The following is a 72,089-nucleotide window of genomic DNA, read 5'->3' as shown; positions in this document are numbered from 1 at the left end:
GTGAAACAAAGACAGCCCTATGTCATCATCTGAGATTAACGAGCAACCTTAGCATCAAGCAGCCAAGTACCATTCTACATGAAACTTCAAACCTGATCGAATTAAACGGAAGACTGCGAAGGTTGCATAATACTCATCCTGAAACATTGGAAACTTCATCTCATACTGTTGAAACCTGGGAGTATCACTAAGTGCTGGATGATGTCCAGTCCCTTGCGGTAGCTTTTGAGCTCACAGAGATGCAAAGAAAATAGAAAACTAAAATCCGTCCAACCAAAAGAAGTAGATAAGATAAACTGCTTCGATTTCAGAATTGGAGAACGATCTCGAGTTGGTTGAGTCCACCCAATCCTGAATTGTTGGAAGATGCCCTTCGGTGGTCGTTTCAGTGAGCTGAAACATTTGGAACACCTAATGCATTGGAATGACAGTAAATGGACCTCTTAAAGTAAGATGTTTTCTATGACTTTGTTGGAAGAAGAGATTGAATACTAGAGACCTTCGGAGGAAAAAAGAATGGCCAATGCTTCGGGGGGTGTCTACTTTATGGCCATGGAGAGGAGGATCGGTTGATCACCTCTTTTCTACTTGTCCTTTCTTCGCCACTATTTGGAAAGCTTTTTGCACCTTACTGCATGTAATGCATCCTCAGACCCCCTTTGATGACTTCTTCCTTCCATGGAGAGAGAAATTCTTCTCTAGATTAACTCGCCAAATAATCCTTTTTTGCTTCTTGCAGCTATGGCTTGGATTTGTTGGTGCGAAAGAAATAGAATAGTCTTCCTCCACAAGATTTTGAAAGGGCTGACTCTGTTCAAAGACTGGTCCCCCCTTTGTTCAGAAAAGCTTTTACTGGAGTATGCAAAAATCTGGAACAAAATCAAACACCTGTTATCGTTGCAGCTTGATCCTTAATTGTGCCTCTACTGTGCCAAATCCTTAGCTCCACCTGGAACAATGCTAAGTGACTTCTCTTTTATGGATGCCAAGCTCCGTCCATTAATGTTGTTAACACTTGATTGGTATACCTGCACTTCGAAATTCTGGGTTTTGATGACTCTAGGGCCAAGAGCTACATGCAGCCTCTACTATCATATTCCTGCTAAGAAGTCTGAAAATGTTTCGGCTTCTCTTGCTTGTCTGGACTCTTACAGTTTTGGTGTATGATGTTGTAAATTCGGTAGATTCTATCCTCTGGAATGTCTGTAAGGCCTCTTCAACATTTTCTTTGGCAACATCAAATGGGCTAAACTGAACTCACTATCTTCGGACATTGTTTTCTTTTCCTTTCTGATTTGTAAGAAATTGCGGGTGGCTCTGGATTCTCTCTCCATCAAAAAAAAAAAAAAAAAAAAGGGGTAATTACGTATTATAAAAAGCCCATAATTATATGATACTTTCAATCCTCAGATCGTTCCTAACAAAAAAAAAGGGGACACCTTTTGCTTCTCCGCTCCAATTTCCAGCTCTCTCCACCTCTACGCCTCGCCTCGCCGGCCGCCGGTGAGTTCGCCTCCGTAATGGCAGCAGCCCTTTTCGTCACACAAGGAGCGGCCGGTGGCATTGCATTTTAAAAATGTGGCTCCAAAATAATTTTTCCAAGGAACCAAAAATGACGGCTTCCAACTTTAGATTGAGAGAGATATAGACGCTTCCTCCAGTCGTTCCAACGTCAAAAGAAACTAAAATTACCGAATGCTAGAGGATATTTAGATGTTTGAATCGGCTAGTGCCATTCTGTTGGAGCTTTCTATAAGGGAGTGACGAGGGGAGAATTTCCAAAATTGTAAGAGGATTTGAGAGAAATCTCTTATTTCTATTTTTTTCCATAATCTCATGGGCCGATCTTCTGTTCTTTTGAAAGACTTGGCTTCTCATTTATTTGCTTGTCTAAGTTGGCAATGTCTCTTTCAAGACTAAAACTTTCCAAGAAGATGCAAGTAAATATCTCAATGCTTCCTCCATTTTTATTTAAGCAGGGTTTGTTTTAATTTGATATTTGTTTTAGTAATATGATTATAGTTTCTAATCTCTTCGAGTTTGATGATGGTTCTTGGAAATAATTCTTTGAATTTGATGGCAAATTGTGTACTTTTTTTTTTTTTTCTCTTTCTTTCTTTTTTGGATGTGAACAGGAGGTAGCAGAGCTACCCCCACTTTATTCAAAGTGAAAATATGTTACATAATTTACAAGGCTCCGAGCCAGAAAGCCATAAAGCGATTAGAGCTCAGTTCAAAGCCTGCATCCCGGCATCAAGCAGAAAACAATACAGGCTTCAAACAGAAAGGAACTTGCAAAAAAAGAATAGACATTACAGCGCAAAGCTACCTTCAAAACCCACACTACACCAAAGATGAAGCTTTTAGGAGATGGAGTGACTGTAGCTTGTTCCGGAGTTCATGATGCTGCGCCTGAAGCTTGGAAGAGTCCAACTGCTTCCAGTCAAGAAAGGTTTGAACTAACTTCTTTAGAATCGAGAGCACTGGATTTTCCTTTTTTTTAACTTAAAGATGATGCGAACATTTATCTCCCTTCAGATCTCCTAGCATGCATGCGAGGCCCAGTGGCTTGGGCTGGAGCCAGTGCCCGTTTGAAGGCTCGAAGGCCTTTTCTTCATCTTGGAAAAATAGGAGCCCTATTTGAATACGATGGAGGAGGAAGAGTTCTCCTCCATCACAGGTTCGCCGGAGTCTAGAAAAACCTAGCCTCCATCTCTATTTAAGGCCCCTTTTCCCTCAGTTTATCCTCACCAAGAACTCCCCACAGTCCCATCCTATTGCTCTTGTTCTCCTCCTCTTGATTGCTGGTGATTGGGCTCATTGTGGCTATCGTAATCCAGCTGCTCCACCCAAGCTCTACTGCTTTCTTCGTCTTCGGTGAGTTTCTTCCCCCATGTTTCTTTTTGGTCTTGGATGCCACCAGCATGTGCTTTGGGGCAACTCCTTTTCTTCTTCTCTCTCGGCTCCTTGCACTTGGCTATACTGCCACCATTGCCGGCCACCCGGCCACACTATCATCGCCCGACCTCCCTGGCCACACCTATCGGACCACCCTCTTTTGCACCCTCTATTTTAGTTTCTCTTAGCGATGGGAAGTCCTACCGATCAATCCTATTGATCGGACACCAATCCAATTGGATCCGGATCAATTGGGGATATTTAGATTCACCTCATGATCCAATGCCAAACAAGACTTAGTTTCAGCTGTATTTTGATAGTTGTTCAAATACTCCTCGTACATGAACAACAGAAGAAAAGGTGATTAATAGACTCCAAAGTGGCTCACCAAAAAATACACTTCCTTTTAAGAATTTCACCTGTGTGAAGCTTATTTTTGACTGCCAACCGTAAGAACACTTTAATTTTTTCCAAGCTCGGCGTTTTCCAAATTGTGTACCTATCGAGCCTGTGAATTAGGATTTTGGTTATTGTGATGGTTTTCATGATTTGACAACTTTGTGTGCAAAATTGCCAAGTCTTTGATTTGGGTTACATGAAATTTTTGTAGTTATACCCTGCAGTGGCCGATGGCTGAATTTTATATGTGACTCGAGTCTTGTGGATCTAGTTAGAATTCTTCACAGGATATCTGCAACTTTGGTGGTCTTTATGACCTGATACAATCTTCCATCCTCACTTCTCTCTTAGATGCATATGAAATGTTAATCCAAGCATATATTGATTCCTATGTTGTTTGATAAAGGATTATGTTTTCCAAATACAGTCATGGAAAAACCTTTTTTTGGCATATGATTCTGTGAGTTGTTGTAGGTTTATCCAAGGCTTGGATATGCATGGTGATTGTCACGTATCCTGCCAATACTCTGCAATTTTGTTGAATAATTTGAGGTGATCAATCTTCTTTATTTAATATCTTCTTCTATTAACCATGGATGGTGGAAGTAGCAAAGGAAGGAATACGAGGGCAATCTTAAAATAGACTCCAAATTATATTCTTGATCTTCGAGCACAATTAAACTACTGCAAGACTATGATTTTAAGCAAATTTCTTTGTGCACTGCTTGTGGTGTAGAAAATTCGATGTGGAGCGCACCACCTCGTTTGATTGGACCACGTAGCGATTATTTTCTAGCGTACACTGAATGCCCATAGTTTTATTTTTTTATTTGAAATTTCGAATGACGAAAATATCTCTTTTCTTCTGAAAAAATTATGACATCCTGTACCGATATTATGACATTTTGCATTAAAATTATGACTTCCTACACAGGATGTCATAATTTTTCACAAGATGTCATAATTTTGGTAGAAATATTTTTTCATCATTGAAAAATTTATATAAAATTTTTCAATGACGAAAATGCTCTTCCCTCTTTATGACATCCTATGCAGGAAATCATAATTTCAACGTAAGATGTCATAATATCGACACAGGATGTCATAATTTTTTCAGAAGGGAAGGAGCATTTTTGCAATTCAAAATTTCAAACAAAAATATAAAAGTGTGAAAATTAAATATGTGTTAGAAAGCGATGGCTACGTGGCCCAATCGGATGAGACAGTGTGCTCCACATCGAATTTTCTATACTGCGGGCGGTGTACAAAGAATTTCTCATGATTTTAATTCCTTTGTAATAAGATAGCGAAGATTTGAAAAAAATCAGAGCTGAGAGACTATTAAAATCTAAAATTTCATGCACATGTACATTTTCTGCTATCAGTCAATATTCAAATGAATGTTCTCTTTTCGAGTAAATCAAAATTGATATGTTTAATTGTACGATGCATTCAAATCAACATACTTATCACCATACAGAGTCGTCATCGAGTGATTATATTTCTCGTAAGGGAGATCCTTTTCTTCTTCGTGCTTGTGACGTGAGAATGAAAAAGTTTGCATCTATCTTTGCCTGAAGATTTTCAGGTTGATTTAGCCAGGGAAAGAACATGCAACAAAGAAACTTGTATATAGGTTTAAGCATGACAAAACTGCATGTCATAGAAGAGCTTATGTGAAGCAGGAAAAGCTTTACAAGGATATCGGAACATGGTGGTCATTGCATCATGTAACTAAGGATATCTGCCTCGCAAAGTCCTATTATCAAGCAGTAGTGATCTGTCTGCTTGACCAATAATACATTCAACTACAATTGGAATCTGATCTGAATGGTGGCTGAACATGATCCTAGTTCCATGTCTCGGTCTCGTGGAAACTGGTTTATACTTACAATTATATATTAGTCAAAAACTTCAGCATTGTTACTATGGTGCATTAGCGCGCAAGAGACAGGTAAAGTGAGTGCATGTTAGAGAATACGATTTTATTTGGCAGCAGTTTGGCAAAGGCATCCATGCTTATAAATTTTAGGGGGTGTTTAGTTCGTAATCGGAATCAAAATAGATTCGAATCGAAATCAAAGATGTCAAATCTCCCAAAATATTTAGTTCGTAATCAGAATCGAAGTGAAAATTTGAATCCTATGGATGAGTATGAATTGAGTTTTAGGTAGATTGGGTCATTCCCGTTCTACTATGAAATCGAAATCAGAATGAAACTCCTCTCAACCAAACAGTTGGAATGAGAGTCATTCATTTCTATTCTGATTTCAGATCCCAACTCTCCCCAATCAAATACCCCTCCTTATTTCTAACAGTAAAAAGCCTCAAGTTAATGAAGATTGAGGATATTGTTGAAGGAACAAATTGTTGGAACAATATTTAAAAACCAGATCATGTGATTTAAGAAAACTAATAAAAATTTTGATTGCAAAAGAATATCATAAATAACTTACAAAAATTTAATAATAAAAAATAATCAAATCGTAAGTATGTGAGGTACTACCCTAAGACGTATTTCCATCCTTCGTGCAAGAAATCTAGAAACACTATCTCAAGATACGATCGGTATCCTCCGCCTGCGAACACGATCATAGAGGAGATTGATGAAGATTCTTTCAGCATCCAGAAAAAAAAAAGAGAAATTGCAATAGAAAATAGAATTAGAGCAAATTTAAAAAGAAGAATTGTAATAACCCAGAATTAAAAAAAAAAAGAAAAAAGAAAAGAAAAGAGCCACCAGCCGTTGTTGGATCTCCGGCCAGGCCGCCATCCCGCCGGAGCCCGAGCCACCGGGGGGGGACCTCACGGTCCTCCCCTGTTTCAGCCAAGGGAGGCCGCGGGAAAAGGAAAGAAGAAGAAGGAAGAAGAAGAAGAAGAAAAGAAAGAAAAAAAAGGAAAAAGAAAAGAAAAGAAAAAGGAAAAAGAAAAAGAAAAAAAAAGAAAAAGAGAAAAATAAAAATAAAAATAAAATAAAATAAAATAAAATAAAAGAGAGAAAAATTTTCTCTCTCCTCTCTCTACTTTCTCTCTACATTTTCTCTCTCTAGACTTTTCTCTCTCTTTACGAATTTTGTCTCTCTAGGATCTTTTCTTCCTCTCTGATTGCATCATGAACCCTAGAATAAACTTGAAGATGAAAATAAGATGATTTGAGATTGCTCCGAAATTCGTACGATAGATCTGATCCCAGCTGATCCTATTCGAAATTTGTAACACTTGATTCATATTGAGTCACCCTGATAGGACTTTTGATGATCTTGATCATGATTGCTTCATCGGAAGGATACGAAGATTTTTCTCTCCACTTTCTCTCTCTACTTTCTCTCTCTAAAATTTTCTCTCTTCATGAATTTTCTCTCTCTAGAAGTCTTATGGATCAGTGGAGGATCCAGATACTTAGGTAAATCCTAATTTTGGTTAATCCTAAGAGAGATCCTAGATTTGTGTTATCAGATCAATTATCGGTAATTTTCTCCATATATGTGATTTTTATATTGATCAGGGTTATGAAGAGATGATTGTCTGCATATGATATCGAGTGGAATATCTTGTTAGAAAAATTTATAAATCAAAGAAGAACATTGATTTCTGTGTTTGGATCAGTCACCGATAAAGGTAAGAATCCCTATACATGATCACTATTATATATATGCTATTTTACTGTTGGTCTTGCATCGTTGGTTTTACATCGTCGGATTTGAGATCGATGAATTTATTATACCTGAGATACTGTTATTTGATTTTGAACATGAGTATGTATGTCAATATATATATGTATCAGAGATTGATGGCATGATTATATGGATATGACATATCTGAATTGATCATAATGCAAGTCAGAATTGATTTGATGAAATCAACACATAATGATTTAATGAAAAGAAAGAGATATATGGTATGGACTAGTCTTGTCATGTGGAACAGCCGGCCAGGAGCTTATGCCTGGGACAGCCCGCCAGGAGCTTATGCCTGGGACAGCCCCCACTGGCTTACAGGTGGATCAGCCGGCCAGGAGCTCATGCTTGGGACAGCCCGCCAGGAGCTTATGCCTGGGACAGCCTCTCACGGGCTTTGGTACGTGGGACAGCCGGCCAGGAGCTCATCCTGGGACAGTCTTGAAAGACTTTTTAAGTGGATTCGATCCGGATGGTGACTGAGGTATAGACTTGGATAGTCCAGAGCCAGAAAGAAAAGGTTAAAAAATCATGTGATTATGAAAAGAGAAATGAAAGATAAGACATGAGATAATTGTTGAACAAAAGTATTTTACCTGTTAACATATGATGATGCATCTATTTTAACAAGACAGAAAATTTATGAATGTTTGCATTATTCTGGATATTGAACATGAGATTTTATATTTTATTGCTTATCCTTATTTTCAGACTATATTACTATATCAGTGTAATATGAGAATTCTTACTGGGCTGTAAAGCTCACACCCCTTCATCTTTCTTTTTCTTCTCAGAGTTACAAGATGTCCATGGTTGGCTATGGTATGGATTTGTGAGTGAGCGGATGCATAGATAGAGTACCATTGATACCTGATCAGAGGATTGAAGAAATATTAATTGTAATTATGCAAGTTTTATGAATCATTATTGAAATTAAGGTTGTAATGATTTAATTTGGCCTTGCATATTCTTTAGGACTTGCTCTAAGGAGTGTGCGGCCATCACGTATCCGATCCGGATGTTGGGTTCGGGATGTGACAGAATGGTATCAGAGCTTAGGATATGATCATTAGGGATTATGATATAAGTGATTAGAATATTACAGAGTAATATCAGAGCTTAGATTATGATTATTGGAGATTATGATATAAATGATTAGGATGTGATAGAATAATATCATAGCTCAGGTTTAAGATCACCAGAGATTATGAAGAGATATTAAAACTTTATATAAGATCTGTAGGATGTGACAGAGTGGCATCTGAGCTTAGAGGTTAGGTTACGTTTAATTGGAGACAATGATACAAGTGATTAGAATATGACAGTACAGTACTAGAGCCCAATTTAAGGTCACTAGGGATTGTCATATAAATGATATCAAAACTTGAGATTATAATCGATAGAGTCAGAGTTTAAGGTTATAATCATTAAGGATGTAGTAGAATGATATTATAGTTCAGGTTATGATCATTAAAAAATATGATTTAAGTGGTATTTAAGCTTAAGATTATAATTATTTGAAATTATGACTTTAGTGATATTTAAACTTAGGTTATGATCATAAAGAACATGATTGACATAAAAGAAAGGAATCAATATTTGGATTTTGAATCAATAAATACTATGATGAAACTTTATGTATAAGTGGTATATGATGTCTATAATAAAATTGATGAGTACATATTAGATTTCAATTAGCAAGGTTGACCTAAGTATGAAAAGAGTTGATATACAGGTTACGATGAAATCTTTAATAATTCGTATTACCATCTTTGTATTAGATTTTTTTTAAATTTTTCTTGTGATTGTTGAAGATGGTGAAGTGTACTAATTGTTCAAGTCAAAGTTCAAATTTTTAAATTGAATTAAGACATCTTGCTAATGTTAAATTTTGAATGACTTATACAAGGGATAAGATTTTGTATAGATTTATTGATTAATATTAAGGGTTGTGATGAAGGAAGTTCTATAAGAAATAATCAAGTTGATTCTACTTAAGGATGCTGGCTTGAGTTCTTCTAGTTTGTCAAGTTAGAATTAATTCTTTTAAAAAGGAAGATTGATTTAGAAATTATCTAAATGATTGTAAGGTAAATTTAAGATTAACTCCAATTAATTCTAGACATGTCGGATTTTTGAAGAGTGATGAAACTTATGCGATGATTTCAAACATAGAAAGTGGATCAAGATTTAAATTTTATAAGCTATACCCGAAGGTAGTAAAGATAAAGAAACTTAAAATTTGATCTTAAGTCTTATATGAAATTTGAAGGTTGGATCTATCCTGGATCGATCTAACATATAAGGATATCTTTATCTTTGATATAATTATATAATTTGATAAATTAAGGTCAGAGTGCGCAGCAAAAGCATGGTGGGTTAAATTGATTAGAAATATTAATTCTTTAATTCTGAAGATATTATGGAATACATTAGTTGTTAATAAAGAATGATTTTTAATATGATCATAGTCGGATAATTTTTGTCAGTAGTTTGCTTCATTGTAGATAATGCCAAAAACCCTAGATATTCAAGTTTATTAATAGCTTGATAGTTTTGATATTAGTTCAAACTTAGAATATCCTAACATAGATCTCATATTTTTAAAATTTAATATTGTTACTCGAACTGATATAGAAGATTGAGATTTTTCTTAAGACGAGAGTCTATATATAAAATTTATTGAAAGATCAAGTGAAAAAAAAGAAATCGATGATTGTGAAGAGTGTCCGATGTTTGACCTTTATTTATTTTCTATCAAGGATAGTCTGAGATAATTATAAATTTCGAGTGAAATATATTAGACAAATAAGGGTGGTATATTAATACAAGTCCAAAATGTTACAGTTCTTCAAAAAGTTGAGCAATCAATAAGAAGGGATGAGTTTGAGATTTCAAATAATTTTTGTTATAACAAGATCATGAGAAATAAATAATATATATGACATTATCGTAAGCTTGAGAATGACATGAAGAATGTATACTTCGAAATATAATTTAAACAATATAACTTAATTTCGAGGACAAAATTATTTTAAGGAGGGGAGAATGTAATAACCCAGAATTAAAAAAAAAAAAAGAAAAAGAAAAGAAAAGAGCCGCCAGTCGTTGTTGGATCTCCGGCCAGGCCGCCACCCCGTCGGAGCCCGAGCCACCGGGGGGGGACCTCACGGTCCTCCCCTGTTTCAGCAAAGGGAGGCCACGGGAAAAGGAAAGAAGAAAAAGGAAGAAGAAGAAGAAGAAGAAAAGAAAGAAAAAAAAAAAGAAAAAGAAAAGAAAAGAAAAAGGAAAAAGAAAAAGAAAAAAAAGAAAAAAATAAAAATAAAAATAAAATAAAATAAAAAAAGAAGAGAAAAAAATTTTCTCTCTCCTCTCTCTACTTTCTCTCTATATTTTCTCTCTCTAGATTCTCTCTTTAGATTTTTCTCTCTCTTTACGGATTTTATCTCTCTAGGATCTTTTCTTCCTCTCTGATTGCATCATGAACCCTAGAATAAACTTGAAGATGAAAATAAGATGATTTGAGATTGCTCCGAAATTCATGCAATAGATCTGATCCCAGCTGATCCTATTCGAAATTTGTAACACTTGATTCATATTGAGTCATCCTGATAGGACTTTTGATGATCTTGATCATGATTGCTTCATCGGAAGGATACGAAGATTTCTCTCTCCACTTTCTCTCTCTACTTTCTCTCTCTAAAATTTTCTCTCTTCATGAATTTTCTCTCTCTAGAAGTCTTATGGATCAGTGGAGGATCCAGATACTTAGGTAAATCCTAATTTTGGTTAATCCTAAGAGAGATCCTAGATTTGTGTTATCAGATCAATTATCGGTAATTTTCTCCATATATGTGATTTTTATATTGATCAGGGTTATGAAGAGATGATTGTCTGCATATGATATCGAGTGGAATATCTTGTTAGAGAAATTTATAAATCAAAGAAGAACATTGATTTCTGTGTTTGGATCAGTCACCGGTAAAGGTAAGAATCCCTATACATGATCACTATTATATATATGCTATTTTACTGTTGGTCTTGCATCGTTGGTTTTGTATCGTCGGATTTGAGATCGATGAATTTATTATACCTGAGATACTGTTATTTGATTTTGAGCATGAGTATGTATGTCAATATATATATGTATCAGAGATTGATGGCATGATTATATGGATATGACATATCTGAATTGATCATAATGCAAGTCAGAATTGATTTGATGAAATCAACACATAATGATTTAATGAAAAGAAAGAGATATATGGTATGGACTAGTCTTGTCATGTGGAACAGCCGGCCAGGAGCTTATGCCTGGGACAGCCCGCCAGGAGCTTATGCCTGGGACAGCCCCCACTGGCTTACAGGTGGATCAGCCGGCCAGGAGCTCATGCTTGGGACAGCCCGCCAGGAGCTTATGCCTGGGACAGCCTCTCACGGGCTTTGGTACGTGGGACAGCTGGCCAGGAGCTCATCCTGGGACAGTCTTGAAAGACTTTTTAAGTGGATTCGATCCGGATGGTGACTGAGGTATAGACTTGGATAGTCCAGAGCCAGAAAGAAAAGGTTAAAAAATCATGTGATTATGAAAAGAGAAATGAAAGATAAGACATGAGATAATTGTTGAACAAAAGTATTTTACCTGTTAACATATGATGATGCATCTATTTTAACAAGACAGAAAATTTATGAATGTTTGCATTATTCTGGACATTGAACATGAGATTTTATATTTTATTGCTTATCCTTATTTTCAGACTATATTACTATATCAGTGTGATATGAAAATTCTTACTGGGCTGTAAAGCTCACACCCCTTCATCTTTCTTTTTCTTCTCAGAGTTACAAGATGTCCATGGTTGGCTATGGTATGGATTTGTGAGTGAGCGGATGCATAGATAGAGTACCATTGATACCTGATCAGAGGATTGAAGAAATATTAATTGTAATTATGCAAGTTTTATGAATCATTATTGAAATTAAATATTATAGTTGATAAGGTTATAATGATTTAATTTGGCCTTGCATATTCTTTAGGGCTTGCTCTAAGGAGTGTGCGGCCATCACGTATCCGACCCGGGTGTTGGGTTCGGGGCGTGACAAGAATAGCTTGAAAAACTCTCGAAGTGCATATTGAATGAGATCTCAAGGGATCTTTTTTTTAGCCAACCAATATGATCGTTTGTACCCATTTGGATTTTTATTGACCCATTAAGACCTTGAATAAGGAGCCCAATGGTCAAAATCTTTAATATAGAATCCAACGGTCATAAAATAAAACAAGATTAAATACACATGATTGTTTGATAATTAGGAGCCCAATAGTTAGAAATTAAAATCATGATAATAAAAAGATTAAAATATTTTAAAAATAAAATTTAAAAAAAATAAGATTAAAATAAATTTTAAAAAAAAATTAAGTTTTTCTTTTTGGATTCTCTCTAACAATTCCCTCAAAACTTAAAAATTTTTAAAAAATGATAAAATAAAATAACATAATTTTTTTAGTGCTTATACTATGCAATGGATAAAGTGACTTAACTTTACTTAGTATGAATAGTTTACATCTGAAAAAAAATGGAGTGAATCAAGTCTTGAACTACGTTTCTTTGATTCAAACTTTAACTACCATACACATAGTATGAAGTTTCTTCATCGCTAATCTCTGTAGTGCATTAGTGGCCTTGTATATGTATCTTGATTCTTTTTAATAGTTGTTAGAAATAGTCCAAATCTTATATCCGCGGTCATGTACGGATACTCTCATACAAGTAAACCCCTCTAGGAATGTGTGTGGAGTCATATTTCATGCAAAATACTACCTTGAGTCTCATTCAGAGTTAAAACTCTTTCTAACCATTACATAAGAGTACTAATCACCATAGAGATAAGATGGAGTCTATGACTCTTATAATACATAAATCACATGTACTTCCTGACCAATCAATTATCTTACTATTATTATATTGAACCTCCTTCAATGGATCTCCTATCACAGAGGTTGGGATACTATTGGAAGGTCTATTATAGGCAAAATCCCATCCCCCTCGATGATCCTAGGACCTTAATCCTATTTAAGCCTTTTATAAGGCAGACTGATACAAAAGGGTCTGTTAGTACAAGATTCTGCAGGATGCCAAGATGCTGTAGTGGACGGTGAGATTAAGTCTTCTAGGATGTGACCTGTAAAAAAATTCTGACCGAAATTTACTTCGGTGGGGGCCTTCCGATGCTCAAGTCAAGATTCTTGCTGAAGAAAAAGAGGAGCATGAGAGGCAAAGTAATGGCATATCTTTTTTAGGATCTCATTTGGACCTCCTTTTATGGACAGAGGTGGTTGCTTTGGTTAGTAAGTTGGTTGGTATGATCCCATCTGGCTAGGACACAATTTGCGTGTAGTGACGAAACTATCGCTCGAGATTCTTGAAATATGATGGTTGTGGTTGTCTTATCAGTATTGCAATAGTTGTCACCTAGCTGGCACTGAATTTCGAATTGGTGTGCCAACTTATGTCAGTGAGTCGAGAATTAATCGATCACGATCAAGAATCGGATACTCTATGCCGTCATTGGATAGAGAAATCTAAAGCTGGGATCTATTTGGTAGCATAAAGTTGGTCGGTTTGATATGATCGGCTGACGACCATCTTCTAATCGGATTAAGCTAGCTATTCGGACGTGCTGTCGACTCATCAATCTGACCTACAGGAGTCGAGCATCGAGGAGATATCGGTGGCCATGTGTGAGAGTTATCGAGCGACGGTCGGTAGTCTTCATCTGCTCATGATGCAAAGTACTGATTGAACGAATGTCGAGATCTAGTCGGCAACAAAGCGATAATAATTACGGCCGACTAGGAGTCGACGAGAGCTTTAACAAGCTTGTCAAGTTTGGATATCTGGGCCTTGAACTTTTTGTTGCCATTGCCCATGCAAAGTTCCCCCCAACCGTGTAGATACAATACCAGTACCAACCGTGCATATCAAATTGAAGGCATCTAAATGAATGAAAAACTGTTAGAACAGATCAGTATAATCAATAAGATACCATTGTTATGCACCAGGATGTCTATTTGCTTTGCTTCTAAGAAACTTTCTTGTCCATTTCTTAATATAGCGCCCAAGTGCATTCTGTCATATTATTAATTGCTAAGCCAAAATTGTACCAATGCGAACTTGCCAAATCAATCATCCGAATCACTCGTTACAGGAGAAGAAAGAAACAGAGATAAATAAATAAATAAATAAATAAATAAATAAATAAATAAATATTTGTATATTTATTATTTCTTAATCACAATCTGAAAAATTATGTCTTAGATTGTTGAAACAATTTTTTTTAAACATCAGATATAAATTAAGAAAATTAATAAAAATTTTGATTGTAAAAAAAATATGATAAATAATTTATAAAAATTTAAAAATAAAAAATAATCAAATCAGAAATGTAGAAGGCATTATCCTAAGGCGTATTTCCATCCTTCATTAGGAAATCCAAAAATACTATCTGAAAATACGACCGATATCATCCGCCTACGAGCACGATCATGGAGGATATTGATGAAAACTCATTCAGCATCTTTGAAAGAAAAAATAAATTATAGTAAAAAATAGAATTAGAGAAAATTTAGAAAAAAGAATAGCTGAAAAAGTTCTCGGATTGCACATTAAATTAGGTCCCAAGAATCTTTTTTTTAGCCAACCAATAACCATTTATGACTGTTTGAATTTTTATTGACTATTAAGATCTTTAATTAGGAGTCCAACGGTAGGATCTTTAATATGGAGTTCAACGGTCAAAAAATAAAAATAAAATTAAATATATATGATCGTTTAGTAATTAAGAGTCTAACGGTCAAAAATTAAAATTATGATAATAAAAAAATTAAAATATTTAAATGATAAAATTTTATTTAAAAAATAATATTAAAATAAATTTAAAAAAAAATTGAATTTTTTTCTTTTTTTGGATTCTCTCCAACACAAATTCCACTGGTAGGTTTGTTGCTGTTGTTTATGCCTCACGCTTCTGAAACGGAGATGGGGTTTTTGTGAAGCACCAGAGCGCTGCCAACACTTACATAAGGTGAGAAAACTCAATTGCTTTGAACATTTGAGTCCATCTATAAACAAGGAAGGGGATCAATGTTCCAATATATCTCCAAGGTTTCTACCCAAAAAAAAGAAAATCCATCTCCAAGGCAATATTATTTTTCTAGCATTAGAGTTAGTGAATTAAAGTAGTTATTTATTTTCACAAATTTATTTCAGTAACTTTTACGCCATCTAGATTTGGACTTTTCGGCAGTGAAAAAATGTATCAATTCATGGTATGTTGGGAGTAGACCGTATTTAAAAGTAAATTTCCTTGTATAGCATATTGCTTGTTTGATAACTTAGCATATTATTTATATTTAGATATAGAAAGCTATCAATTAAAAATCCAAACGATATAGATTTAATAGGAGATCTTCCAACACCAGTCCACCGTCCCTAGACAATGGATCCAATTTGCTCTGTTTTGCCCGTACATGGTATTTTGTTTGGGAACCACCCTTCCACCATTGTTTTTTCTCTCTCCAATCTTCCCGTTAGTCTACATTCCTGCTTTTCTTTATTATTTATTTGTAGGGATCCCTTTGATGGATGCCAAAAGAGTTGTATAAATACGTCACACTCCCACCCTCGTTAAATAAACCACCCTTTAACCCAAACTCCCTCCCTCCCGCTCGCTGGCTGGTAAGTCCAATTTACGGCTAATGTTGGTTCTCCCTTTTTTTTTTTTTTCCTTCCTTCTTCTTTTCCTTTAGAATCTCCTCCTCTCCTCCGTACTTTCTAACCTCCTGCACTAAAGGAAGCGTTGCTTTCTCTTTACTTTTGCGCTATCTTCTTCTTAAAATTTAGCTCCTAGTTCTCAGAGCTTTTTTTTTCTTTTTCTCTAAATGATTCACAATTTATTTATTTATTTATATTTATGCTTTCCTTTTTGTGCGTTTTTGTCTCTCCTTGTTCTGTCGTCTTTTTTTGGTGGTTCTTCACAGAAAAAATTAATCTATTTTTACCGTTGTAGAAAGAGAGGAATGAAGAACTCGGTGTCGGATCCGGACTTCTTCATCCACAGCGAGGAGGAAGACGATGAGGCCTTCAACTTGGAGGGAGGGAGGAAGGATGGAGCGGCGGGATGAGGATGACGATGAATCCGATGACTCAGAATTGTCAAGCCCGCGGCACAGCAGTAGGCCCAGCTCCTACAACACCACATGGCCCCAGAGCTACAGGTAGTGAATCCCAATTCCCCAAGCCTAGAATAACCCACGTCCACCCTCTGATTGTGATCCAAAGGATGAGAACGAGTTTTCGATTTGTGTCGTCGGATCTTGATCCGGTCCTGGTCCTGGGAGTAGCTCCAAACGCGGGCCTCGATGCCGTGTTGGATAGGTGATGTTTGGTAGGCATTTTATAGAAGTCTATCTCAATCATTCTGCATGCCCCTTACGATCTGATAGGAGTATATCGTACCGTATCAACATTTGGTACATCATTTTGTACCATACTGAGTACGTCATCTCATACAATATCGAGCTCTTAGGTTTAATTTTTTTATTTTTATAAAACATAAAGATAATTCGGCGATCAGATAAATATTAGAGTGAAGGCAAAATCAAATCCAAATCTTTTTCAAAAGATTCTACGAATTTGACTCATACCGGAGCTTAAGGTTTCTGTGAAGTTTTGTGGTCAAAGGTAGTTTTGTCTTTTTTTTTTTTTTTTTTTTTTCATTTTAATATATAAAAGTTTGATATTCAAGAAGACGAAAACATACAGGCATAATGTATTTCTATGTCACTAGCACGTTGAGCACATAATAATCTACTCAATAATAAAAATTCGTCGCATTCTTTTTTCTTCAGCTTTCTACATACATACACCTGGAACTATGGGTTATTGCATATTTCTCCTTCTGTTAGATTTTTTTATGGTTTTGACTGGTGATTTTAATATATAATTATTTTAGATTTAAAAGGATGTATCAGCAACATAACTGAAAAGCTCTGTATTTCTTCTAAAATTAGGAAAAAGAGAGAGTATAACACACTCCATGTACAAGCGACATTCATCAAATTCAAGTGAAAAAGAATATACTCCATGCTTTATATCTATGGTTGTTCAATTTCTCTAGAAATTTAGGAGGTTCTAAAATGTAGATTCTATAGTTCACAAAAATAAACTTGCAGGCATCTCCTACACTTTTAGTTGAAGATGCCATAAAAAATCTAATTGGTAAACTAGCACACATATAATGTCTACTGACAATTTACTTTTAAATCTATGATTAATTTTTTTATTGCAATTATTTGATGATTAAATAATTGTATTCAGTTTTAATCACAACGAACTTTATCCATGCCATACACAATTTATATTGGCATGTTGGCCTCATTTATTTGTAAAATTAGTTCGAGACAACAAAATTATGAAACTTGAAACTTACATCTTCTCTATCTTTTCTTCCGTAGATGCATAAGAGGCTGTGAGATAAGCCCCACAAATTATATGATTCAGTACATAATTGATGCATCTATAAAGAATGTCAGATCTGATACTAAATCAGTAGGATGCATGATGGAATGGTATAACTAATGAACGAAAATAAGCAGGAAAACGTGAAAAGATGTGAGCTTGGAATAAGTTTTGACAGAGCAGTGATGAAGGCAAGTTATTGAGAAGGCAATGATCTTAATAAAGGAGCATCCGGCCATGATCAAGCGAAGCTCTTGTATGAAGGCACTGGGAGGGCTTTTAACTCCACAATATGTTGGTTGATTTCTTTTTATCAACAAAAATGTTTGGTGGAAATTGGTTGTCATCACATATAAAGCATGTGTGGTCTTATTTACATCCGTATTTTATTTACCCGACATCGACAAAATATATATAATGGATTCGAATTACTCATTTCCATCCTACATTATCATTTAATGCTGGAATTTTTTCTTTCTTCGCAGGCAATCCATTGATATGTATAGTTTCCTGGGCACACCTACGCTTAACGGATTTTCAAATTCTTTCATTACTTCCTCCTTCCTTTCGAAACGCACCCCAGAAATTACAACCTCGCTAACTAAACCCCTCGTACAAGAAGGAAGGAAGAGTTCTCATACACTACTCCCTCCACCAATCCCAACAAGGAGGCCACCTGCGAAAAGGATCCAGGATGATCATAAGCCTCACAGGGTCTCCCATGAGTTGGCGGTCTCGCAACAGTGCTCTTATGGTCAAGCAGTGCTCAATGGTATGTAGCTCTAATCGCCGTTCTCATCATTAGCTCCATTGCAACGATAATCCTTCATACCTTTAGCTTTAACAATCAACATTTGTCATATGATTTAATGATCTACTAGATGGATGGTCCATAAAAGACCTTAAACCATCATACAGACATAATAAGCATCCTTATTTTCCTTTTCTTTTCTTTTTTTCTTTTCTTTTTTTTTTTTAATTTTTGAGCTAGAGGAGGCCATAATCCATCTTATCCGTTTACCCACCCCATTCAACCTAAGCAGGAGTCTGGGATTAATAAATGATTTGGGGCGAAAACCTCGGTCAGCAGCTAGCAGATGAGCATGAATCCTTTGCGATGAGCATTTTATACTGCAGAGAAGTACAATTTTTAATGTCTGTCACGTGATCTAACCATGGAGACAGATAGCTATGATATAAGACAGCTGATGCATTTCATATACATTGTCGGTGCTGTACACTGTACCCTATTTGATAGCCATCCATATACATTATGAGTGCTGTACACCGTACCCTGTTTGATAGCCATCCATATACATTATGGGTGCTGGACATCGTACCCTATTTGATAGTCTTCTGTTTTCATGATCAGATGACGTAACGACCATCTAGAATTGTACCCCTCTCTACGGTGCAAAACGCACACCACCAATGATCCTAAGTCCCAACGTATTCCAATCCTGGCTACTTGCTTGTACAGCAATTAGTGGTATCTACCAGGCCATCCTGGAAGTTTGATGTCGAGCCAGAAACTTTCCCGATTATTTTTTTCAATTAAAAAGATTATACATTTTTAATGTAATAAAAAAATTAATTAAAGTAGATGCACCTTTCAAAGTATAATGCAATTTACATTACATCACGACCTTGGATGGTCGACAAAAGAGACGGACTACTTCGACCGTGTTATGTCGGGGGCATCTCTAACAATTATGAATATTTTATGCAGCTGTAGTACATGCCGTAGCTTTGAAAAACCTTCCCTCCCTTTTAGACAGGAAGGCAGGAGAAGTGAGTAACATTGAACTCGTGAGGTAAAGTTGGTAGATCTGGTGGTTTCTCATAAATGAAAATAATAATCCAAACTCACGAGATGGTGATAGAATGGGTACAAATTGAGACATTAGAGAATTACTAACGCTAACAATAATGATAAACTATAATCATAACACGTCCAAGTTCTCTGCTAAGACAGCGCAAGGAACCAAAAGACCATTCCAAGGATATGCCATGGACAAGCTGGCAAGGCAAGGTGGCACATGGGTTGTGTGTCACTGCATGTGTCTCGTAGGTTGGCAGAGAAATGGGGATGGCGAGCCTCCGCTTCTTCTGATGCCAATCTTTTGTCTCGTGTGAGTTCTTGTCGTGTGTGTGTGAATTGAATACTAGAATCTATGGGCATTGATTGTTTCCAGCGCTTTAGCTGGAGTGGTATTTAGTGGCAAGCTCATGCCAGCCTTGTTAGCTGGCAGCAGCTTGTGTCTAAGCTAATCTCAACTAGATCTTGTGAGGGTTGGTTGGCATTGGACCAAGTTATCATGATGGTAATGATTTATACATGACTGGACTGACATCATCATGCTGCTACATAAAACTTTCAGATGTAGATACGTGACGGCACCTCGCTTTTACAATTTGTTGAAATTTGGAATATTATGTTGCTTCTAAATCTTTCCCTCCATATATACTGAGTGATAATATATGCACTTCATATGATCAATGCGTGCTATCTAAAATTGACACCATATGGATTAATGCTGGTAAGAAGACAGACATAGGAGTCATATACTAGGTTTACGTTTCTGTGTCCATTTCCTGCATCGAATCCTGCATCGACCTTGTCATGTTGTGACCATTGTGTCAAGATCAAGCCCATTTAAGGTTAAGTACATACGCACCTGGACTAGGCTGGCTAAATTGCTGGTTAAGCCCAATAACCTCCATATTGGAAAAATCCGAGTATCTTAGAATGAAGTTACTGCTGACCATTCACCTTTGTGTGCAAGGAACTATCAACTGTTCTGTATAAAGCTCATAATTTGATTCAGTATATATTCAGTTTAAAGTTTCTGTAAAATATGTGACTGAGTTATTGATTTAATCATAATCTAATTTCAATAGCAAACACATTTGGATTGTTGTTGCATGATCACTTTCAAGATTTGATCCTACAAAAGTCTTGCTGAAAAAAGGATCTGAATATGATGTTCTTGTTACTGTATGAGATGTTTTTGCTCTGTGTGGTTAGGCATGAATGTTCTATGTGGGGTTGGGATCCTTTCGACGCCTTATGCTGTGAAGGAAGGAGGCTGGATAGGGCTTTCCATTCTGCTCATATTTTCAGTGCTTGCATTTTACACCGGTATCCTGCTGCGCTGCTGCCTTGATGGTAAGCCAGGCCTGGAGACGTACCCAGATATTGGCCAGGCCGCATTTGGCACCACAGGCCGGTTTGCTATCTCTGTAAAGTCCTCCCTCATAACATTTCTATTCTTCTTTTCTTTTCTCACATTATTGAAACTTTTTGATTGATCTAACACCTGGTCTTTTCTGCATTGTTACTTTTTGCAGGTAATCCTTTACTTGGAACTATATGTAAGTTCAAACTTCCAGCCATTTGCTAAATTTTACACACACGAATGTTTGTGTGTGTGTGTGTGTGTGTGTACAGAAGAGAATGTCTTATTTCCTTATGCATGGTTATGAGACAGGAAAAGACTGTTATGAGCAATGTTGGCCTTCAGTACTTGAGGTGGTGAAATTTTTCCATGGTGAACTGAGTTTTCACAGACCACTGATGGATCTAGACATTAAGCAGCAAGCAATCCCATAACAGACAGTGACCATTATTCTGTGCTGATTTCTCAGATACCAATCGGTGTGGTCCGAACACATCAGCTCAACAATAGCCAAACCTTACATGACTTGAGGGCTTCATCTTATACACCAATAGATATCCAACACATCCTCAGAAATATTATAAGCTTCCTTCAAAAAAAGAAACACTAAAAGCGGTCACAAAGTGGGATCAGAGTATGCTTAAGCTAATGAAATTGGGTTCTTTTTTTGCATTCTCTTCTTGTTCTATGTTCACATAGCCTGTCTCTCCATCATATATTTGATTGGATTTACTTACTGTAAATGAAATAAATTAAGGACTGCAAATTAATCCAGCAGGCTTATAATTATATTTTGAATTATACAGAGGTGAAGTTTAATTTCTTCTGACCCTTGGTTTTGCAGGCTGGCTGTGTTGAGTACATTATACTGGAGAGTGATAATCTATCTACTTTGTTTCCAAATGCACACTTAGATATTGGTGGCCTGCATCTAAATTGTCACATACTCTTTGCCATCGTCGCAACTCTTATAGTCCTGCCTACCACTTGGCTTCGAGATCTAAGCCTTCTCAGTTACATCTCAGGTCAAACTGCATAAATTTTTATATTTTTCTGTTATGGTATACATGCCACTTGCTCAGAATCAAACACGACAAAGCTTATTTTGGAAATTTATTGATTGATTGCTTCATTTGTGAAATATAAAAAATAAACTATTGGAAAGCAATTGTGTAATCTGGACAAATGTCAACATTTTAGAAGTAATAAACTTTCTGTAGATTGCTTGAATTAATGGTCCGTTATTTTTGTAAGTTTGACTTTTCTCTTTTTTTTTTTCAATTAAAGAAAGTAGACCTTGGTGCTTTGAAGTAGCACTTGGCATGATGTGGTTGACTAGCTTGTGAGTGGTTTTGCTAAGTTTGTGCAAGAACAATCTACATATATAATACCTATTAGTCAGTAAATCTGACTTTTAGTATTGTAAACTAAGAAATTATCTAAAGATTGATTTGATTTATATAATATGCATTGAGCATTTTATGGGGTTAGTTTTTAGTTTAAAAATCAGAGGCCATTTTATTTCTTTAGAGGAGAAAATGAACTTTGGAAACTTCAACGATAATTATTAGAACATTTTTTTAAGTGAATCATGCAAGAGCTTTTCCCATGTCAGCTGCCTTTATATATTCATTAAGCATAGAGATGGCACGTTGAGACTTCAGTTTAAGCAACTAGCATCTGTCATCAGGTCCATATAAATTGGTTTTTATTCAAGATGAAAGATGCAATCTGATCTAATCTCATGACGATCGTTTACATATTTTGCAGCTGGAGGAGTTGTTGCCTCTGTACTGGTGGTTTTTAGTTTGTTTTGGGTTGGTTTAGTTGATGAAGTTGGCTTTCAAAGTGGGGGAACTTCACTAAATCTCTCAGGGATTCCAATTTCCATTGGGATATATGGGTTTTGCTACTCAGGCCATGCAGTTTTCCCAAACATATACTCCTCTTTAAAGGAACGTAGCCAGTATCCATCAGTTCTCTTCACTAGGTAAGTAGCTTTCAATCATCTTACTTTAAGCTTTATACATGGATAGCACGAACATCAGTAATTATTTTATCTTGAATATACTGCCACCTCTAACTAAAAACATATTCCATTTAATACATTGCAGTTTTGCAATTTGCACCACGATGTTTGCTGGAGTTGCTGTGATGGGCTACCTCATGTTTGGAGAGTCTACACTATCTCAGTTCACACTCAACATGCCCCATAATCTTGCGGCTTCAAAGTTGGCAGTGTGGGCCACGGTAATAATGATAATACCATTGCATGACTCCAGCTTTTTTTTTTTCTTTTAAATCTTGATGCTTCACAACATCAATAGATTCTAGGTGTAAAAGTCATAGTTCCATTAGTTTGTCCCACTACAAAGGTCAACAGAGGCAGGTTTTTATGTAACTGACATAGAGAAGACTTTGAGAAATAATAGACACTGATCTTACTCTTGCACTTTGCATGGAAAATATCATGTTTTGGATCTTAGCACGTATTTGGTTCATGAGGATAAATTTTATGGGTGTTAACTTCCATTTTTCTAGTGGAGATCTCTATCATCTTCTAGAATTCTTGCTTGCTGGCTTGTAATCACCAATCAATGAGTCATAAAATAACTGTTTGGTACAATTTATACTGCATCAAAGAGATTCATGGATTGGATGATTTACTTTACACTTACCTGATTGGTTATAGGAATTTCCTTTCTCAAAAAAAAAAAAAACTGGTTATTTAATAACTTCTAATTGTATCAAATATCTTAATGGCACTATCTCAATCCTTGGATAAGATGCTTGATAAAAAAAGCCGACAATTTATCGATCTTTAATTCTTCATTTTTGAGATGCTATTTATAATTGAAGACTTGCCTGTACTGATACTGTTTCTGTTGCAGGTGGTCAATCCGGTGTCCAAATATCCTTTATCTGATTGTTCTATCTTCCTTTTTGAGGGCAAGTTTGCCAAAGGAACTTGCTGTTTTACATTCCAGTCTTGAATGAGCCAAAGTTTTTATATTTTTCCAATGACCCCTGAGAATTAACTCAGTGGATTTCTCAATAAATTACAATGCTTCTACCAGATGCGCTATGGGGCACCTTGTACTTGCACATGAAAACGGTTCCTTGGGCCCAATTCAAATTCACATCCAACTACCCCCACCTATTGTGCTAATTCCAGGAATCTATACCAATCCTCTTATGCCACATGGTAGGAAACCCTTTGAGTGCATAAAACAGGGTCCCCGAAGCATTTCTCTTCTTTTATGTTTGATCATGATCTTAGCTAAGAACAAACATAATGATAAGATTCATAATATTTGTGGTTGGCGATCCTCTACTTGTATCATCCTGTCAGTAAGATTTTATTAGTGTGGAAAACCTTAAACATCATGACTAACGGTCTTGTCGAAGAAATTTCTTGCAGATATTAAAGTTGAACAGTATATATTGAGTGGCAAAAATATTCAGTAAGTTTCAATTCTCTGACCATGGAGTGGTAGGACATGCTTCATTTTTTATGACAAAGAATTAAATATATCATATAGTAATTATATTGCTATCTCAAAAAACAAAATCACAACACAAGTTATGTTGCCTTAACCAATTAGCACATATGCATTGACCCTGACTCCCCTGGCATTGAGTTTGGAAGAGTTGATACCAGCAAACCATCTGAAGTCACACACATATGCAATCATCATTAGAACAGCTTTGGTGCTCTCTACCTTGTTCGTGGCACTTTCAGTACCATTCTTTGGTAAGTTTACATCGTCCCTACTTTTCCTTGTTTACGTTGGTGATTTGATCTTTGTATTATGTATTCCATACCCCTAGACATTGTGCACTCTGATTCAAGATTAAACACCACTTGTAATTTAATCCATTGGTTCTTCAGTTTTATGGCCTTTTAAAGAATTTGATTTTTTTGAAATTTATCAACTATTAAAAGGTGCGTCTTCACATTAGTAATCCTACTTTAGCAACTGTACATGGTAATGCACTAAGCACTTATTTTGGTGTCGTATCTCGATTGCATTGTCAGGTCTGATGATGTCTCTAATTGGTTCCTTGCTCACCATGCTTGTAGTAAGTTCCTACTTTCCACTGACTTTTTATAACAGGTATATCAATATTGTAGCTGCTAATAATACGTTGTTGCAGACTTTGGTTCTTCCTTGTGCCTGCTTTTTGAGCATTCTCAGGGGTCAAGTGACTTGGACTCAGGTAAAACACTGTAAAGATTTCAAAATAATCTCTAGCATTTATGCTAATGGAATCATTTTGTTTGATATCTGTCCAATTAATTTGACGGATTAGAATTTTGCCCTGTATTAATTAACTGAAATTATCTATGTTCAGTCAAAAAACCTGGCTACTCTACACTTAGTTTTGATCTATATAATTTTGTTGCTTCAAATATGCAATGATACCATTGCAGTATTTGATTAGATGCAACTTCTTCATGAATTTATTTTGTTTTTCTGGTCACTGTATGCAGATGTAAATCTGTGACTGAACTTTTGGTTTTATTTGCAGGAGTGCTAAAAAAGGCAACTCTTTAGTAGTTTCCATGAGTCTTGGCATAAAATACACTCTTTTAATAAACATCTTTTTTTTTGGTACAAAACAAACATGCTCTTTCAGATGAGATCTTTTTTTTCCCTTAGGCTGATTCACTTATATTAGTCATTTTAATCCAAAGCAAGACTCTGTCTAGTATTCATACCATGTGAATAATAAATTCACTGGAATGTTGAGATAAGTGAAACAGAGGTATTTATTTATATCACAGATTGATATAATTTATCAATTTGAGCGAAACATAGCTCAGGTTTGGGTACATATTTTATGGAGATGATGAGTAAAAAATTAGTTTTTCATAAAGAATCAATATCATCATATGGTTATTTTTGACCCTCCATCTACATAACCTCCTTATTTATCACCACACTACCAAATACCATAAGTGCATGCGAATGGGAAAATCTGTCAGATTGATGTGCTAAGTCATCAAGGATCATGCAGCTCCATGCGAGACCTGATTTCGAGAATAGCAATTTGGAGATTGGTGTTAGCCAAAAACAAAAAGTATTGGCCTAGCTAGAAAAGCATTTCAAACATTCTCAATGGAACAACACACAAAGTTTTGCCGGCATATTCACCCATTTGAGAATCACTCATGTTATTGTGAAGTGCATGCATGAGATCTTTACACATGTAAAATTTTTATTTACAATGTCTTACAAACTCTTCCTAATTTTTGATTATTTTTTTTTTTGTTACAGGTATCATTATGTATATTGATTATCATAGTAGGAGTGGTCTGCTCTACCTTCGGCACATACTCAGCACTATCCAAAATAATTCAAAATTTGAGTTAATCTTTTGTTTGCCATATGAAGATTATGTCTAAAGGCCTTCAATTTTGCTCTCTTTTTTGTCCTAATTTTTGCTTTAATTTTTCTTGTAAATTAGGTGAGGGGATCATTAAATGTTCCTTTGAATTTTACTTCAGCAAGATCTTTTGCATGAAGTCTTTTTGCTTCTAATTATGAGTGGTTTAGAGACAAGTGGAATTCCTTGGCAATACTTGCATTCCTTCCGTGTTTACTCATTTTTAATGTTATAAGGATCCTTATAGATCCTTCATTAGATTAAATTTGGTAACTTATTTGTTAGATATTTCTTACTAGAAATTTACCTGCCTATTACTATAGGCTTCTTTTTTCCCTGATGTTACTTATGCCCAAATTAAATCACAAATTTGTAAAGGCTTAACACCCAATTGAGAACTATTATGTAAAATGTTCCCAAAGTTCGGTAAATTACTCTTTGATCTTCCATGTTCAGCCCACATGGATGGAAGAAAGAATGTCTGTTAGAGGCACTGAAAGATCTAATAAGGTGATACAAAATGCATTATGTAAGTTGCATATTTAAGAATGTTCCATATAAAAATTGATTTAAGATAAATGACATGGTATTTTCCACATAATTGAAAATCCAATATCAACTTGCATTTAACAAGAATTAAACTAGCATCAGCACATAGATTATTAATGGACTAAAAATGGTTATATAAGCTAAAACCAAAATTTTCGCCCTTTTTACATCTTATCAAACTTGTGGATTGGTAATTTATGCAACTCTTCTGACTGACATATCTAAACTGTATTAGTTATTGTCTAGGCATGTCCTATAACATTTTCTAAGCTTTACTTATAAATTTTTAATCAAGTTTTCTAGGTATTCTAATTTTGGAGTTAACTAGAGCTCAACTTTAATGTCCAACAAGGTTGCAACTTAATTATGAATTTAGAAATTAAGTTCCAACAAAACTTCGAGCTGCATAATTTTTGGACTTTTATGAAATCTCATTGCATAAACAAGTACCATAATGAGATCATAGGTTGCTTTTTAAAAATGTATATAACATTACAAAATATAATGATTTTGTAGTATATTCAAAAGCATCTTACAAGTCTAGAATGATGACCAAGATGAATAAAATTAGAAGCAAATGCTTCCCCAAAGACTCTTGCAATTCTAATGTTTTGTATTGCAGAAGCGCTGAAAAGCATGCAATGCAAAAGGTGAAGAATTTTTATACCAAAAAAAAAAAAGGTGAAGAATTTACATGAGGAAATAAACCTAGAAAATTCCTGTAAAGTAAGATGAAAAATAAGCATATAAAGTACCTTAAATTCCTCACAAACAGGCTTGGATCAGGTGAGGTCTCTGCCTTTGCAGGGGCTGTGATGCATTCAAAGAACTTAGAAAATTGATGTATCTTTTTGGTATGTTTATGTTGTCCTTGGGTCTACTTCACCTTAGTGAAGTTCTTTGGCTATGAGACAACCACATGCTTATTTCTCTTATATCATCTCATTTTCGATTCCTTCAAAGGACTTGATTTTTCTTCAACATGGAAACTTTGTTTCGAGAAGAATATGGAATCACCAGAAACCAAACTCAGGAGTGATGAACCTTCACTATCATTTCAAACCATGAGATAAAGAACTCACTCATTGAATCAACCTGGGATGCTCCATCTCTCCATGTGTAGAGTGGTATAGAAGAGTTTCAAGAGCAAGCAGAGTTCATGGAAGAAATTTGTGAAGAACCCAGTACTAGTAGACCCAACACAAAAGTTTTGTTCATGAACGGCATAAATTTCAGTCAGTGATGTTGACATGATCCACCACCAAAACTCACTTTGTATTACTGGTTTACAAAATTATCTAACAAATTTATTAGGATTAGGCAAAGGGAAGAAATAAGATATCGAATTTAAAGTACTGGGCTTCATAACTTTCACCACATTTTGCATCATGGTAAAAAGATAAAAATTATGTGTGTGTACACGTATGTTTGTATGGGACAGATTTAGATAAGATCGATCGGATTTAGATTCAGAATCAGTTAGATCGAAATTGGACAATAGAGATTCTATATCAATGATCCAAATTATTAAATATGATCTACTACCTCAAACCTATTTGCATATTAAAAATCACATAATTTTGAGACTCCTAGTCTATGTACCAAATGATCAAAAAATATATCTAATTTTATTTTATTTAGACTGTTCAATTTTTGACTATTTGATGCATGCATTAGAAATCTCCAAAATGACCAAGTATAATCTTGTTATATATATACTTATACTTATTTATATATATAATATATATTATATATATATATATATTATATATATATATATATATATATATATATGTGTGTGTGTGTGTGTGTGTGTGTAAATGTATATATATCATATGATAGTGAAATAAATATTCATCATCCAGACAAAACATACATCTCATATTTTTCTTAGGTCTCAATGGCATTTTCATAGTCGAGAAAAAAGTATGTATCTGAAGAAACTGAGGAGATCTGTTTAGATGTTGAAAAGACCAGCTGCTTACGATGCCAGATTAGACAAGAGGTTTTTAAATCAGACAGTAAAATGATAAAACATGATTCACTGGAGCACTGAAGATAACAAGTCAAGCACTACTATCAAGCTATTTTGTGCAACCTTCCTTGATGCCAAGATAAGAATTCCTTTCATCATTGAGTTTGTGAGACATACGAAGGAATTAGTATGTATGTACAGTCCGTTACAAATATATACTGACCTAATGGATATAGATAAAATAATTTCAAGATTTGTCGGTAATGAGAACCTAGAGGAGCAATTCTAGATATGCCCCTAACCCATGGCTTGGAAGGCAGCCTTTCAACTTGTCGAGTGCCCGGCTTTCTAGCTGCCTTACCCTTTCCTTTGACAGGCCGAACATTGCGCCAATCTCTGTAAGTGATTTCTGCTCGTTGTTGGGGATTCCAAAACGGTATTGAATTATTTGCCTCTCCCTGGGTTTGAGAATCCTAAGAAGACCGCGCACATGCTGCCTCATCATCTGTTTAGCTATGCTGAGTTCTGGAGTTTCTACACCAGGATCTGCTGTGATCTCCTGCTAGAATTAATGAGGATGAGAAATCGAGCCCATCACTGAATACTAGATAGCAGCCACTTGATTGATGAAAAATTCAGAGAAGCATTGCTTTTTGTTTAAGAAAAATGTTTGAATTCTGCAACTCATATAGGAGAAATTTGTTCCAAACTCTCGCATGAATGATAAGAGAACAGAGAAGGAAATATCTGAAATTGAATCTAGAAAATACATGAAAAAGAATATAAAATACCCTAGAGACTACCATTTTTAGATGGACAACCATTTATGGTTTACTCCCTGTTGACTGAAAATTTATTCCCAGCCCTTAATTTCAATGACCATTTTACGTTCAGCTCTTCTATGCATAAACTTTCTCAGGAACAAACATGACTGTCTAAAAATGCCTAACTACGTACAAGAACTAAGCATAATTATTGCTGGCTAAACAAAATAAGTTAAACGAAAGAACCAATTGTTAAGTTCCCCAATATAAAAATCAATAACCAAAACATATCACTTTATGATCAGGTCCATTCCACTGGATTTTAATACGAGAGAATGAATAGACAAACTGAAACAGAGATCCAACATATGATTATGTGGATGGAGTATTGCTTCTTGAATGTTATGTAGCCAACACATGTATTAATGAATAAAATAGAAATATATAAAATGGTAATAAGATCCATTCGCTTGTACAGCTCAAAATGTTGGGTTACAAAGGCAGTCAAAGCAAACAAGATGCATGGTGCACATAGAAGAACGCTGAAATGGAGCTGTGGTAAAATTAGGACAGAGTGAGAAACTACTATGTTAGGTAAGGCATATGAATTGCATAGATAAAGCCACAAAAAACTAACTGGGACGATATGGGCACATGCAACGAGTTCTAAAGGAGGCATAGCACTAGAATTTTTCCATTAGGGAGCTAGAAAAATTGTTAAAACATTATTAATTATACCATATTGTTATTAGTATTCTTTGTAACTAAATGTCAAGAATAATTATCTACGATGAAATTACAAAGTGCAGGCACCTGAAATTTGACATCTTGATCTGTCCAAACACATTCCTGAATTGAGATTGGGTTTCTAGTGGTTAGCAACAGAGCTTCCAACTTCTCAACACTGATGCCAACCCGTTTTGCTATCTCTTCATTTGTTGGGGCATGGCCTTCTTGAATGAATAGTCTTCTTGCGTTCTTTATCCTTTTCAAAAGTCCGAACACATTCTCCTGCAACAACATCATGTATTAAAAGAACAAAATCATATAAAAGCACCAAGGATCAGGCACGACAAAAGTCATACCGGCAAACGAATGACCCGTGAATTCAAAAATATGGCTCTCCTAATTGATTGTCGTATCCACCAGTATGCATAGGTTGCAAATCTGCATCCAGCTTTTGGCTTGAACTTCTCCAGGCTCTTCATAAGGCCCCGGCTTCCCTCCTACAATAACACAAATGTGTTGATGCTTTAAGGATAGATAAGAGATTACTATTAGAAAAATCAGAAATACATGTGAAAATGAAAAAAAAAAAATCAGATCAAAATGCTTATATATTAGTCAAAAATTCCAACAAGGAATTTGTCAATAGAGCAAATAAAGAGTACTGCCATGTCCAGCTGTTACAGGCATGACATGTATTGTGCATTACTGATGTGTTGGATTTTTGTATTATTATAAACCAAGTCTCAGCGCATTCCGTAACTGCTCGGGCGGGGGGGGTGTGCTGGCAAGTTTCACAGTTATTTGGGATATGAAATATGAAAACTTGCTCTCCCCACCCCCAAACCCACAACCCCCACCCCCAGAAAGGAGCTTAGCAGAACTTTCAGCATATAGCGTGGAGCAATTCCAAGGACAACCCTAGTTCCCAGGATACAGGAACAAAAACAAAATGAAGTGCTACAGCCACTTAACAATGAGAAACGACACATGCGCATGCAGAGAAAACTGGCCAACCTGCAGCAGATCCTGAACACTGAGGCCCTTCCCTTCATACTGTTTAGCCACATGTACCACAAGACGTAAATTAGCATTAATCATCTTCTCTCGACTACGTTTTCCAGAAGAAAGGCAAGATTGCAAAACTTGGCAACTCATTCCAACAGCTTTAGCCCACTCCGATAGTGTTGGTTCACGATCAAATTGCAACCGAAGTCTCTGTTGAACTTCTTCCAATCTCACAACATCCTGTCAGCAGAGGGTTGTTGAGCACCTTTTAACAAACATCACTATACTTTTTAAGTCCACACAAATAATTCTGAAACTCGCAAAAGAGCATCTGAAGAAGACATACCTGTATCTGAACAAATAAATCCTTTTCTTCTTTGACTGTTAATAGTTGCTTTGTCTCAGGACCCCACAAGAACAATCTGAGGGGGTCATTTTGATTAATAAGACCCTTATCTATCTTTTCTTTCATGTCTGAGGTCATCAGCTTCGAGACCTCACGGGCAACATTGTTTGAATTCTTCCCAACCTTGCGTTTCTTGGACCGCCTCTCCAATAATCGTTTTGATCTAACAGCCATTACCTCTTTGATGGAAATATCCACTGTGGATCCTCTGTGGTTCAAACTGAAAACAGAAGATATTATAGTTCACCATAACAGGATAAGAACATCAAATCTTAAGCAGGAAAAGAACAAAGGCATTAAACTAATGAGAACCAAACCTAAGAAAATGTGATTCATCAAATTCAGCTGCTAAGATGTTGGACTCTTCCATTAATGACGCTGCTTTTCTTGAGGCCATCATGGCTCTTTTAACAAGGGCAAGAACCTCTGTTGGTCTCACAAAATCTGCACAATTCTCCAACTGCACTCCTTTGCTATCACTTTTTATTGGTTCCACGGCCATTGCTAATGGAGTCTTCTCCTCAGTGTACAGAGACAGAAATCTGAAACACACAATTGAAACAGGAAAAGGTTGAGAAATAAACAAACCAGTGTTAAGAAATTCATGTAAAATAATTGATCATAACAAGAGAGATGAGCCCAAGTTATCTTACGGATACCAGAAAACCTGATGATAAAGCAATTGCTGTTTGGAGTATCTCAAATATTGGGCAAATTCACACTTTTCCTTCTCCTCATAACATGATCTTCCACTCCTAACTTGCTGGTTGTCCTGTGTTATTTCTAATGTTAAAATTTAAGGGTATAAATGCTATGGGTAAAAGAAATGTACAAAAATAAATATGATTCTCCTGCCGGAGATTTAATCAAATCAACCTTTGCATGAACACTACAAAGTCAGAGCAAAATAAAGTCAGTGGGGCCATAGAATAGACATTTCTTAGGTGCCACACTTAAGAATTTAAAGCGATGAAAGTAGATGGCAATAGTTCAAAATTCAAATTATTATGTCACAAAAATGTTTTAGCTCACAAAAAATGAAGAATTCTCAGTTATAATTAGATCAAAGTTGCGTCAGAAGTTCTTTCTGTTGCTGTTTATTGGTAAAATGATAAGATCCTCCGAAGGAATGGCATTTTAGTAAGAGATTTTCCTCACCCTCTAAGTTGAACAGTACTATCTTCAACACCCAGCTTGCAAAGTTTTGAAAAGTCTCTTCATGGTTATCTATGAGATTCAACTCGCATTAACAAGTGTATCCAATGGACGCAAGATGATTGCTTTTCCTACCTTAAAAGTTGGGCACACACTTACATGGAAGGCTTCTTGTCTTTGTAGCAGTTACATTCACAAAGAATTTGAGATGAAAAAATTGTCAACAAACATAATGCATCAACCCTACTAAAGAAAGGAGAAATAAAGAAGAACTATTAAGGTCCTAGACACAGATTTATGGTGAATTTGAAGCATGAATGTTTCTCAGATAGACATACATGTGCACAACATGCACTTAGCAAAGCAGGGTGGGAGCAGATAACGAGATGTCAGAACTGATGTCTCAACATTGGATTTGAATACAATGGGATTGCAGCAGGATAAGAATGGGAATAAACAAACATTCAATTTAAACCATTAGCATCTTGTCCAGGTGACGCAAAATCTAGTAATCCTATTCCAATGCCAACATGAGTGGCTACCATGTCCTCTTTTGCAGTCAGATTCATGCACCATTGCCAATGTGTAGCATACTCAATCTCACTAACATAGTGTGCATGTTTGGAGCACCTCAGACACCCATATATACCCACAAACACGCATGTGAAGAAATTTTAGTACCAAGCAAGTCCTAAAACAGAGCATTAGAAATCTCTAGGTTTGACCCTACATGATGATCTTTGCTTCATCCAAGCTTGAATCTTCTAATCTAATTTCATGTATCACACAGCTTAAATTAATAAATTTCTTTCTCATAGAATTCATTGAGCTTCATCCTTCAAGATGTGCTAATTTTTAATCCTTTGACTCCTCAGTGTCCTCTGTGATGGACAGTTGACTGCCAACTATCTTACCCCAGATTAACAATTGAATCCTGAAACAACACAAAACATTTGACCTGCCCGTTGACCATCATACCTGTAACATAGCAAACTTATCAGTGTTTCTATCCCCTTGCTAGTCCCAAGCAGAAGAATAAGTTGCATCATGAAACAATCAATCAGCTACCACCATTGCATCCACTTGTTTTGTTCAAGTGCAATTTGCCCTTGATGTCTAAGTACCATGTCCAGAATTTGTCAGAAATCAAGAATTTTACTTTCCCACAGGTAGTGAAAGAACAATATACACATCAAAAATGATTAGTCTCTACCAAAAATAACCACCACAACTTTCACCTGTGCCTTCATTGTCATCAAATCTACAAGCACCTACATCCCATCATAAGCACCAACGCCAAGTTAACCTTTTCATTGAAAGAAATTTTGCAAATCCCAATCATTACACACAACATATCAACTCATCTCACAAAACTACTGCACCCACAAGCTCCACATGCATGTATGCACAATAAACTAATACTCCCATAGGCTAATTGTCATTTGATCTTTGCACCCTCATTTATTGCATGCATTTGAAAGCTAAGACTGCATCTAAAATATCACGCCCATCAGACACCAAGGGACATGCATGAACTGCTGAGCAAACTCCTGAAGAGAACACCAAAGAAGACTCTAAAAGCAAATATGTTGTTCAATAAAACTGTCCTATAATGCAGAACCACTCTCTTTTACTTCAAGAGCAGACGTAATATAATAAACCCAACATTTTTCCCAATCAAACTAGGAAAGAAACTCATCAAAGATGAAGGCTATGATCTAAACTAAAACCACACACTTGCAACTGAAAAGTAGTTCCTGATCCACAGGGTATTTGTTTCAAATGTCAGTTACATTAAAAATAGATCCAAATATAAATTATTGGAGAATGAGGATTTAACAAGATGACTCCAGATAATTGTGAAATTGCTTGATGGCTATGGTTATGCTTACAATATGTTGATATGCGTCAACACTTACCTGAACCCAAAAAACAAATAAATATTTAAGCTTGTTTGGAAAGAGAGTGAGCCTTGGTACAAAGGTAAGGTTGCCTCATTGTGACACAGAGGTCATGGGTTCGAAAAATTAAAACATCTCTACACAAGAAAATGAGGCTTTGTATTTCTGACCCTCTTAGACCCCATAATAGTGGGAGCCTCATGCACTAGGCCACCTTTTCTAGGCATATTTATTGTCATTTTGATTTCTTATTTTCTATTTTTAAAAATAAAATGACAGAAATCGAGACAAAAAAACATGTTTGATGCTACTATTTTTATTTCTATTCTTCAAAATTCATTTCTATTATTTCGAGAAAAATGATTAAAAAAATCTTTACTTTAAACAAGAAACTCATTTTTACCATCACCACAAACATCACCTCCACCATCGTCGTCGCTACCGCGACCTTTGATGCTACCCCACCACCACCACCACAACAATGCTATCATTATCGCCACCTCCATCACATTGCCAACACTTCCACTATCATTACAGCTAACGCCACCATCACTATCATCACCGCCTCCACACCACTACCACTAGCATCCTCGCCTGCACCACATCACTAGTATCCTGCCGTCACCACCACCCCTGTGGCTATCATTTCCACCACAGCAATGCCACCTTCGTCACCATTTCTGCCATATCACCACCAGTCACGGACACCATCACCATCTCCACTACCTCCACTGCTACTACCACTATCTCCACCATAATTGCCATGTTTATTTTTTAAAATAACTAACTATACAAACATGTTTATTTTTAAAATTAGAAAAACAGAAAATAGAAAAATGAAAGTGATGCCAAGTGACACATTATCATATAGGTTTGTTTTTTTTTTTTTTTAATATGCATTAATGAACAAGGGTATTCTTATCGACAAGAGCCCTAAATAACAAACAATTAGGTTCATACAACACACTGCAGGTTGACCAATCATAATTAGTAACCTACTACATATATCTAACTTCCACTGCTACATTAGAGGATTGCCACCCTACTTATACGGTTTCGAGTTTCGACAACAATTCCAAGGTTGCCAGAGTGATTTAACTAAAGCCATTAAAGTGAGGCAGCATGGCAAATACCAAAGTGGTTTCACAACAGTTATCAGACTTAGAATTCACATGTCTGAGGCCAGACCATCAACAAAGATGTTACTATAATGCAGTTATCACCTAGTTCCACTTTTACGATGAGGTCTACCTGGAAAATAGCACAGGAACTTTCTTTCCAAAATTGAAAAGCTCTAGATTGTATGCTAACACTAATTTATACATATCTGCATCTAAATCCTAAGCTTGAAGATGTTAAATTTGTACATCCATTCCAACATCTAAATTTTGAATCAGCAGCTTTTAAAGTAAATAAACCACCCATGAATTTAAACTCTTGAACTCAATGCTATTACTAGCCTAAAAAAATCCATTTCGGGTTCAAAGATTACAATGGAGTAATCACCACAACATGATACAGCACAAACTTCGATTGTAAGCTTTTGGAAGGGTTGTATTATGAGATTACCATGTGACTTGTGCAAGTAATCAACCACATGATTTATTGGCTTTGGTATCATGAGCAGTCAACAAATTAAATAGTAGCAAAGAGACAAAAGAAATTCATACCTGCCTACCATCAAGTCATTGCTATAAATATATGAGTCTCATATTCAAGTTAGCTATAGGAAGAAAAAGCATTGACCATAAAATTGAAGTTAGCATGAACTCCCTGCTTGAAGAAATGATTGAGAAGCTGAAACTTTGATTAAAATACATCAGTATCTCAAGGCAAACAGGAGAATCCCATGAGCAAGCCTATTATAGAGCAATTTTTGTTTTCAAGGTAGGGCATATGATGGTTATATTTGGCATGTGGTGATTTCCATAACAGTCATATAGTAAATGCTTGATCATAAGTTCAAGATCATAAGGTGCAATAAGATGAAAAAGCTAATGCTTATACTTTCATTTAAGCAGTTGTACTGTTCTCAGACCAATGACATGAGTTAGATGTAGAGACTTGGCAAAGAAGAGGATACAAAAACTAATAGTAACAGAAAGAGATAAAGTTTCATATGAATCCTACAGCAAGGGCTAAGCCTACCCTTAGACTTTAAGAAAGATTTAATCGGCCAAGATGAACTAACCACCAACAAAATATAATAAATAATAAGGATTTGCAATATATCCACAAACATGACATACAAAGATATTCTAGGAGATAGTAATGTAACAAAGCCATCAACATTAGAAAAGGAATTAATGGTATAGTATGTCTTCTTCATACATATGGGATGTATAGGATGCCAAGATACAAAGAACATTCTAGAATACTTAGTTGATCACTCTACAAAGTCATGATAAAACCAAGGATCCTTGTCCATTAAAACTAATCTCAGGTAGGCATGGTTGGGGGACTGGTTCAGTCGATCATACTGTCACCAACGTGTATGGTGGCCATAGGATTGATGAGATTGAGATGATAAAGTCTTTATGGATGAAACTCTGCTTTATTTCAGTTTAAGTTGGTTCTATTCTCAGCATTACTGCTTATTTTAAAACAAAATGGAGATTAGATCAATCTAATTTCAGTGTGAAGAACCTAGATAAGAAGTGACAAGTAATCAAGTGTCATGCCACCTAATCTCAAGTTCTTTATAACCAGTAGAAAACTAGAGAGAGAAAGAGAGACCACCCCAACCCTCTTGGGCATCCGCATGCCCCACCCACCCTTTCCTTCTCTACTCTCCTAATAACCCCAGGCCAACTGTCATTTTTGGGGCTATTAGTTTCTGTTTGTTTGGTTACTATTTCTCATTTAAATAGGGTCTAGTGCTCTGTACAAAGTTGGATAACAGTTTTGAGAACCAAAGAGCTTTCTTTTTTCTTTTACCCCCTTCTTGGAGCCTTCTACACATAGCTTTTTCTCCCTTTTTACTAATAGATATCCTCTCTTCTCAGTGTGATTCATTCTCATCTCCGCACATTTCTTTTCGGTCAACCGGGCAGAGATTGTTGAGCCTCTATCATCCAACTTGCTACAGCCTAAAGCTATGGTAAAATTTTGGACAAATTATCTTTATTTAGTGTTTTTGAAGCAATCTGATTAGGTTATAATATGACTGATGACATTTCCACAATAGCATCAGTATATTTTATCGTCAAGAACCACAAGAACATACTTTATATACATAACTCAAGATGTCACCTGAAAAACACTACCAAGTTATGGTTCCCACAATCCAGGGTCTCGGGAGCAAATTGGGAATAGACCTAACCTTTGGCATTTTTGTACACAAAATGGCTTCTCCAGGACTCAAACGCGCTTGTCAACCCAAGACTTTTCCCATTGCCGTAAGCAATGGCTCCTAGTTCTAGATATCACCTAGCAAAACAAAAATACTACCAAGGCAATGCATACATCAGGGCAATCAAGTCTAGGCAAGATATTTAGAGGTCAATTGTTTGTCCAATGATGTCCCAGCAACTAGCCCAAGGGCCTAGTACAACACTACTTCCTAGTTGTTCTAAACTGCATCACCAATTAGGTACATCTCCCAAGCCACCAACTAGCCTTCTAAGATTCACAAAAGGCCCCTTTTTGCCCAAAATTGCTTTGTCCAAGAAGTCAATGCAAATATAAAGGGTTAACTTCAAGTCAAAAACCTGCAATAAAATGATGCAAACATTAGATCGATTGTGCTTTAATCCATGAAGCTAAACCCATATAGATAAGGCTTGTTGGCTGAGGTTGATGTTAAGGTGTCAAACTCTTGAGTCCAATATAATACTGATCCCTCCCTAGAGTCTGTGTGTAAGAAAAAAGAGTAGAAGTTTGAAAAAGAACAGTTTCAAGTTAACAAGAATTAAACTTGCTGGAGCTCTTGAACAGTGACCAAAAAGAGTATGAGTCACTAATTTGTAACAACAACTGGAAGAAGTAACCACACCGAATGGCACAAGGAATATGTTCATAACTATGAATCAAAATGAATCAATCAACAATTGCCGTTATTATAACCACAGGACTAATGATGTTAAGCATGTGATTTGTCTCTATTAAAACAAAAACAATATGCTGAAGCATTACTTCTCAATGTAATATATTTTGAAAATTAATACAAGATCATGAGATACTATGCATCTTGTGGCCTTGTTTTAACATGATGAAAATATACAAAGTTGTGTTGTACATAGCTATTAAGAATTTTTTATTTCGGTTGTCAAATTTTCGTTTTTATACTTCCAAACCCTGCAGTTGCAAGAACCTCATGAACTCGGACACCCTTTTACCAAGCCATAGGATTGGAAATTAAAGATGAGATCACAGAAAAGTATTTGGAATGTTAAATATTTAAACAATTTTATAGTCTACAAGATATGAGACAGCGTGCCTCTTATATTGCATATTAAACAATATCATCAAATATTATGAATAGCAGTACAATTAAATATTCTGACTTGATCTATAGCAATTTCTTCTTCAAAAGGTTGACAATACACATCAAAAGTATAAGAATTGAAAAGAAAGGAAAAAAACAGGTAATAGCAGTGTCGAGTGTCGACTCAAATCAACTTTCAATAAAATCAACTTATGAATAACACTATTGCTAGCACAAACAGTGTAAATATGCATGTGCATGCAAGGTTGCGTGTGCTACAATAAAAATAACGCAAGGAGATTTACCTGGACATTTTTTTCTTCCTTGCTGATACAGTTGGTTTTATAATCATCATGTTGTTCATGTGAAAGAACTGATATAGGAAAATGACAAGCTATAGGTGTAGTTGGCACAGAGGTATTTGTCCAACTTGCTTGATCATGTAGCATTGGAACTACAAAACAAAACAATATGCAGACGATGTTCTTAGAGAACTAACATTGAATGAGGATTAGGAAGCCAGCTGATCAAGATGCAAGTAAATATATTAGAATTTAACAAGATTATGATCATGCTCCATGAGGCCTTTTAATGACTGGAAGAGTATGATTGTGCTCCATAAGGAGCTTAATCCAAGACACAGGATAAAGATTGTCCATCATCCAGAATTAGGTTATGAGCACTATGGAGGCTGAAAGTATAGCATTAGACACTCCACCTTCTGAAGATTAATGATTCAAAAAACTATTTTATGAATACACTTACTAGTCATTTTTTATGTTGATTGTAAAGCAACAATTGAGAAATGTGATTAAAAAAACAAATGCAAAAATGAAATACTCTTGCATCGAGACATCAATCAATAAGATATCATTTTAAACATCAGGCAATCTATTTGAATTTTGTTAGACCTGAAAAGAATTTTGCTATTTAACTTATTAAGCATCTGTATAGGACTATTGTTTAGGAAATATAAAGGGGAATGGTGTTGTGCCAATATGGTAATTACCTTTGATGCAATCTAAGCCAAGGTTCGAGGACTCGGTATCGGATTCCGTGCCGATCGATCAGTGGTACGGATCCGTATCGACCGGATCGGCACGAACTAACACAAACCAAAGGAAGCGAACCGGGAGGAAGAAAAGAGAGAAAGAGAGAGATAGAGAGAGGGAAGAAGAAAGAAAAGGAGGGAGGGGAAGCCATCGGGGAGGGAAAGCTGTCAGAGAGGCTGTCAGAGGCCTCCGCTGGCTGTCGTGGCCGCTGGATGGTGCACTCGATGCCTGCGGTGCCACGAATGTGAAACATGGGTGATCACTCCTATTTCATGAGGTCTTTTTTTAAAAAAATCCAGATTACGGTGAAGCCGATAGTGGATTTGCCGGCTTCACCATTTTTAATTTTTTTAAAAAATCTCAAAAAGTAAAGCCGGCAATGGGTTTGTTGGCTTCACTTACGTAATGGATTTGCCGACTTCATTTCAGTGAAGCTTGCCAGCTTTACTATTCATCGGTATTTTTAAAAGAACGCAATGAAGAAACAGTGACGGTCTCCTCTGTTCCACGACTGCAGCTTTGTCCGTGCATTTTCTGTCATCTGATGGCCACGACGGCCATCTGATGGCCACGACAGCCATCCGATGCCCTCCGACAGCCTCTTCACCGGCTGCACGATTCTCCGGTACCATCGCTCCCCCTCTCTCTTTCTCTCTCGTTTAAAAACCCTATTAGGTGACATCAAGCTATGGTGGAGGTCCTCCGGCAGCCACAGTGAGCCACCGCTAGCCTCCGACGGTGTCGTGATCTGTCTCTCTCCCCTCCTCTCTCTCTTCCTCTCTTTTCCTCTCTCTCCTCTGGTGTACCATTTTCTCGGCCGAATCGTCCCGATTCCCTGCCAATCTGGCTCGGTATGGGGTGTACTGGCTGGTTTAGGCTGGTACCAAATTTCATGAATTCTAAGTTGTTCAATGAGTAGAAACAATCTAATTGAACGACTAAATCAATCACTAGTTTCTGAGTAAATTACCTTACCATCCATATGGCACGAGTGCTTAAGCTGCAAACTATTAGGAAGACTTGTGCTTTGGATGCATTTGAGGATTACACAAGAAAGCTTTATAGTTGCTATTCAACCTCCATCTTTTGGACTCCAATATATAAGAATTGGACATGGTCCAAGACTATGAGAAATTATATTATAAAAGAAGATGGTAGTGTATGTACTTACCAAACTAATGTAATTCAAACTAATCTTGTATCTGTATTATGTGAGTTGTTTCTTTATAATTTTGTTTTGTGTGGTCCTTTGTTTAAAAGAGACATCTCAAGTTAACACATGATCCCTTATATATTCCATCAAAATGCTTGGTAGAAAATAAATGAAGAGCGGACATTTCTCTCTCATTTTACATAAGTCCTCCCACACTACACCTTATATCCAAAAACTCCATCCACATGTTTCTTTACTTATTTACATCCAACTCCCAATTCTCTTTTGAGTTTCGGTAGATTAATATGTTACCTTTTGTTCTTCTCTTTTCTACAAATATGCAGCTACAAGAAAAATATTCTTTAACCTGCTCCTCTATTGCCGTGTACCCCAGAGGAGCTTAAATTAGGTAGGTCTCTGTATGCTCAGAGAAGTTTGCCAGAACCCTATGTACTGGAGGTCATGAATACTCCTTTCTTTTTTCTTTTTTTTTTTTTTCGGTTTTTTGAGTGAAAATGGAGGAAGTGAGACACTTCTCCAGATTTATCAACCAGATACATTAATAGTTACAAGGGCTATTAAGAAAAAGCTGAAGATGAGAGAGAATAATAGGAAGGAACAAGTCAGACGATACAAGAACAGGGTGGATGCACCCAGAAAAGCAGAACAGCTTAGTGTGATGTGCTGATACTTCTCTCCAAACATCTTCATAGTCTGTTTTTCTCTGCTCTGAAGATCTTCAACCATTTTCTCGACCCTCTATTCTTCTCAGTGTAAAACGGGCTTCACTTCTGCTGCTTGCTTTCCTCTTCTTGCTTTCATAATCTCAAGTAATAAGACACTGCATAGCATTAATCATTGTGATTGAAAAGGAACCATCTGCATTCTGAAGTTGAGTGCATCAATGAAGGGAACGTCCTAAGGGGTTTCATGTGGCTATCTTTATTCAGAGCATAGATGTTTCGAGTGGCAAATATTCCTTTAAAGATAGCAACTAGCATTCTTCAATTCGGCTCGTCTAAACCCTTCTCTTTGCATTTCTTTGATCATTTTAGACGCATTTAAAATTCAAAATAAAAACTATGAATATTCTTCCTTGAGTAGATCAAATCTTGTTTATGCATTCTAACCGGAGAAAAACAAAGAAGAAAATCCCGTGTTTCTAAAATGAAAAAGAAAACACAAATCCTATACAGCTAAGCACAGAGCTAGGAGTGTGTCTAACTCATTGATGTTGTAGACTTAACCCCTTTAAATTGTACACACCAAATCAAATAATGAGAGAGTTTAAGGTTTTCGGTCATGTTTATGGTACAAGAAATCCAACTGCAAATCTAACCAGCTCTAAATTAACGGCCTGATCTATCAAAATCCTTCAAGAAAAAAAAAAACAACATCTTATATTCAATCAATATAAAGACTAGATTCACCGCTCAAGCTTAGTAAAATCAAGAAGACAAATGAAACATCTCAAAAAAAGAAATTTCAAATGAACCGTAGGATTACCGATAGAGAATTACCTGAAGTGGGGGAGCGATTTCTAAGATGGGTTCTTGTGGGATTGGGTGGGGGAGAAGCGAGGAGCCTCCTTCCAGCCTCCATCTCTCGGAAGAATTTTGAGTTGGGATGATGAACGTATTCTTCTCCACCCTATCTATCTATTAATCTATATCATAAAAAGATTGGCACGGCAGCCCCTCCAGCGTAATGGATGAGGTACTCTTGTACCGCTGCTAGTGAAGCGAGGGAAGGCTGACGCTGCGTTACCATTATTACCAATATGCCCTTCTCCTTAATCTTTTCTCCCTGGCGTTTTATTAAAGGACGACGTTATAAATTTATAATCATTAAAAAATAATGACTCGGTATCTTCGCGTTATGTTGTAACGGAGTCCAGACGGAAGCGGCATACAGGAAAACGAGGTTGAGGGAGCTGAACGAATGGGGGTCCATGAACGACTTCGGGTTGTACCATTGTTACCAAAAAAAAAAAAATCATAATACATGTTTAAGAACAATAAGTGAAAAGACAATACAGTTACTTTTTTTATCTTAATCATAATGCTCTTGTGACACCCATTATAGTAGTTATTATTTTACTATAACACTTAAATTAAAATACTATAATTATTACTAAGGTTAATAATTACTTGGGGAATGTGCGCTGAAAATGTTATCTAAAAGTTTTTTTTTTCTTTTCTTTTCTTTTCCCCGTCCTTCTTGCCCCGTGGAATTGTCTTTGGGTATTTTGGGTCGGAGTGTAAGATTTTCTGTGGCCCAGCCACGGAGAAGGGATGGCACCCAGCGGCAGCCATGGAACAAAAGGGAGGCAATTCTCTGGCCAGTATGAGTGCAACTTTGGTTGGGTTGAACTGAACCCAAATTGCCCATCTACTTGTTGGGCTCGACTGGATCAAAAATTTGGATTGAGAGTGGTTTTCAAGAGATCACTATCACCAGCTGTAACAACCACTTCTCCGTGTTCATGTTCATGAGCTTCATGAAATGATTAACGGTTTCCACCACTGTATACATACAAAGGAATGGAATAGTAGCAAGTATATGATTCATGAATTCGTAAAGGTAAGTTATTCTTTGTGGATTTATTCAGGGGAGAAAGTAGAATCTGTGGCATTAACCTTTGAAACCAAAATAGCAGAATTCACAAGTCTGAAACCATGTGATCGGAAAATTCAGAGTTGAACCCCTACTCATTTTGGAATTGCAATTTATAGAGTTACTCAAATCAAAGAAAAAATTGTTTTCATTGAGATAAGAATATTTTCATTCAAAGATTTGCTGAGGTGTATTTATTTTTCTAGTAGCCATCCATATATTATAATTTGATGGCTTGCATCATTTTCATTTACTGGCTATAGCCTGTTATATCTCATGATACTGTGAGGCACCGGGATTTCTATAAACTAGCGCATGCATATGGTTATTAAAGACTTTTTAGTATATTGTTACCAAAAAAAAAGGACTTTAGGTATATGATGGATTTTAATATGAATTAAGATTAATATGTCTTCCTCGTAAAAATGTTTATCACTCATTTGGTATTACGTGTTCTCAATCTAGTTCAATATTTGTTACAATCAACAAATTGCCATAGATTTGGATTTTGGGAGGGCCTAAAACACTTATTCTGCACAAGGTCACGGGAATTTTGACTTGAGTTTCCTCTTGATCTCATACTTAGAATACAACAACAACGAAATCTTTTTTTATAAAAGTTTAGCATGGTTAAACCAAACCTTTAAAAAAAAAAATCCTTTTAGAAATATTTTCTTAGAGAATGGCAATATTAGAACTTTTTAGAAGCTTAGCATTATTTAAGCCTAGCGGAGAATCTTATTGCGGTTTCTTCCACCAGTCTAGCAACGTCGTAACTCTTTTATCAAAATTTACAATAGTTTATGCTTTAAAGGAAAAATTATTTAGGATTACTGTATCATAGTTTTATTAATATTTAATTCAAACTTTTCAAACACCGCTTGTTTTTTTGTTATTGGACTCTCTTTGAAGAGAGCTTTAAAAGTTATATGGTAAGGTTATGGCTTTATACGAAATGAATTCGAATAACAAAATTTTGTAATTGGATGTTGTTTCATAAGAATGTAGGGTGGAAGCGGGCCGGGCCATATCTCTGTCTGGACTAGGTCTAAAATATTTTTTTCGAGCTTTGGATTCGATTAAGTTCAAAAATTTTTGAAAAACTCAGACATAAATTCGGCCCGAATCCGATTGGCTCGGCCCACGACCCACACCATTTCTCTTCCCTCTCTTAAAAAATTGAAAAAAAAATCCTAAGCCCTAATCTGTTTTGGCCACGATGATGACGACTAGGTCTCCGATGATAATGATAACCTCCAAGAGCTCGAGCTCGGCCTAGTTGATAATAGCGACATCAACGAAGGTGACGCCAATCTCCAATGAACACAAGCAATACTGCTAGTATGCTATAAGTAATCTGATAAGAATAACTGATCTAATGAAGCTTAAAATCAACCAAATAAAAGAGCTTTTTACATATGAGATAGTTTGATTGAGTAATCCTTCCATAAAATTACCACAAATTTTGCATCAAATTAAAATAAAAACTAACGAAAAATAAGATCGACTCACTGTTGGAAATGATTTTACACGTTGATAGGATAGAGACAAGAGAAGAGATCGAGAAAGTCTCAATCAGCAAGGCCACAAGCCCGAACAAAAAGGAGAATAGAAAAGAAGTGGTGAAGGAGAAGAAAATTTTGATACAACATCCAATCAGAATCCAAAAAGCTCTCTTCCCCCTTAGTTCTCCACCTCCTCCCTCTCCCCCTTCTCCCTCTAAGACTGCCAAAGGATCCATTTATAAGAATAATTAGTTGAAATCCATGGCAGCTGCTGAATCCCCCTGCGATCTCCGATTGCCGAAAGTAGTTTCCAATGTTGGAGAATGAGAGACCGAAGGTGATTTAGGGCATCGATGGGGAGAAAATGGGGTAAAATGGAGTATTTGTGTGACTAGAGGGAGGGAGCAAGGTTCCAAATTTGAGGGTTTGGGATTTACTAGCAACTATGTGCTTTGATTCCACTGACGAGTAGAAGACAGAAGGTGAAGAAGAGGCTAACGAAGGTGAGAAAAGAAAGAGGAGGTTTTCGATAAAGATAAAGAGACCATTAATATTGTCACCCTCGGAGATGGAGATGTCAATGCTTTTCATGACAAGAATATCGATAAATTGGGGTGGGGTCATTGGGGATGACAACAGTGGCACGGCGGCCGTCGACAATGGTGAGTTGGAGGTCCAGAGATAGTTGGGGCTTGGAGGCAGTCAAGAGGGATCGGGAGAATGAAGAAGGGACTCGAAGGGGTGACTCCACTTAGATGGAATCTCGGGCTCAGCCTATCATGCTGGATTTGAACCTAATCGGGTTAGATTTTGGGCTCGGATCTGGGCTGGTCACAAGATATATCTAAGCTTGGCCTGAAAGATAAATGAACACCATAATTAGGTCTAAGCCCGATTGGAACTATTTCAGGCCTAGCCCAAAGCCCGGCTCGATGGACCTCAGGTCGGTCCAAGCCCAGTTTCAGTCTTATAAAAACGAAAGAACTATTTTAGAGGTTTTATAGAAGTTTTGAAATAATTTATATAGGATAGCTTTTGGGATTCAATGGATGAAAATATTTGTTGGATGCATCCTATAATCTTCTATATATTGGCGCTCTAGCTCCGTCACGTTCTCGATCCACGATCGTAAGTTTAGGGGTCATGAAAACTATTGTATACTCATAAAAAATTTTAATTCAAATAATTAAATCAAATATCTTATAAAATAATATTTTATAGTCTTATACCAATTTCAATCAATCCTAATCTAAAATAAAAATATCAAAGTTTGCTTCTACCCTATAATTCTCTCTCCTATAATGAATACCTAAGTTAAGCTAGTTTTCTAATCTGTAAAATTAACTGATAGAGTAATGAGCTAGACGGTCTAGTAAGTAATGTATACTTTATCTAGATAAATCAAGCAATAGTAATATACCAAAAATAATCATGCAACGTACATCAATTCAAAACATATAACACTAAATAAAATAAGATCAACATGAATTCATTTTCATTTATAAATTGATTTTTTTAAAACATAACATTCATCTCATCAGCTAGAGTTGTCGACAGATCAGGTCCAGATCCGAGATCTATGGATATTTACCTGACGGATCTGAGTCTGGTATTAGTATTGGACTCGTTTATCTGGATCGAATTCAAATCTGATAAATCATCATGTAAATGGATAGGGTCTGGATATTTAATATCCAGACCCATAGACCCAGACCTGATATATATATATATATATATATATATATATATATATATATTATAATTGTATGTTGTTATTATAATTGTATGTTTTTATATTTTTTGGATATTTTAATTGGAGTTTTACTTGTTAAATTTGAATAACGTTTATAATTTTATTTGTATGATCATATGATTGTATAATTTTTAGATATTTTTTTAGATTATTGTATATTTTTAATTTTTTTGAGATTTTAAATATGAGTTTCGGATTCCAAATCGGATCGGATATCGGGACCCATTAGGGTCTGGATCTAGTACTTCAAGGCTAGACCCATCGGGTATTCGGGTCCGAGTTCGCATTTGGTATCTAAGAGTGGGTCCGAATCTAGATATCCAGGTTCTGACCTGAACCCGACCCGTTGACAGGTCTATCATCAGCTATAACTAAATCAAAGTAACAATGCATAACCCCAATTGTTAGGATATGAAAATACCAGTACATAACTCCCACTGATAGGATATCAAGTACTAGTATTTAACCATCCCTCTTGTAGGATATCAAAGTACCAGCGCACAATTCCTACTAGCAAGATATCAAAATATCAATGTCTAACTGCCAGATTGATAGGATATCAAAGTGCCAGCATCTAACCTCTACTAGTAGAGTTTATATATAGTCAGACTGCGAGTAAATTCATCTCAAATCAATATATTTTTTCAAAAATATATTTCATATTTTAAATTGAATAATTCATAAAGTCATGCGATATCAAAATTGATCGTATAATTCATATAGAATTCAATGTATTTGATCATAAATCATTTAATATTTCAAAAAAGGATATATTCAATAATTCATACATGCATCAGATTTATACATCATGAATATTTCAATATAAAAAATATTTTATAGTTTATAGATAAATCTAAAAAAAGTATAGTATTATTTATCTCATATGTACTCCAACAAATTTATATAATTTCATAATTTATTTTTAAAATTTTTAATTCATAGATCACATCATAATATTCTATTACTGGATATTTTCTTATCAAAACAACTATACCCCTATAAAAATTAAATCTAATAATAAAAAAGATAGAAATAATCAAGGTTAACATGACAAATGATAGTCACATCCAACAATCCAAATCAATCTGATAATGATAATTTTATTCGATAATGATCAAACTAGGATGTAGATAGTTCAACAAAGATCGAGAATAATCAAATCAGCAATATTCGATAAAAGTCAAGAAGAGGCTAACATGGTGCTAGGCTATCAAATATCAGTTCAATCAAATAATTTTATTTAATCAAAATCAGATTAAGATACAATTAACTTCATAGAGATCAAATAGACCCAATTTGATGGTATCCAGATATGACCAATATAGATATTGGCATACTATTCGATGATCATGGATTAAAGTTCTTCATTAAGCTTGATTTAAAATCATCAAAAAAAAGTTCTTTATCCGATTAGTCTTAAAGAGATAAATTTTATAGAAAAATAAATCTATAGAAAAAATTTATAGAGAGAGTAAATTTTCTAGAGAAAGAAACTAAAGAGTTAAATGGAGAGAGGGAATGTGGGAATAGATAGGAAGGGGAGAGAAAGAAGAAAGAGAGAGAAACTCTCTCTCTCAGCTCTCTTTTTTTTTATTTCTTTTTTCTTTTTCTTTTCGCCTCTTCCTTTTCTTTTTCTTCTAGAGGAAGGAGAGAGGAAGAGGAAGAGAGAGAAACTCTCTCTCAGCTTTTTTTTTTTTTTTTCTTCTTTCTCTTCTTTCTTGTAGACAAGGAGCTTCCCTCAGTGATGTGATGGGGGTGGCTGGAAATGCAAGCTGTGGCGGTGCAGGTGGGGACTACAAGTCGACAATCGACGGCGACTACCATTGGATAATAAAAAAAAAGTGAAAATCAAAGAAAAAATAGAGAATCAGTCTAGGTGCCCTTTTTGACCAAAATCTGCCAGTTCGTCGGTTGGAATCTAAATTCCAATGACCAAGGAAGAAAGAGAAGAGAATCGATCAAAGATTGTCGGTTGTTACCTGGCTATCTGATGATGTTTAAGCCAAAATCTGGTAGGCACGACATGGCTTTCAAAAAGAAAAGTCCGACAATTTTTTTGGCTTGAGTCCCTAATCGCCTGTAGGAAGAAAGGAAGTCTTCTTCCCCTTAAATAGAGCCATAGGAAAGGAGTCCAACTCCTCCTGGTGATGATCTCTGACTTAGATCCTTAATCGCTGATGAAAGAAAGGGAAGTCTTCTTCTCTTTAAATAGAGCCATAGAGAAGGAGTCCAACTCCTCCGATGATGATCTCCGACTCGAATTAGGAGTCTATCAAGGAGAGGACTCTGAACAAAAGTCTTCTCACTTTTTTTTTGTGTGCCTTTTCTTGTTGTTGAGTATCACAAATACACACTCCTCCCCCCCCCCCCCAAGGGGATAACTCCATACTTAGTTTTTTCATCACATTTATGGCAAACATGGTAAATAATAATGGATAAAAGTATGTGTTTTAAATAAATACATGAAGTTGATGGGGGAAATAAACTAGGTTTTTTCAAGATTAATATTATTAACAAGCTCTATTGGACTTGGACAAGTTTTCGAAGAATTAAGAAAGACTAAAAAGAAATGTTCTAGAGAAAGCATGATCTAAATCTCCATTATTTCTCTATTGTTCTCATTTTATTCCTCTCCCAGCTCTCGATTAACTACTCTGCATCACTATCCCTGTGCAACTTTCCACCATGCCTTATACATATGAGTTTGCCATATCTATTGGACTTGGACATGTTTTCGAAGAATTTAGAAAGACTAAAAAGAAATGTGCTAAAGAAAGTATGATCTAAATCTCCATCATTTCTCTATTGTTCATGTTTTATTCCTCTCCCAGCTCTCGATTACCACCGCTCTGCATCACTATCCCTATGCAACTTTCCATCATGCCTTATATATATCACTTTGCCATATCCACACATGCATTTATACACTTATTAAGCATGATTCGACAATAATTGCCTAATTTTCTATGTATGCTAATTTTATGCCTTGCATAGCACTTCATTAGTCTTCTAGAAACATGCACAACACCATAATTTAAACCATAAAAATCTTATCTTGGTTTAATCCATACTTGATTAATTATTTAAGTTTAGAGCCTTGTTTGTGGAATTCTTAAGAGGAGAAGGGAGATCTTCGATGCCTCTAAAATTTATGTTGGATATTTTCTTTTATTGATGGTGTAAAAAGAAGAGAAATCTTTTTCTTTAATTTTGGAAATCCCATCTCTCATATCTTTATAATTTAGGGATAATGAAAACCTCCTCCCAAGCAGAACTAATTATCCTAATAAATCAAGATTGTGATGCTTGGAGACCCTTATCAACCAGTCCCTTCTTCCTTTCCCTTTCTTTTTTGAGATGGTGTTATATGATTAACCATAAAAGAAAAATCCAAAAAAGGTCCCAAATAAACATGCATATTAATGTGAGTCCTTAAGTATGTAGCAATAAACAAGCAAAATGAACAAACATATATGATCTAACACCATCAAAGAATTAGTTCAGACATAAAAGAGATTAGACATTTGGTCACCCCACCCTATGGTTTTTACTTCAAGGTTATTGAACTTTAGATAGAGAGAGAAAGAGGAGAGAGATAGAGAGATAATGGAAGAATACGTTCAAATATGAAGAGCATTTTTGCTACTTCTTGTGCATATCCCATGCTAAACTTTAGGACTTATTTAGTTGACGGGAAGTGAAGGGGGAAAGAGTTTGTTTCTGAAAAGTAGAGAGGGGCTTCTTATTTATTGATTGAAATTTTAAGAGGAGAGGAGTAGAAAATTTTTTTTCATAAAAAATCACTTTTCACATTTTATAGAAAGTAGAAACCTATGGAGGAGGTAGATTTTGACACTTTTCATAGAACAGAAAGTGGGGATACTTTTTTTTTTAAATATTTTTTAAGATTTATGGCTAAGATTTTATAAAATATAAATAGATGATTATGAGAAAATACTGAATAGTGATATAATATTATATTAATATTATCTTAATATGTATATAAATATAATATTAATATTAATATCAATATTATAATATTTATTATATTTTAATATTTATATAATATAATATTTTTATTAATATTAATATAATACTTATATTAATATACTAATATTTTTACTAATATAATATTATATTCAATATTTATTTATATCTATATTAATAAATTTATTATATTAAAATATTAATATATTATTAATATATGTTAGCATTAGGTTAACATAATAAATTATTGTGGTCTAATATTATAATATAACATATTAATATTATTTTTATATTAATATAAATATAATATATATATTTATATAAAATTTAGGAGCAAAAAAGTATAGTCTAATATCTACTAAGGGTATTATTAGAGAGAATTTTGCATGGACCGATTGTATGAAAAGATCCAGATCCCAAGACGACTGCGCATAGTGGTCCGCCTATCGAAGCCCATCATCAACTCATGGTCAGCTATGACTTCCATCGAGCTATAGTCCTCTGCAACTGTCTGATCATTTCTTATGTCCTGAGCAGACAGATCATGACCGACCATCGCTCCACAACCCCAGCACCATTGTCGGTGTCTCCTCATTAGCCGATCCTATTTAGCCAACTAGCTTCACACCTGTAAAAAGATCTGGCCCTGGACATCCCTATCCAGTAGCACCATAAGGTGACCGACCCCTGATCATTGCTAATCAATATTCATCTCAACAATACTTATTTAGCAATCTCATTCGAAATACAATACCTACCAGATAATAGCTGTCTTTGGATTGATAAAGCAATCATAATTATCACATCTCAAAAATCTCGAGTGACAATCTCATGCCCCACGATTCACTCCTAATCATGCAGGATCACAGTAACTACTTGCCAACTGAAGCTCCAACTCTTCGTTTATAAAGAAACTTAAAGAGAACCCTCGAAAAAGATACATCATTATTTTGCCTCTCACATTCTTCCTTCTATTGAACAAGAGTTCTGACAGAACTTAAAGCATCGAAGGATCCTCATCGAAGCCATCTTCGAATAGAACTTTTGTGCAGGTTGCGCCCTCAGGAGGTCCGCCTCATCATCGACTCCAGCATCTCGATGCTAGACGAATTCTCGCACTAATAGATTGATGCTAAAGGAAGGATTTTGACTCAATTGGAGGAGCACAGATCAAGAGCAGTCAAATAATATGCCACCAAAAAGTGTTTCTTCTTGCCATACCAGCACCACTGTCTCTCTACTGATGAAGAGCCAGACCAATAATCAGGTGTAGCCATGGTGATGGAGACTCCTCCGCCAGCACAACTAGCATTGGTCACGACGGACCAATTGAACCTACTCTTCCAGTAAGTTCAAACTCTGATGGCCATCGTCCAGATGGTCCAAACTATTCTTACACCTCCATCGACAGCACCACAGCCTGATTAGGCTGTCTCTGCACCTCCTTCGAAGGTGCCACCATCAAATTTGGCTTCACAACTACCACCACCACTACAACAGTCGCAGATGCCTCCATAGAGCCCAGAGAGGAGGCAGACCCAATAGAGCTACTTTGAAACTCAGAAATCAAAAGGTGGCAATCTCTGAGTTTTGGATCACCGCATGACTCAACCCCTGGTCGTCGATCTCCCTAGCATTTTAAGATCTGCACTGCCCAAGACTTTGCTATTGAGAGGTGATGAACACTTAAATTAAGTCACTAAAAGTACATAATTCTATTTAATTATATTTATATATTAAAAATTTGATGCTCTCTAGTCTATTTTGTAAGTAATTAAGAGTTTGAATTCATACAAATCAAATTGGACTCAAATCGAATCAGATTTGAGGAAATCAAGCAAACATCTCCTATTCTAATATGAATACGATTTAAATATCAACGGTCAAGAAGCAACCTTTCCAATCAAGGCTCAGATTATATGATAAGAAACCAAATATAAACACGACTTAAAAATGAAGGATGAGAAACAACTTTCAAAGATCCAAGGGTATCAAGAGATGCACCACATCTAAACCCTAAGAAGGAGGAGAGAAAGATCTTGACACCCCATCTCAAGACCCCATGCTCAACATGATGTGCCACCCTAAATTTCTTTTACCTTGGAAGAAAGAGGGAGAGAAAGGAAAGATGCGCCCAGAGTCTTCATGCTAACCAATTCCTCATGCTCTAAAATTTCTCCACCCATCCTTTCTTTCTTACACGTGAAACCAACAAAATCCCTCCACACCATCTAAAGAAGGTCGCCCTCTCTTTTCATGTTGATTTTTCCCACACCCCTCCTCTTGACTTTCTTTCATGTGACAACCTTCACCCTATCTTTCTTTCTTACACATGCTACCGCCTTTCCTCTAATTCCCCACGTGCCACAAAGTCCTAACATTAGAACTCGTGCTTCTCCCTCCAAGATCTTTTCCGTGCCTCTCTTCTTTCATGCGACACTATTCCTTAAACACACATAATCGTAGTGCAATAGGACTCTTAACAAGCTTCTTAAAACCCTAGACACCCACTCCCTCCCTCTTATATAAATAAGCCTCAACACCTCCTTCTCTTCTCTATGAAGCCAACGCCTAAGTTTTTTTCAAGTTGCAACCCCCTTTCTCTCTCTCTTTCTCTCTTTCATAAATCTACAGAAGGTACTAACCCTAGCAATCTATCTTTTCTTCTTTACCCATCATCATATTCCTTCATAGATTCCTTCTCCATATCCTATTAAATTCAGGAGAAGTCCTAATTTTGGTGCCGCTATCCTTTTCATATTTTCAAATCCTTTTTCATTTACCTTTCTTCTTTGGAGTTTCTAGATCAAACCTTTAGCCATCCTACCACTGTCTACATGGAGGAAGACAAATGATTCAAGGAAGCATATCCACTATTAGGTACAGTAAGAAGATCAACTTGAATTTGTTATTCTTGTATCTAACTTTTATTTTTTTCATTATATGCTTCTTTATTTAATCAATAAAAAATATTTTTATTGCAATCTCTTTATTTTTTTCTTAGTTTTTTGCAATCTATTCTTTTATATTTTCAAAATAATAACTGAAGATCTCTACGGATATGATCTGACTCATCCTATTTATATAGTAATGATAGGATTAATTTTGGTGTACTACGATATGCACACCAAAATTTTAACACCATTACGTAATTATTTTGAAAAAAATTAAAATTTTTTTTCAAAATACAAAGATAAAAATTATTTTACTGCTTTCTAGTCTTTATTTCTTACTTTAGATTGCTTTACTACCTTTTAAGTAATATAATTTTCTTCCATTTACATAGATTTGACTTCTTACATATTTTAGACATGCCTTTTAAAATAATTTACTTCTTTTCTAATAGATTCTTTTGATAGAAAAATATATAGTTACTACATTTACTTTCTACCTTTTATTTATATTCTAACTTGTCTAGTTTACTTAGTCAAACTTACTCTCTTGCAAAATCAACCAAATCCGTATATTGACACCTCATAAGCTATTTAGAAAATTAGATACCTAATCACAAAATCTAAAAAGAAAATAAATTAATTTAAACTTCATTAATCACTAAATTTGGATACTTTTTCTTCTTTTGCATCGTATAATTTCATAAAACATCATAAGGGCAAAATCCTAATCAACAAAAGGTAAGATTTTATCATCCTTTTTGGTCCATAAACCACCATCCTACAATTGTATTGACCTAAATCTCTAATTTAAAATCGATTAGATGTTGACCTCTAAAGACTCACGAGCTCAGTAGAACAAGAATCTTAAAAGTTGGACCACATTCAGATTAGTCAGTTTAACTGATGTCTAGAAAATGGTTCAAAAATTATATCCTGAAGGAAGGTGGTTCATTAATTGATTCCATTTGCTTAGCTAACTAACTCAGTTGGTGTCTAAAAAAGCAACAGAAGGACCCCATCAATTTACACTTACTAGATCAGTTGAATGACTAGTCTGCTTTTGGAGTGCTAGAAGGTGACCTTGATAGTTAAAGCTATCTAAATCTAAAATAATTCATAGTTAGTATTGATTGAACCATTGATTGTTAACTAAAAACATCAACCTAACTAATTTTTTCCTCTCACCTTAGCCTTATGACTCTTTAGGTTCTCTTCTTTAGAACTCTTTTTTTCTTCCTCCTTCTTTTCTCTTCTCTTTCAAAAAAAATTACTGAACTTAAAACTTGATGAGATTTTTTGGGTGTACGCTAGGACGCCGATCATTATAACTGATTTATACCCACTAGATCTAGAACTAGAAAGAAAGATTCGAACAAATCGAGTCAAAATCATGGACCCAAATCAAGAGATTGACCCACCATAACAATTAAGGGAGCACTTTACTCCCTCATCTTACACCTACTTGCCATGTATCCATCTCTTTCTGTGGAAGTAGCACAATATGAAATCATCTAACATTATTCAAATACTACTATCATTCTATGGACTATCAAATGAGGATCCATACAAAACTTAAATAAATTTTTTGAGATATGCTCTACGCAAAAATCCAAAATTTCTTCGATATGCTCTCAAATTGAAGCTGTTTCCTTTCTTACTTGAGGACAAAGCCAACATTGGTTAAACTCTCTAGATTTCATAACTATTTCAACTTGGACCATCTTTAAATAGAGTCCTTAAGAAATACTTCTCAATTGAAAAAATAAATCAAATTAAAAAAATATCATATTTTTTTCCAATTGAATGGTGAACTTTTTATGAGACATGAAAAAGATTAAGAGACCTTATTTGTAAGTACCCCCACCATACTATCCTCAAATAGCAACTTGTTTAGTTTTTTATGATGGTCTATCAGAGAAACATCGATAAACGATCGATGCATCGTATGGTTGGATATTTATGCTAAAGAGTAAGGATGAAGCTTGATAGCTCTTTGAAATACTTAGTGAGAACTCTTGCATCACATGTCTGCACTTCTAAAGAACAACCCATATCTCAACAGAAAAGAGGTGAAATCTATCAGATTAGAAACATTATGGATACCCACAGTAAAGTGAAAGAATAATACTCTACAAGCCAATCACATATGGGATACAATCGGATATTTTCTATAATTTATCTTTCAAACTTATGTAATTAATGTTATTATTTAATTAAATAGGCTTGTTGATTCCTCTTTTTAGATATTATTATTATTTAATTATAATGTATGTCTCCAGAGAAAGATAGGAAAGCCTATGAAGCTCATCATGGATCGGATCATATTTAATAGGATCCAGTTCTTCTTTTCGAATACCCGTTGAACTGAAACGTCTCTAAGGTGTCCACTGTGAGACTATACCATTATCTTTGAGATAGATTTGAAATTCTTTACTAAAATTTTCTCCTTAATCTGATCAAAGAGCCTTTATGAATTTTTTGGTCAGTTTTTCTATTTCATGTATAAACTCTATGAACTTTTCAAAAGCTTCAGACTTTCGATGCATCAAATATATAAATTCATACCATGAATAATTATCAATAAAAGTTATGAAGTAGACATAGCCACCCCTAACTTATATATCAAATGGATCACACACGTCAGTATATACTAGGGCTAATATCTTAGTGGTCCTTTTTTCTTATCCCATAAAGGACAGTTTGACTATTTTTTCTTGAAGACATGATTCATAAATTGGATAAGATCGAAAGTCAATGGTCTGAGAATATCATTTTTTTTCAATTTGTTGAGTCTGTCCTCTCCAATATGACCTAGCCTAAGGTACCACAGATATTTTTGGCTAATCCTATCTCTAAGTCTCTTAGATTTTATGGCATTTACAATTTACTTGTTAATATTTATACTCATATCCATATGCAAATAATAAAGATTGTCAATCAAGAAAATATATGTAATAATTTTATTTTGAAATATATCTAATACATGTCTTTATTGAAATAAAATTATAATTATTCTGTATCAGCACAGATATGGAAATCAAATTTCTATTCACTACAGGTATACAATGGCAATCTTTAAGAATTAAACTAACTCCTAATGGTAATCGTAGAGGATAAATCTTGACGACCATAGCAGCAACCCTTGCTCTATTGCTGACTCAGAGAGTGATCTTGCCTTCCCTCAGTCCTTTCACTTCTTCAAAATCCTGCATAGAAGTGCACAAATGAGTATTTGATTCAGAATCTAGAATCCAACTAGAAGAAAAAAAAATTATTAGATTAGTTTCAATAATGAGCATATCAGACATACTTTCAGAAGGCCCATCCTTCTTCCTGCTGTTGATAATCGTCAGGTAGGTCGAACAGTTCCTCCTCCAGTGGCCTTCGATGTTATAGTGGAAATACTTTATTTTGTCGTCAGTCTTTTTTAAAACTTGCTTTTTGGGCTTGATCTCATTTTTTGTTTCTTTGGAGACTTCTTCTTCTTCTTGAAAGAAGATTTTCTTTTAGAGGAAGCCCACTTAGCCAGAATTGTACCCTTTGAACTCTTCAAGGTGTCCTCTACTGTTACTAGCATATTCAATAACTCGAGTAAAGTGTTATCAATTTTATTCATATAGTAATACATGATTAACTGTCCAAACAAATCAGGAAGAGACTGGAGGTTCAGATCCATCTATAATTCTTTGTCCATGTTCATGTCGAGCTTCTGAAGCTCTTCGATATCCTTGGTCATTATCAAACAATGATCATTGACGGATCTTCATCACATATTTTTGCTTTGAAAAGTCTTTGAAAGACCTCAAAACGAGCTATGCGACTGCTCACCGCATGACTCTTGCACGTGAGTTAGCATCTCTCTAGTAGTCCTCATGTCTTTATACTATTGCTGAAGATCATTAGACATGGATGCTAAAATATAACACTTTGCTTTATTATCTTCATCCATCCACTTCTCAAGTGTGACTCATTGATTAAAAATGGATGAGCAGGTAACACAGATGCATCCTGATCAAAGATATGGATGAGTTTTTCAAAATTAGAATAATTCTTAAATTTTAGAGCCAGTCTTTATGATTTATATCAGTCAATCTGTTGGTATCAAGAAATTGGCTAAAGGATTGAAATTCGATATGGTTATCTGAAGAGAAAATAGTTTCTAGTTAGATATTTATACTTATAAAAATATTTATTCTAGAAATTTAAAAAATAAACAAAAGCTCTCACTATTTTTTCGAATCTCCCACACTCCTCGGGTGAAGAAACCAAAATCTATACATAATCAATTTCAATGGGTATTGCGGTCCCATAAACCTATACACACCTTATCTAATAGTTATTAGTGAGCATAGACTAATAAGTAGACAATATTTTTCTATTGCTTCACTAAGCAAGATGCAATATACTTGGTCTCTAAGTTCTGTAGCCTCACCTAACAGTTATTGATATATTTCTTAATTAAGTCAAACCTATCGTTCACTAGCGGGTGCAAAGCTATCATTGGACCTTCACTAATAGTTATTGGACCTAATCCATCTCTATCTTAGGACATCAAGTGTCAATAAATGGTTGTGCTTCTCGATGCAATCGAACCATTGTAACCAGTCGAGAACGATCAACATCACAAAGGCATCCGCATCTCTATAATGATAAAAGACCTCTAGACTTAGTAAGGAGATTTCAATTTAGATATCTTCTAAATTAGTATATTGACGTTCGACTGATCAAATTCAGATCAGCACATCAACATTCTAACCAGTCTAGTCGGCATGAGTGAACTTGAGTTAACAAGTAACCTAGCATGAAACTGAATCTTCCAAGATGGCCAGATAAGTTAAGATGAGTGGAGGTCCCCCCATTGCTTTCTTTAAACATCAATCAAATTAGTCAGATCAGACAACAGAATCAATTAAATAACTACCATCTAAATACTTATCTTAGACACTAAATTGATTGATTAGAATCGATCAGGTTAACATATTGAAACAGATCCGAACTATCGAGTCAAATTTGATCTTGAGTCAATCAACTTATATCAAAATATGAATCGATGCGATTAACTACAACTAAACTCGACTTTGAGCTCCTTTAACCTAATCTTAATCAACTATTGATTAGGTTCAATCAATTACTTAAAATCGACAAGGGGTTCTAGTCTGATCTAATCAATTTGACCTTAATTATAGTTTGATCACTATATCTAATTTGTTCAACCCATACTCATATGCAATAACAAAATTTCAAATCCAAAAATAATTTTTTAGATTACGTATTATTACATGCATTAGTGGCTTATAATCTTGAACAGTTTCAGATCTAAACCTAATGTCATATATCATATATATGTAGTTTCAGATCCAAACTAAAACATGTATCACATATACATCAAATTTCAATCTAAAACTAAAAAATACGTATATCAAATACATATATAATCAGATCTAAAATAATAATTAAAATATTTTGAAAATATTTTTCAAGAAACTGATTCGTATCAAACTAAGACAACCTTTTCAATATAGGAGGTAAATCCTATACTAGGATAACCTTATATTAGTTTGATATGAACTCTTAATCATTCTAATTTTAAATCTAAATATAAAATAAGACATATCATATATACTAATTTTTAGATCTAAAAAATTAATTTAATTATTTTAAAAATAATTTTTAAGATCGATCAATTATATGTTAGGATAATCTTTTCAATATAGGAGATAAACCCTATACTAGGACAATCTTATACCACCAAAAGATCAATTTTAAATCATCAAAATTTTCAAATCTAAGATAAAAATTAGATCATATGTGTTTTTAAAAATCTGACTCTGATACCAATGTTAAAAAATCGATAGGATGCATGTATAGATTTCAAAACTTTTCAATCATAATGGAAAAACAATTGATTTAAATTCTTTAACCCCATATGTATTAGATCTCATTTAATCTTACTCAAGTTCAAAAGTAAAAAATACATATAATTTGAAAAATAAAATAAGAATGAGATTAAATCTCAATACTTTGCACAGACAGAAATTTACCACTATTGATGATCTTAGATTGGAAGGTTCTCAAGCCACACATATGTCCGGCCTCTATACGTATCCATCGGGATCAATTTTAAATCCTTCTTTTTGTAGTAGATCTTTTTTTTTCAAGTAAGATCTTAATTCTTTAGAACCTTGATCAACTCTTTGATCTTGACTGCAAACTCAACTCTTGAACTGCAACCTCTTTCTCTTCATTCTTCACTGTAGAAGAAAGCCTCCTTAACTCTTGGCATGTAGAAGGATCGACGCCCAATCCTTGGGATGAAAAAGAAGAGGGAGAAAGGATGTGGCATGGAGAAGGAGAGAGGAGCTTTTGTTTCATAAAATTCTCTCCCAAACCCTAAGAGACTGTCTCTTTAAATAATCATTTCTTGATCCAAATCAAGAATCAATTAACTTAAAAAGGCACATCCTTATCTCATAAGAATTTCTTCTTTTTAATCTAATTTTTTTATTAAAATCAACTTAATTGATAGATATCACCTCTTTTGGTTGGTCCCTAGTTAGATAAGACAATCTGAGTGGGGCCCATACAATATAGGGCATGTAGATGGGGCCAATCCTTGGCACCCCCTTAGGATTTACATACATAAGAGAGGGGGCATAGCCCCTCTCTCTCCTTCCACGCCTAGCCACAAGAGGGGATAGGTCCCTCTTACATTATCTAGGGTGTTGGCATCCCTTGGTCCTGTCAAAAATAGAGGAAGGTGCCATCATTTCTTTCCAAAATTTTTCATATTACATTAGGAGATAATTTAACTAACTCATTGACTTAATCCAATCTTTTAGGCTCACAATTTGTGCCAACTAAATCTAAATAGATGTAGGTTAGGTTCAATACGATGGATTTGATTCAATCGAAGTTCTGAGAAGAATTAGATTTAACCATGTGCTAGCATGTTCTCTTAAACCTAATAGAATTTCAATAAATCTAATTCAATTAGCACTTTATAAGTCCAATTGATAAATTCAAGATGAAATCTCTTATGTGTAACTTCAAAATTTCATTCTATCTGGTAGTGAGATATTTATGATTTTAATCATAATATTATCGAAACTCTTTTCGATGGGTTGGAATATTTTAATTATACTCTTCAAGAGTATCGATCATCAAGACGATGCCGATGAGTCTCACAATCCACTAATGACATCTAGCAGTATGTAGTAACAATCCAGTAGAATAAAAGTATGAACTCCTAAGTATAGTTATCGTATGATTTAGTCCTTCTATTATGAGTTTCAACTTGACAGAGGTCATGAAAAACTCATCAGACTCCATTATCAGTCATATGCTAGATTGACTCGACTCGAGTTTATTTATAATTTTGTAAAACTCTTTATCAGTATCATATTTACTTTGACCAAAGATTTTCTACACTCAGTCTTACAAATCGTATAGAACTTCTCCTTTTCTATCAAGTTGATAGATTCTATCTAGATGCATCCTACTCCAAACAATGAATCTGAACTTACTGAAGCCAATATATACAGCAAAGATCCGAATAACTAGAGACTAAGAGAATGTACGATCAAACTTAGTAGTCTTACTATGAATAGCCAATGACACTACAGATCAAAGGATCACTTACACCACTACAGCATCGAGAAGATCATTGACGAGTGAGTAGACATCCATATAGTTTCTCGTGTTGGTCATACTCAATGCAAACAACAACCATTGTACCCTCATCTCAGTGTTCCTACACTATTGATTCGAGATTCATCTGCCCACAAGAAGGTAAATCGGACATTGAACTTTAATAGATTGATTACTGTCCTCCATGATAATCTTTTGATCAGGAGTATTTAGAAATCAATCACTAATTAATATATGTCCAAATTCTCAATACTTTGAAAGTATATAAAAATTATTTTTTTAATTTTTAAGATAAATCATGGACAGATAAATATGATTAGAATAAAAAAATTCTTTATTGATAATAAAAATATTACAAGTACAAGATTAAACTATAGAATTACAAAATGTATCAGCCAACAATTGACTTCTAGGATACAAATCTAACAAATTCCACTTGACTTAAAGCCAATTGGCCATATACCTAAAATCTATCTTCTCAAGATGAGATTCGATCTTCTACTGGCTGAGAGGCTTGGTCAATAGATCTGCACGTTTAGCACAGAGTCGACTCTTTGCACATCGACGAACTTCTTCTGAGGTATTTGCATATAATATGAAACATCACTCTATATGCTTGGACTTTTGATGAAACTTGGCTCCTTAGTGAGGGCTATGATGCTATTGTTATGCAGTACAGTGCAATGATATCTGATGGTATCACACCCAGCTTTACAATGAATTTTTTGAATCAAAAAGCTTTGTAAGCAACTTCAGAGGCGGCAATGTACTCAGCTTCCATAGTCGAATCTGTAATGATCGACTACTTGAAAATCTTCCAGCTAACTACTCTACCATTATACAAGAAGATACATCTCGATGTAAATTTTTTATCATTGACATCAATTATAAATTTGAATCGATGTATCTCTCAACTTTCAGCTTCGATCCTCTATCAAAGACCAGCAACAAATCTTAGTCCTTTTTAAGTACTTAAAGATGTTCTTAACAGCAATCCAATGTTCTTCATCTAGATTCACTGATATCTGCTTGTGCATTCACGACAAGGTTATATCAGGTTGCATACATAATATGACATACATGAGACTCTCTATTACTGAAGTATAAGAAATCTTGCTCATGCGCTGGATCTCCTCAAGTGTGCTGGGATAAATTTTTGGAGAGATGAATGCCATGTCTAAAGGGCAAAGATCCTTATTGGAGTTTTTATGCTGAACCTCTTTAACACCTCCTCTATGTACATTCGTTGTGAGAGTCCTATCATCCTCTTAGATCTATCCTGTAGACTTTTATACTAAGAATATAAGAGGCTGCTCTTAAGTCTTTTATGGCAAACTTTTTTGACAATCATACTTTAATCAATGTCAGTATAAAAATATCATTTTAATCAAAAGATGTCATCCACGTATATAATAGAAATATGACAGCGCTTTCACTAATCTTTTTATACACATATGGCTCCTCCTCATTTTTGATGAAGTCAAACATTTTGATCACATCATTAAAGTAAGTATTCCAACTCCGAGATACTTGCTTGAGTCCATATATGGATCTTTACAGCTTGCAGACCTTGTGATCACTATCACTGGATGTGAAATCCAAAAGCTACTCATATAGGTATCTTCCTCAAGATATCCATTTAGGAAGCAATTTTTATATCCATTACAAATTTTATAATCATGAAAAGTTATTATCACAAGCAGAGTATGGATGGATTTCAGCATGATTATGAGTGAAAAAGTTTCATGATAGTCAATATCTTTGTGTTAACTATAACCTTTGCAACTAACTTTATCTTGTAGGTCTCTACTTTACCATCCAACTTAATTTTTTTTTGTAAATCCATTTACACCCAATAGGTACAATACTTCAGGTGATCTATTGAGTACCAAACCTAGTTAAAATGCATGGAGTCAATTTCTGACTCCATCGTTTCATCCATTTCTTGAGTCTATATCTAATATTGCCTCATCATAGGTCTTGAGATTATTCTTAATATCTCTATCTCCACAAAGAATGCTTTCTCTAAATCTCTGTAAGAATATTTAAGTACTTTCAGGAGAATGGGAGATCCTATTTAATTTATGAGATAAAGGAGGTATCACATTTACTTGCTCATTATTGGGTTTAGGTTCTTGGACTCGATGCTCTTCAGAGATATTTTTTTTAGATCAATCTTTCTCCCACTGCTCCATCTTGGACAAACTCTTTTTCTAAGAAGATGCATATGAAGCTCACAATCATATTGTGATCCTCAGGAAGATAAAAATAGTATCTCATACTTTTTTAAGATACCTATGAAGTGAGTCCTAAAAGACTTAGCCTCTAACTTGTCTGCCTGCTAATATTTGATATGGAAGGACATTCTCAAATCTTAAGGTATCCAAGAGTTGGCTTCTTACCATACCATAACTTATATGGTATGATAGAAATGAATTTAGAAAAAATTGATTTAAAAGATGAATCGCAGAAGCAATGCATATCTCAAAGAAAGACAGAAAAATTTATAAATTCATCATGGATCAGATCATATCTAATAGGATCCAATTCCTTCTTTTAGATATCTCGTTGAGCTGAGGCATCCTTGAGATGTCTACTGTAAGACTATGCTATTATCTTTGAGATAGATCCAAAATTTTTATCAAGATATTTTCTCTTCGATCTGATCAAAAAATTTTATGGATTTTTTGATCTATTTTTCTGCTTCATGTCTAAACTCTATGAACTTTTCAAAGCTTCAAATTTTGGTGCATCAAATACACAAATATATATTATGAATAATCATCGATAAAAGTTATGAAGTAGACATAGCTACCCTGCTTATACATCGAATGGACTACATACATCATATATATCAGGACTAATATCTTAGTGGCACTTTTCTCTTATCCCACAAAGGGCAGTTTGATCATTTTTTTTGAAGATATGATTTACAAATCGGATAAGACTCAGAAGTCAATGATTCGAGAAGACCATCTTTCTCTAGTTTGTTGAGTCTATCCTATCCACATGGTCCAGTCTAAAGTGTCACAATATTTTTGGCTAATCTATCTCTAAGTCTCTTAGATCATATGATTTCTCAATTTGCTTGTTAATATTTACACTCGCATCATATGCAAATGATAAAGATCGTTAATAAGAAAAACGTGTAATAATTTTATTTTTAAATAAATCAAATACATATCTTTATTAAAAAAAAATTATAATTATCCTATGCAGCACAGATATGAAAATTAAATTCTATTGAATACAGTACATAATAGCATCTTTAAGAATTAAACTAACTTCTACCAGTAATCGCAGAGGATAGGTCCCAAAGGCACAATAGCAACCTTGCTCCATTCGACTCAAGAGTGATCTCACCTTCTCTTAGCCCTCTCACTTTTTCAAGATCCTGCATAAAGTGCATAAATGAGCACTTGACCCAAATCTAAAATCCACTAGAAGAAGAAGAAATCATTAGATTAGTTTCAATAACAAGCATATCAGATGTATCTTCAGAAGTCCATTCTTCTTCCTACTCTTGACAGTCGTCAGGTGACTAGATAATTTCTCCTCCAGTGGCCTTCGACGTTCAGTGGAAATACTTTTCTTATCGTTGGCCTTTTTGGAATTGCTTCTTGGTTTGACCTCGTTCTTTTATTTATTTGTAGGCTTATTCTTCTTCTTGAAAGAAGATTTTCTTTTGAGGATGCCCCTCTACAGTCAGAATTGTACTCCTTAAATTTTGAAGGTGCTCTCTGTTGTTACCAGCATTTTAATAACTGAACAAAGTGCTATCAATTTTATTCATATAGTAATTCATGATTAACTGTCCATATGAATCAGAAAGAGACAAGGATTAAATCCACCTGTAAATCTTTGTCTATGTTCATGCCGAGCTTCTGAAGTCCTCGATGTCTTTGATCATTGTCAAACAATAATTATTGACGGACTGTCCATCATATATTTTTACTCTGAAAAATCTTCGAAAGACCTCAAAACGAGCTATGCGACTGCTCACTGTCAACTCTTGCAGGTGAGTCAGTATTTCTTTATTAGTCCTCATTCTTCATACCATTGCTGAAGATCATTGGACATAGATGCTAAAATATAATATTTTATCTTGTTATTTTATCCATCCATTTTCAAGTGTAGCTCGTTGATTAGGAGATGGACGATCTGTAACACAGATGTATCTTAATGAAGGACATAGATGAGTTTTTCAAATTGAGAACAATTCTCAAATTCCAGAGTCAGTCTTTATAGTTTATACAATCAACCTATTGATATTGAGGATATGGCTAAAAGATTAGAACTCGACATGTTATCTACAGAAGAATAGTTTCTAGTTAAATATTTATACTTATAAAAATATTTATTTTAGAGATTTAAAAAATAAACAAAGCTCCTAATATTTTTTTGAATCTCCCACACTCCTCAAGTAAAGAAACAAAATCTATATGCGATTGTTTCAAGTAGGTACTACGATCTCATAAACCTATACACATCTCACCAACAGTTATTGGTAAGCATAGACTAATAGTGGATAACACTTTGTCCACTGCTTCATTAAGCAAGATGCAGTGTACTTGGTCTCTAAGTCCTGTAGCCTCACTAACAGTTATTGACATATTTCTTAGTTAAATCAGACATATCGTTCACCAACAAGCACAAAGCATCATTAGGACCCTCACCTAATAGTTATTGGGCTAACCCATCTTTATCAGAGACATCAATTATTAATAGAGTAGTTATATCTTTCGATGCAACCGAACCACTATAACTATCGAGAATGATCAATGCAGGAAGGCACCCGATCTCTACAATGATGGAAGACCTCTAACTTAATAAATAAAAAAAATATTTATAATTGCTAAATCAATCGCTAATAGTATCATTGTTAATGATTATTAGCGACAGTGATTGTCATTGCTAATACTTTTTTGCTATCATAATAAATTTAATAAATATTTTTTTAATGACTTATTTTTTGATGTGATTGGTCATTAGTAAAAATATTTATTAGAGATGGCTATGTTGCCATCGCTAATACCGTTCATAAAAAGATTATTAGCAATAAAAAATTTACTTGGTAATATCATCGCTAATACGATCTATTAGCGATGGGAAAATACCATCGCTAATGAAGTCACTAATATCTTAATTTTTTGTAGTATTTTGTACCTTGAATGCTGAAGCCTCCGATCGATCCCAGCTCGATAAATCCAGTCCTTCATATTAGGGCTAGACACAAGTAAGAGTCGCTCCTTCTATCCATGAATGAAAGATGGAGCACCCTTAATTTGAGGAGAAATCCTCTCTGGAAGAAAAGCACCACCAATCCTTGGAGTAAAGATGCCTCTTGATGGTAAAAAAGAACGAAAAAGATCGATAAATGGTTGGACACTAGCCATAACACAAAGAACAAAAAAACCTACTACAAACCTAAAGGAGTTCGAAACAATTGCACAAAAAGATAAACCATAGAAATGAAAGAGAGCAAGAATGAAAGAATGAGCAGAAAATCTTAAGCTTGCTCGGAGTACCTCCTCATACACGGCAAGCTGATCAAGGGGTTTTCTGCATGTTCGTTTGCCCTACGAGGCTCAATATTAAAATCTGAGGGAGTCCCATAACAAACCTGTATTCGACTTAGATCATCCGAATTCAATACAGAGCCATAACCACTGGGATCTAGCTCACTCTGCTCGGCCATTCTCAAACAAAAGGGCTAAAAGGATATCTGAAGAAAGGTGGGAAGAACAGAAAAATAGATGGATGAGAAAGAAAATCCACCTGATAATGAAAGAAGGAGATAGAAGAAGTGAGGCAGTCATCAGAATATTCAAAAATTCCTCTAAAGAGCGCACCATGGAGGAAGAAGGATGACCCCTTATTTCAAGAAGCTATGGAAAAGGATAAAAGAAAGGAGGAATCAAAGAGCCTGGCAGCAATCAGAAAAGCCAAGAATAGGCACCTCTTTCATTTATAGCTAAGAGAAAATAACATCCAGATATCAAATCATTTTTTTTCTAACTGGTTGCAAGATGGGCATACGTGGCATCTGCCTATTCGATCAGTTGTTGCCATCAGCAAATCTATGCCACATTCAAAAATAGATGTTGAAATGACATCTATTTAATTTTGCCATGATGACTCAAGACATGTCACTCATCTTCGCCCCAAAAATTACTACATCTCATCAATTGAAGGATCTTTTCACATTTTTGGCCTAAGAAAGACAAGTGTATCCCTTCGCTTGATTAAAATCGAATTTGAGAGTAGAGAGGCATGTGTTGAAAGAATTTTGTATGGACTGATTGCATGGAAAGACGTAGAACCCAAGACGATTATGCATAGTAGGTCCGTCTATCGAAGTGTTAAAAATATATTCTAAAGCTAATCGTTTGAACGATTGTACTCTTTATAATCATATACGAATTATAAATTAATAAAAATATTTGATATTTTTATCATAAGGTGTACATCTTCTTTATATGAACTCATGTGTTGTGATGAAGTCTTTAGAACTATATGAAAATTGATAAAAGAGATTTATCGAATAGTTTTTAAACACGTTCGCGATCAAATGATATGTCATTAAAGACGATGATATTTATTGAGTGTAGTCATTTTGTACTATATAGGTTGGTTATTCTCGTAATCAAAGAGTATGAAGATACTGATACGACATATAGGTGAGACGTAAGGATACATCATCATTGAATGAATGACTCATCTGCTGAGTGCTCTACTGTCAAGAGTAGCTCATGAAGCATATAGGCATAATATTCTTCAGATTTGAGATCACCATAGTAACTTGCAAACAACTCACTCTACTTTGGTGCTGGACTACCTATATTTCTAATGCAGAGATGGAAGGCTACTGGATACAATCAAGTACTTATGAAGTCTGCATATAGATCAAAATAAAATTGATCATTTCAAATTACAGGAGTTAATGTATCATTGTATTTTAATTTAGTAAATCTTAGATCCGAATAATCCATGTGATGGATGTGAAAGATTGAAATATAATATGGATAACTCTTCAGAGTTGATAGTTAAAGCTAGATCATCTTTGAGCATTTAGGATCCAAAAATGAATTATGTGGTAACCATTTATATTGGTTCTTGAATATTACCTTCATATATTCGGTCTATCTGAACATCGAAAATCATTGCTAGATGATAATTTAATTAGTACATAAAATAATTCTTATGCTATCGACTTAGTATTCGAACCTAGAGAGTCATGCACGAAGTTAGGCAATGAAGGAAAGAATTAATCTAAGTCTATGAGTTTAATTAAAAGTACGTAGCTTGATTGAATGAATATATTAGCTTAATTAAGAATTAGTTAGAGATTATATGGGATTAAATAAGTTAATTATGTCTAGCTAGCACTAGACATAAGGTCATGTTTAATTCTGGAGATGATGTTAATCTGATCAATGATTAATATATTTATGAGAGAATCAATTTATGTCCTAATTAATTTCAGATTAGATGTGATTTAAGTAAGGATTAATTAGGTTAAAAATTTAAGTTAGACTTAGATCAAAATCCTAATTAGATTAGGATTGACAAGCTTTTCGAATCTGATTCGAATAACGTTCGAATCGGATCCAAAATGAGTCAAATATGAGCCCATTTGGTTTAGAACCAAAGAGTCCTATTACCTGAGAGACTCTCTCATAAGTTGGCTGACCAATGGGGGAGGGGGCTGATTTTTTCTATCCCACATTATGTGCACGGTGAAAGGGTTCATGCATGAAGAAAGGAGAAGTCCTTTCTTTCTTACATCTCTTTCTTAAGTGGGATTTCTTGTTGGACAAGGACTCCTAACTCCTTAGGATATTGGATCAGATTTGGATGCCTCACCTATTTAAGAGGAACCCAACCAACCAGTGAAAAGAAGAGAAGACAAGAATTTGTGCGACAAAAATTCTTAGTCGCAACACCCTTCTTAGTCGGCAACCCCTTCCAATTTTTAGTCGCAACACCCTTCCTAGCACCCCTCTTGAAGGATTGGTGTAAAAAAAACATCCCTCTTTCTTATAAAGCTTGGTGCGCACTGAAGTAGAGTACCTATGCTTTCAGCCTTGCGAGGCATCAGATTCAAGCAACTTTAGGGATTTGATCCCTATTCTGCTACGATCAAGGTAATCCATAATTGTTATGTATGCTTTAGAATAGAAAATTTTTAAAGCACATTAACATTCGATTAGATCGGATACTTTCTCTTCACAAAGCCCATCGCCCACTTATGGTAAGTCATGACTCCTTTGAGGTAGTATTTTGCAACCATCTGATCAACTCCTTATGCCCTGAGCAAATAGGTAATGGCCAACCATCACTCGGTAACCCTGTGCGCCATCACCGATGTCTCCTCATTAGTCGATTCTATTTGGCCGACCAGCTTCATGCCTGTAAAAGATTCTAGCCCTAAACGTCCTATCCAATAGCATCTTGAGGCGACCAACCTCTAGTCGTCGTCAATCAATCTTTGTCTCGACAACACTCAATTAGCAATCTCATTCAAAATACAATACCCACCAGGCAATAGCTGTCTCTAGACTGATAAGGCAACTATAATTACTACATTCTAAAAATCTCAAGTGATAATCTCGTGCCTACGATTCACGTTCTGATCATGCAGAAACAGCAACTGCTTACAACTGAAGCTCCAGCTCTCCATCTATAAAGGAGACTCAAAAAAATCTTCAAAAAAGGTATGTCATTATTCTGGCTCTCACGCTCTCCTGTTGAACGAGAGTTCTAACTTAAGTTTGGAGGATCCTCGCCGAAGCCATCTTCGGTTAGGACTTTTGTGCAAGTCACACTCCCAGAGGTCCACCTCACCATTGACTCTAATGTTCTAATGCCAGATAAATTCTTGCAGCAACAGATATAATAGGTATTTTATATAGTTTTCTCAGAAAAATGAGCGTTCAACCAAACGTAAGCTATTTGCAATTAGTCATTTTCTCATGATCAACCAAACGTGCCAAAATTCTATTTTCTGAAAGTAACTTTCTAGTAAGTTAGTTTTTGAAAAGTTATTTTTAAAAAAAAAATTCTTCTGCAAATCAAATGAGCCCTTAGTGTCATCGGACAATATTTTCATGTTTAGAGAAACTTCCATTGGTGACCAAATTTAAAAAAATTGATTTCATGAATCTAGCTTGAGCATAGGGCTCACTATCTCCATGATTCTTGAAAAATAAACTACTTTTACTATTTGATGTTTTTTCTTTAGAAAAAAAAAATAGGGATTTTCTTTTAGCCTTTGACATAGGGCTCACCGACTCTTCTTGCCTAATAAATCTCTATGCTCCCACTTACTAATCTATGTAGCATTTTTCATTCTAGGTTTTTCCCTTGGACTCCATATGTGAGAGAAATGTGAGAAATAATAGCCTCACATTGGATATGTTAAGATTTTTATGATATTTAAATATTTTTGTGTCCATCCATCTAAATGCCTAGATTTTTAAATAGAATCTTAACAATTTTACTTATATTTATTATTTTTATAAAAAATGCTAAAAAAACATACATTTTTTTCATAAACTTAGTCTCAATAGTGTAATAAGCTTTAACTAAATTTATGCAATTGATCTTCAAAACTCATGGAACCTCCAATTGTTTGAGTGTGAAAGAGCAATTAGCCGGTGTAGGAGGGCAAGATAATTTATTCGTGAATAAAAATTTATCATCGCTTAGAGATAAGAAAACAAAAAAATTGATGAGTTTGCAAATAGCAAAACTAATTATCCTTCAGTATGCAAAATATTAAATTAGTAATACAATTTGAATTAGTGCCCATAATAAACTTAGCAAGGAAGCCCAGGAATTGATGGTCTTTACTATCTTGAATGGTTTATCCTTAACCCATCCCATAAGACCTCTTTGCATGGTGTACATAATTAGAATTACTTATTGAAAGTCTTAGCTTATGCTACAAGAATTTAAGATCATTGATCATATAATACCAAAAATACTTCCGATAACTTGTTTGGGAGTTGGGATTGCAATTGGAGTAGAAAAAATTTAGAACAAAATCAAATAGATTTTTTCTATTTTAATTAATACGACAATAGAAGGAAGGAATTCCTTCTCTTCCATAGAGATGATGCCCTAAGTGCTAGCACACATTCTTTTTCTTTCGCGGAGAAGATGCCTCAACTACCCACCCACGTGTGCGAAAAAAATATCCGGCAAAAAATTTTTTTTTTTCTCAAAAGTCTCTCAATCATGAACATATTTTAGAGTTAACATATTTTAATATAAATCACTGTGATGGAGTTATATTAGATATCCATCCTCAAAGCGAATTTTCTATTATGCATTGGACAGTGATTTGAGTGTAGGGATAATTTGCAATCACCATATATAAGATCATCATAGTGCAACCAACATGGTGATCTCATCACCTCTATCCATATTATCCTTGATTTTGGATAGATCACCTCATACCAAATGCCCTTAAAGGCATTTAATATAAAGTTATAGTCTCAAAT

General features: G+C 35.1%; 2 protein-coding genes across 2 annotated transcripts; one reads left to right on the top strand and one right to left on the bottom strand.

Moving 5' to 3' along the window:
- The first annotated feature begins 16,049 nt into the window (after window positions 1-16,049).
- LOC105036750 (amino acid transporter AVT1C) lies at window positions 16,050-26,254 on the top strand. The gene is given in 13 exon segments (XM_073256303.1): window positions 16,050-16,127; window positions 16,129-16,251; window positions 17,980-18,266; window positions 20,523-20,737; window positions 20,846-20,869; window positions 21,518-21,698; window positions 22,444-22,663; window positions 22,788-22,923; window positions 23,565-23,588; window positions 24,286-24,427; window positions 24,713-24,756; window positions 24,832-24,894; window positions 25,956-26,254. Coding segments are annotated over 13 exon segments (1,629 nt in total). The 5' UTR covers window positions 16,050-16,053; the 3' UTR covers window positions 26,052-26,254.
- Window positions 26,255-28,687: 2,433 nt separating this feature from the next.
- On the bottom strand, window positions 28,688-42,914 carry LOC105033810 (RNA polymerase sigma factor sigF, chloroplastic). The gene is made up of 9 exons (XM_010908738.4): window positions 42,700-42,914; window positions 39,280-39,428; window positions 32,146-32,264; window positions 31,810-32,034; window positions 31,433-31,712; window positions 31,096-31,326; window positions 30,438-30,578; window positions 30,166-30,363; window positions 28,688-29,147 (listed from the first exon to the last, which is right to left on the bottom strand). The coding sequence occupies exons 1-9, from the start codon at window positions 42,779-42,781 to the stop codon at window positions 28,860-28,862; spliced, it is 1,713 nt and encodes a 570-aa protein (XP_010907040.2). The 5' UTR covers window positions 42,782-42,914; the 3' UTR covers window positions 28,688-28,859.
- Between the last annotated feature and the right edge of the window lie 29,175 nt (window positions 42,915-72,089).

The sequence above is a fragment of the Elaeis guineensis genome, chromosome 4 (genome assembly GCF_000442705.2).
Source record: "Elaeis guineensis isolate ETL-2024a chromosome 4, EG11, whole genome shotgun sequence".
In the NCBI taxonomy this organism is placed as follows: domain Eukaryota; kingdom Viridiplantae; phylum Streptophyta; class Magnoliopsida; order Arecales; family Arecaceae; genus Elaeis; species Elaeis guineensis.
This window is presented reverse-complemented; position numbering and strand designations above follow the sequence as displayed.

Coding starts and splice junctions, on each gene's coding strand:
- LOC105033810 (XM_010908738.4), bottom strand. CDS start 42,781: ATGGAGGCTGGAAGGAGGCTCCTCGCTTCTCCCCCACCCAATCCCACA. Junction 30,364..30,437: donor CACGGGTCATTCGTTTGCCG/GTATGACTTTTG, acceptor ATGTTGTTGCAG/GAGAATGTGTTCGGACTTTT. Junction 29,148..30,165: donor ATCAAGATGTCAAATTTCAG/GTGCCTGCACTT, acceptor TAATTCTAGCAG/GAGATCACAGCAGATCCTGG.